Source organism: Porites lutea, chromosome 2 (genome assembly GCF_958299795.1).
Source record: "Porites lutea chromosome 2, jaPorLute2.1, whole genome shotgun sequence".
NCBI lineage: Eukaryota > Metazoa > Cnidaria > Anthozoa > Scleractinia > Poritidae > Porites > Porites lutea.
In genome coordinates, this window is record NC_133202.1 from 45,516,959 (window position 1) to 45,578,247 (window position 61,289).

The 61,289-nt window shown below is 36.6% G+C and overlaps 3 protein-coding genes and 1 long non-coding RNA gene across 4 annotated transcripts; 2 read left to right on the forward strand and 2 right to left on the reverse strand.

Moving 5' to 3' along the window:
• Positions 1-8,076: 8,076 nt before the first annotated feature.
• LOC140927077 (uncharacterized) lies at positions 8,077-11,423 on the reverse strand. The gene is made up of 2 exons (XR_012164519.1): positions 10,706-11,423; positions 8,077-8,220 (listed from the first exon to the last, which is right to left on the reverse strand). It is a non-coding gene; the product is annotated as an uncharacterized lncRNA (long non-coding RNA).
• A 47-nt stretch (positions 11,424-11,470) lies between these two features.
• LOC140926292 (inactive phospholipase C-like protein 1) lies at positions 11,471-14,567 on the forward strand. The gene is made up of 6 exons (XM_073376051.1): positions 11,471-11,480; positions 12,086-12,186; positions 12,510-12,557; positions 13,253-13,303; positions 13,847-13,918; positions 14,361-14,567. Exons 4-6 carry the CDS (start codon positions 13,262-13,264, stop codon positions 14,565-14,567), a joined length of 321 nt encoding a protein of 106 aa, XP_073232152.1. The 5' UTR covers positions 11,471-11,480; positions 12,086-12,186; positions 12,510-12,557; positions 13,253-13,261.
• A 517-nt stretch (positions 14,568-15,084) lies between these two features.
• On the forward strand, positions 15,085-18,741 carry LOC140928786 (inactive phospholipase C-like protein 1). Its single transcript, XM_073378568.1, has 6 exons — positions 15,085-15,149; positions 15,641-15,694; positions 16,169-16,204; positions 16,780-16,836; positions 16,999-17,094; positions 17,827-18,741. Exons 1-6 carry the CDS (start codon positions 15,117-15,119, stop codon positions 17,881-17,883), a joined length of 333 nt encoding a protein of 110 aa, XP_073234669.1. The 5' UTR covers positions 15,085-15,116; the 3' UTR covers positions 17,884-18,741.
• Positions 18,742-23,868: 5,127 nt separating this feature from the next.
• On the reverse strand, positions 23,869-58,727 carry LOC140926293 (beta-1,4-N-acetylgalactosaminyltransferase 3-like). Its single transcript, XM_073376052.1, has 5 exons — positions 58,113-58,727; positions 31,405-31,874; positions 28,952-29,471; positions 27,853-27,997; positions 23,869-24,849 (listed from the first exon to the last, which is right to left on the reverse strand). The coding sequence occupies exons 1-5, from the start codon at positions 58,725-58,727 to the stop codon at positions 24,701-24,703; spliced, it is 1,899 nt and encodes a 632-aa protein (XP_073232153.1). The 3' UTR covers positions 23,869-24,700.
• Positions 58,728-61,289: the final 2,562 nt, after the last annotated feature.

The following is a 61,289-nucleotide window of genomic DNA, read 5'->3' on the forward strand; positions in this document are numbered from 1 at the left end:
GACACTTTGCCTTTAATAGCCTGCGAAGCACAGACGCATTTCCGGTCGTCGCTTCTCTCCCTCCGAAAAATAGCGTCTGCGAACCCGAGCGACAAAACGATTTCCGTGACGTAAAACATTTTTAGCCAATCGCGGTTTAGCTCTTAAAATCAAGGAACTAACTCGCGAGACTTCTCGCAGGATCGTGCGCGATGGATATGTTTTCAAGTCGAAATTGAAAGGACGACGTGGCTTGTGTATAGCCGTCCTTTTTTCTCAGAACGACGCGTTTACGAAAGTTAATTTGCCAGGATTGTGGGACTGATTGACGAAATAAGTATCAAGAGGATTCATATCGAAGAAAAGATTAGAGGACATTTTTCATCTATTTGCCTACGGAGTCAATGATTTATCAGACGTAGTTGTTTTGATCATATTCGAAACGATAACTGTCCTAATGACAGTAGACGCATCATGCCGTTTGTTGCTTCTGTTCCTTTCTGGTTCCTGGCAGGAAAGTATGCCTTGGAGAACTCTTCGATAGTTTGTCGTGTGCCGTTTTAGATATTTTTTAGTAGATATCCTTTATCTTTGAAAGGTAGGACATGTGGTAATTGATTTCCCATGCGTGGTTGCTTCTTGGTTCAGATAGAACTTTGATCAGATCGAAAGCATTTTATATTTGCTCCGGTATATTTCTTTAAATACATGTTCTTTTCAAGGTTCTCATTTCCATAGTTTTTTGTGAGATGAGTAGAAGCGTCGTAGCTGAAATGTCATTTTGACTATGATCTATTTACTGCTGTAACTATTTATTTCACGCTGGGTCTGGCCCAGGTTTATAATATTTCAGATCATTGTGTTGTGGCGATACTAGAATTATTAACGAGCGATTGTTAGAGATTTCTGAATCAGTCAAGGATGTGTCTGTGTAATTGATTCAACACCTTTTGTCAGCGCTGGTTAAATTGAAATAAATAGGTCTGAGCGCGATGTCATTAAGCTATGTTGCTTTCCTTTCGCTGTAGCGATTATTTTGTCCAGGTTTTGTTTATGTCACGTACTACCGTATTTTATAAAGCGAAACCAAAGGCCCACATCACATACATAGCTTAAGAAGCAGTTGCTTCATAAAGAAGTCAGCATTCAACGTCGCAGGAAACCTTGTTATGGTCGTGAAATTCACGTTCCAAAGCGTATTTGGTAATTCTCTCCAAAATCCAAGACACTTCAGCGCGCGAGGTCGCGAGGAGTCACTCGAGCTGTATTCTATCCTTTGATCTGATTGGCCTACATCAAAACAAAAGGTTTTACGTCACGGAAATCGTTTTGTCGCTCGGGTTCGCAGACGCTATTTTTCGGAGGGAGAGAAGCGACGACCGGAAATGCGTCTGCGCTTCGCAGGCTATGCCTTTAAGGGCTTCTCTAACGTTTTGCCAACTTAAAAACTAGAAAATATTTATTTTCTCTTCCTCCTTCTCCATGTAATGTTGTGCCGCTGTTCGAGCTACCTGTAGATTGATTATGTAGTTGATCCGTTTGTAGAAAACAACAAACACCCCAACGTTGATTGGAGGGGAGGGGGGAGGAGGAGAATTGTTTTATTCTCCAAAGGACTCCATTTGAGGACATGTCTTAACAATTTTGTTGCCGATTGTAGTATTGACTGTAAATGCCCTTTTTTTTTGCAGGTGATTGATCCGTTTGTTACTATCGAGATATTTGGTATCCCAGCTGATCTTTCACAAGAGCGGACCAGAACTGTTCCTCACAATGGTAAGGACCGCGGCAACGAAAATTGAGCTTTGCTTGTACATTATCATTAACTGCTTTGCGGGAATTATCAAATGCGTGTTCAAGAATTGACATGATAAAAACTCGGGTGAATCCTAACGGGGGTGACAACTCTAACAAAGGCTGTTGGGGCAGTCCTATGAATAACTTTATGTCCTCCCGGAAATTTGGACGACCCTCCCGAAATTTTTCGGTGGCATTCTCCATGTTTAATGTTTAACTTCCCAAAATTGTTTTAACAATTAAAATTAAAAATTTTAATTAGATATTTTTTGCAGCTTCTTGTTAATTATGTAACTTGTGAATTATCTAACCTTAGTTATTTTTCGTTTAGAGGAGTTGAATACTTAGGGTATCATGTTAACACAGAAAGACTGTCCAACTTCAGTATATAAAATCGTGGAGTTCTTTTAATCGCCGACGAATCAGGCTAGCGCTGAAGGGGCCAGCCACTAGGGGGGTCTGGGGGCATGCTCCCCCGGAAAATTTTGAAATCTTGGTGCTCTGAAACGCCATTTCTAGTGTTCTGAGAGGACAAATTCTGTCCAAATGTTGTCTAAATCAATTGTCATTTTTATGCTTATTTTTATTGGCGTGACTTCGCGTAGAAGTAGTCGATGTTATTTTATATTTTGTACGGTTTTTGAAATTGTTCTGGATATCACTTTCAGCTAAGTATACTGGTAGTGTGTGCCTCGCACCGGCACAGTTCTTGTGTCAATCCGCTGGGGATTGCACGTGGTCAATCGCACTCCAACTTCATGCTATTTTAGTTGGAAACGCTGCTGATTGGTCTTTTCATATCATGGGGAGTTAAGCTGTAATACATAAAATACAGCGCATATACAGGGTGCATATCACTGTGCATATATACTGTTTGATAACATGTAATATCAAATCTTTGCTCAATGTCCCGAAAATATCTTATATTTCCCGAAAAATTTCCCAGGTTTCCCGATTCCCGGCAAAATCTCCGGATTCCCGGAATAATTTTTTTTTTCTCCCGAAACAGCCCTTATTAGAGCTGTCACCCCCCGTAATCCTATACATGAACAGTCCAGTAGTATCTAGTAGTTGTAGCCGTGCAATAACTAATTCTACTTGTTTTATCAAGGCTAATACCCCTCGGCGGAGCTTCTTGCTTTACATATAAGACATTGCCCCGGGATGGGTTTCATATGTGTTTAGGACTTCTTGATCTAGCTTGCTAAGATCGGGTGAATCTTTTCCGAAAGGAAGACGTGGGTTTCATTGGTAGCAGCCAAAATTTTGATTTTGGAAGGTCTGGTTGGGAAGCTTTTTGACAATTTCTGCCTTCCATACTATTCTCTGGTTCTGTTTCCTACTCCCTTTCACTTTGAATTGAAAATAAGGTTAAATTCAGTTGCCACTTTCATAAGGTATATCCACGAAATGAATTTCGAACCTTTTTTAGCTCCAACTAAAAATAGACATATTTTCAATTGTACATTTTCTTAACCTATTTTAGCTAAAACTAAAAACTGAAATATCGGTTACAAACATTTTTAACAGTTTTTAATTTTTAATCGTACAATTTTTTCAGTCCTCCTTGTTTTTCATGTAATTGTTGTTTGCACGACCCGACCAGCAATGCTGATCTTTTTATCGTGCTAAAATAAAGTTCTTCCTTTCTTTCCTTCCTTTCACGATAATACTTCGAGAAACATTTTGAATGATCAAGTTCTCTTTCCGACAGGTTTTAACCCTGTATTCGACGAAACATTTGAGTTTCATATCAATCTTCCTGAATTAGCCTTGGTGCGGTTTGTGGTGCAAGATGATGACTTCATTGGTGATGGCTTTATCGGGCCCCTCAGCTGCATCCAGGGGGGGGCCCACGACTCCAATAGCGTTCGGTACTTGTTTCGTGTACCTATGATCCACCGATTTATGACATCACATCCGGTTTCAGAGTTGCTGCTCTGTTTTCGCGCGAAGCACAAAGATGGACGCCCGATGCCATTTGGTTTTCTCGTTATTTTTACCCACAGGCTAACGGAATTATGTATCTTGAATGCCGAGAATGTTAAGAAGGTATCTAGCCGGCCTTTCAAGCAAATTTCATGACCAAACAAAGAAGTTTTAGTATTATTTTAACGATAAATAACATGCAACTGCGGGGAATGTCATGGCGAGTCTTGAGATGTTTTAAAACGAGTGTCGTTAACGTTTTGCGGCTTTTGCGGCGTCTGATTTAGAGAAGTCATCAAACAAAATATAATTTCCTGAGCGGAATAGAATGGAAAAAACGCCGATGGCCACAGTTTAAAGTGTTTACCGCTGGAAGGTTGTTATCACGCCCCGTAAAGTTGCAAAAACTTCTACTCAACTGCATGGTTTTGAGGGATGTCATGGCGAGTCTTTCGCTTTTTGTAATCGAGCGTCACTCAAGAGTTTGGCTTTTGCGGCTTCTGATTCATCGAAGTCATCAATCAAAATTGCCTATCCTGAGCGGAATGGAATGGGCAAAACGCCGGTGGTCATAGTTTAAAGTGTCAACTGCTTGAAGGCGTTATCACTGGACGTAAAGTTGCTGAAAGCTCTACCCAACTGTCCTGTCATGGCGAGTCTTTCGCTGTTTCAAAACGAGTGTCCGCTCAAAGGGTTGGCTGTTGTAGCTTCTGATTTACCGAGATTGTCAAACAAAATAGCCTGTCCTGAGTGGAATAGATTGGAGAAAAAGCTGATAGCCACAGTTTAAAGTGTTGATTGCTGGAAGGCTTTATCACTCGTCGTAAAGTTGCTCAAAGCTCTTCACTGTACGGTTTGAGCAATGTAATGGTGAGTCTTTCTCTGTGTCTAATCGAGCGTCACTCAAGATTTTAGTTTTTGCATCTTCTGATTCACCGAAGTCATCAATCAAAATACCCTATCCTGAGCGAAGTACCGTGGAGAAAAAGCCTACGGTCCTAGTTACAGTGTTAACAGCTGGAAGGCTTTGCCAGTTGACGTAAAGTTGCTGAAAGCTCTACTCAACTGATTTCGAAACGGTCACATGTTGCGAGCTTCTGGAAGGTTAGTGTTGGATTTTTAGCATTTAAAGATTTTTTAGCCTTTGAAGATTTATGTTTAGAACAAGAGTTAAGCCCAAAAGTAGTCCAATTTGTCATTATCTGAGAGAAATCAAGAAAGTTTGTGCCCTTCCTTTTTTTCTAAGCTTGCAAGTGTAACTTACATGAAAAGAAACCCTTATGCACTACTAGTCATATTGTTAAATTGACTAGTTTGAAATTACCCCTTATCTTAACTGATAACTACAACACTTATTTAACAATGAATCGCTCCCGAACATGTGTTGATTGGTTCTTGACCTTTAAAGCTAAAAAAAAAAAAATACTACGACTTACAGTGATTATAGTTATAAAATTAATTAGTAAAGTAAAAAAGAGTGAAATTTATAAAGTGAAAAAACAAACTGCTGGTTTAACTGTTTTAGAGGTTTGAAGTTCTGGAGGGATCACTAGAGGTTGTAATATGAGACTCAATAAGAGGTCTAGTTACTTTAGAACACGTTAGAAGAAATGTGTAAGTTTTTCCTGCAGCAAAACACATATTTTGGCTTGGTAATTATTACTTGTATTTCTTGATGTAAATTGCATTGTATGAATTATTAATAAGTTTCAGTTAGGGTCATTCATAATGCTGTACTGCACCTTATTTTATTTGACGATTATCTAAGGTAAAAAAAATGAATTTTGTGTATTTTTAAAGACTTGAATATAAACTTACTTTTGAATTTATAAACAATATATATTTAAAACCTACACTGTAAGTCTTGTTGTCAGTGTAGCCTGTTGCAGACATAATCTATTTCCAGTTAGTAACATCTGCAAAGCCGTGCCAATATTCTGGGCTCCCAATCCCAATGTGTTTCGATATTCCCTTCAATAATGGTATTTTTAACAGGCCAATCATAGCACATATGCAAGTGCTAGTTTACAGGTGGGCCAGGGGGTGCCCACAACCAGGATTTCAGTGCTGTCTCACAGGGGGACTTAACCAGAAGTTTAGTTCTGTCTGTTGCACAGGCTAGTCCTCTGGGCATTAATGTTTAAATTATGTATTTTATTTTGCTTAGCTGGGAAGACAAAAATAGATGACAGAAGAGCACAAACAAGAAAATATCAAGAAGTATTAAAAAGTATATCTACCACACAACTCGTAAAGAGAGATAAAAGTCAATGAGGACAAAGATGTTAATAAATGGTGAGTACAACTCACTGTCAAATATTAAAGTTGAAAGGAAGGAAGAATGCTGACATTTCAAGGAGTACACTTTTCTGGTTTACAGAAAATCTGCAGCAACAGAAGACACTGAAATCATGTTGAGCTGGTTGAGGATGTCAATTCTGTTTCGATGGAATCCTCTGACAGTGTCTAGGCCAGTGTACAGTAGTGTGCTTCGAAGCTGGTCCTTGGTAAGACATTTCCTGACTTTACATGCCAACTCTCTTTCAAGGACCTCAAGGATAAGTGTCTGTTTCCCTGACATTCACTTTCTTGTCAGGGATCAGCAGTATTTAACTAGACAACTGTGTTAACTGTAGTTTTTTTGGTAAGACTTAAAAAACTTCACAGGAAAGACTGAAACTAATGATCTTGCACTAGGAAGCTTTGAAGAAATCAAGGTTTCTAAGGGGGAAGGGGGTGTACAGCACTGTCTGCTGCACATATTTCCCTCGGAGATAAGAAGGCAAACACCCTAGGTGCAACTATAGGAAACCAAACTAAGCTTGAATTTCATAGAGAGTATTCACTCATGTGGCTTGCATCTATGCAAATTTATTGGAACAAAAGAAATCATTTGCATAAGAAAAGAGTTCAACTCCCACAGGATTAGTTTGGGACACCAACATGGCTGCCGTGACGTCATGTGCATACTCTCTATACTTTAATCAGTTTCGCATGTTTATTTTCCATCCCTAAGCATTCTGTTCCTCCTGCGGAAAGGAGTTGGTGGTTGTGTTATGACAACTTCATCCCTTAGTGTTCTTCATCCTTCAATTAATCAGTTAGAGTAAAGGATTGTTAATATGATCCTGATTAGGAGAAGAAAGCTTTCTATTAAAGGCACCATGGTCTAGAGGACTAAATGTAAATTCCCTATCTGACCTCACTGACATGGAGAAACAAAAAAGGGATTGGCTGACACCCAGCATAGTGATGTGCAGTATTAAGCTCAACAAGGATACAGGAAAAATCCACAACTAAGAAACTGGTTTTTAAGAACCTGTCAGGCTAATTTTCAAGCTAGGCTGTCTTTATAAAAGAGCACTCAAATTTGAAACAGGTTATTAATCATAACCATTACAATTTCCTCAAATTTGATTGGTGCATTAACTGCTTTATTTTTCTTTAATTATTGTGTATGGTTGTAATCAGACAGTTGGCTGTAGTCAGACAGTTGCCTGTAATCAGACAATTACATTAGCCAATCATTTTAAGTGCACTGAGCTAAATCCACCAATCACAGAAGTTATTACAATAACCATAGCAACAATCACTTACCCAAACAAACTGGGGATTAATCCAAAATGGATGAATATGCAACATATAGGCAGTGTCTCCCCCAGTAATATTTTCCCTTATTTTGGACATTTAGTATGAACAAATGCTATTTCTCCAAAAAGGAATGCATATATTTCCTTGGAAATTGTAACGGTTACAGGACTTTGTTTTGTCCAATTCAATCTGTAATCATACTCATGATTAAACAAATCCGACTCCTGCTTCATGGTTGTCCAATTTTGTAACGTGTATGATTACAGACCGAATTGGACTCCACTCAGCCCTATTACCATTATTTATAAAATCTCTAAGAAAAAACTTCTGCACAGTGTACACTTGGGAAAGTAAGATAAGTCAACATACAGGGTCCTCTTTTGAGACATGCGTGTCCAATAATATTTATCATTTAATACTCCGACTACAATGCAATGGTATACAGGTTTTACATATACTAAGGAAAGAGCTGAATGCCACTAAATACTTTTAGCTCAAAGTTACAAAGTATTTTTTTTTTTTCAGAAAATAAGGACCTATTTGAGACTGAACCTAAATAGCCTGAATCTGTGCTAATTGGTTTTTATGTAAAAACCTGACTTGTTTAGGCTAACTTGGAAAAATACAGATTCTTAGTTGCAGGTTTTTACTAGTAACTAAATTTGATGGGAAAAGGATTATCAAAAATTAACATAGCGAGATGAGCTTATTTACAACTCCATCTTTCAGACCTCCAATTTATTTAAGGCTGTCTTATAAAGGAACAACAAGAACAGCATGTGCTTTTTGTCAGCTTTAATGAATTCCAGACTATTTAAATGATCTGTTTAGAAAATCCTCTTAACAGATGGAATAGTAAAATGTGAATTAATAAATCATTTCATCAAACTGTCTTCTGCTTTCCTCTTGCCAAACCATCTTTCCCTACAGAGGAGCAAAGGTTGTAGCAAATATCAGAAAAATAAAAAAAAGACAAGAGGCTACACCTGAAACCCCTCTTTACTGTTACCTTAACACCCAGGGAGAAGGTTGTAGTACTTCTATACAGGTATGTGCCATGGAATAGGAGGTGGGTTTTGAGATGATCAGTCTTTATGGTACACTACTTGGCTTGGCTTTCTGATCCTTTGGTAGGGTTCCTTTGTAAAATTATACTAGCTCATCGTCAGTACATAAACTTCAGGGATTTCAAAATGTTTTAAAGTATCTGGAGGCTGGGGGTGGGGGGGGGGGGGGGGACTACAGAATTGCTGGCAACATACAATCAAGTAGCTGATGGAACTCCAGTGGTCACCAGCTTGTTTTGAAACCACTGAAACCTCTGTTTAAAACTGAAGATACATTGATGGGATCAAGATATGAACTTGAGCCTAGAGCTACTGAACAATAAAAAATACTCTTTTTATGCAAATCAAGCTGTTTGAAGATTGAAATAGGAGTGTAAACACTTTTTGACACAAAAACGATGTTTATAATTATCTACATTTACCCAATATTTCCTAGACCTTCACTTGTTGGGGGATTGTGTGTTAAAACAACTCGGAACATTGCATTGAAAGCCTGTTGTCAAGGATACAACTAAGAAGAGATGGTATTTACAACATACCTAGACTGTATTTTTCAGTAGATACTGGAAAAGAATCAAGAATGCATTGTGAATCCAAGCATTAAGATTTTGAGCCAAATACAGGGTCAAAAGACATTAGTCAATAAAAAGGAATGTGGATATTTTTTGGGAAAAAGGAAATCAATACAGCTTGAATGTCTCAGGGCTGGTTTGCATGTTTCTAAAATCCATACATGTAATTTATTGATAATATTTTGATGTTTCTTTTTTTAGAACAATAATAATATCATTGATCAATCAAATAAAGTAGGTGAATAAAAGTTCAGTATTTCCTTTAACACTAGAAGAAAAACTGTTGTATACATACTAATAATTTATACACAGCTGTATATCGTTATTATTGTGGTTCAATTTTATCCCTGGATAATTTTACTTTCCTTTGTGTCATACTCATTATCATACATTTTCATAACCCAAAAAACAGGAAAAATTTAAATTGAAGTATAAAGAAAAAAATAAATATACCGTCCATGTATGGCCAAAAGAAAAAAAAAATGATCACTGGTTCACTCAAAGCTGCACTGGGTGACTGTTTCTCCTAAAACGGTTTGAACTCTCTGTTGGATACTCCCTTTTGCCCCACCAGCTACAGGTACATACCCCTCCCCCCTCCCCCCTCAGGCATGCCATTCAACATAGATACTGTACTAAAAGAAGACCACTGTTAACCTTATTAAAAAGTTACCGAGTAAAAACATTGTTACTAGGAAACAGAAAAACCATTCTACTGAAGTGAATTATTGCAGTATCCTTTAAATTTTGGTTCCATCGCTTACATGTATTGTTTCTAGTAACAAAAAGTGCAAGTCTTAAGATGAAAGTTTCACGTTACAGAACAAAAACTATCCTTTCTTCTTCCAGGGAGGCTGTTTTCTCCCAACAACTCCCTACCAGGTAGAAATTTCATTCAAGTTTCATATTACATACTTTTTGTTTGTTTTGGCTATGAAGACCCTCTCTCCTTACAACTTTTAAGGATCCTAGAATCAAACAATGCAAATATCCCTTATGCACAACTGTCTTACAAATATAGATTTTTATGCTCAGCAAGGGAAAATTGGCAAAAAAATATACTTCCAGTCCTTCACACATAATTGAACTGTCTATCCCCTACTACACAGAGAGAAATAACTGGCAATGTAATTTTGCTTATCTGTGCAAATTAAGTTTGCTGTCATTAAGTTTCACAATCCCCCATAAGCAACCATGCAGTCTGTCTGGAGGTGTGCTGTTACCACCCCTGAAATCCCCTTAGCAAAAACCTTGCATGCCTCCCTCTAAAACAATAAATTATGATCACAGCAGTTGCAGGCATGTGGTATCTTTCTGGTATACTATCGTACTCAAAAGAGACTCCTAGTAATAATAATTGATCAGCAAGATTATTGTTTTGGTTATGATATTGTCCTTCTTGGCTGTAGCCCCTCTTAATATCTCCACCTCTCTTGGGGCACCACCTCCCAAAGCAAACGGCCTATTCTCTGTCACATTTTTTCTATTTTATGTGTTTCTTACCCAATAAAATACAGTTTTAGAGATCCAGTAGAAAGTGCTGTGAGAAAAAGGGTAGTTCTTTAGGATGTTTTACTGCCCTTTCCTAATAGTACCACCTGTTCTTTGAGAATTCCTCCTTCATCAACCATTTAAAAAATTTGATATCTAATTCTCTTAACAAAAGCTCACGCTCTAACATTGAATAACTCTAATATTTCTTTACTCTACGTTCCTTGTAATTCTCTCACGTGCACTAAAAGAAAATCCTGGATCAGCAAACCTACTAACCTTAACTATGCGACACCATGCCAGAGGGGTGTTCGAACAGTAGAAGACCGAGCCCCTGCAAAAACTGTACGTCGAGTGGCAAAGCCTTCCAGCTGTTAACACTTTAAACTGTGACCACAAGCTTTTTCCCCACGGTATTTAGCTCAGGATAGGCAATTTTGATTGACGACTTCGATGAATCGGAAGCCGCAAAAGCCAAACTCTTGAGTGACGCACGATTACAAACAGCAAAAGACTCGCCATGACATTCCTCAAAACCGTGCAGTTGAGTGGAAGTTTCTGCAACTTTACGGGGCGTGATAACAACCTTCCAGCGGTGAACACTTTAAACAGTGGCCATCGGCGTTTTTTCCATTCTATTCCGCTCAGGAAATTATATTTTGATTGATGAATTCTCTAAATCAGAGGCCGCAAAAGCCGCAAAACGTTAACGACACTCGTTTTGAAACATCGCAAGACTCGCCATGACATTCCTCGCAGCTGCATGATATTTATCGTTAAAATAATACTAAAACTTCTTTGTTTGGTCATGACATTTGCTTGAAAGGCCGGCTAGATACCTTTTCAACATTCTCGGTATTCAAGATACATAATTCCGTTAGCCTTTGGGTTAAAATAACGAAGAAACCAAATAGCACTGGGCGTCCATCTTTGTGCCTCGCGCGAAAACAGAGCAGCAACTCTGAAACCGGATGTGATGTCATAAATCGGTGGATCATAGGTACACGAAATTTCGCTAAGTCGTGGGCCCCCCCCCCTGGCTGCATCCAACCAGGTGAGAATTACGAGTGGACAATTCCTGGATTGTGCTAATTATCTGAAAAGATGAACCCTTTAATTTGTTTCAAGTCCATAAGCCTTAGTTGGGACTTTATAACGCAAACTATCGTTATTACGACCTAATTCGGCAGCCTAACAAATGTAAGATAACTAACCCGCAAATAATTAACTTCACACTACCAACGGCTAATCACAAATCACTCATTTTGGCGGGAAAACGCGATCGCCGTCATCATTCTTCAACGGGTTTTAGCGAAAATGTCGTAGTTACGGAAACAAATTATATAATGTTAGAAGTTTAATCATTTTGCGATCGGGAGAGATCTACAGTAACCTCCTTCAATGAAAATAATCGTGCTAACTTTTCTGATTTAAATAAAAGGTACAATGAAGCTTTCCGGGGTGTATGTTTTTTGAGAATACGCCAAAAAGCTTTAAGTCAATTCTCGTCCTGGAATGTAAAGGTCTCTATTAGAATTTCTCGATTCAACTTCGGGAGTTAAAGCTGTCGCTTTAATGCAGTATACTTGAATCTGCATACACATACTGGTTTGTTTTGTAATGTATTCATTTTTTATTAATTCTTACTCTGAATCTCAGGTTATCGTCATGTGAAACTCTTATCATCTCAAGGAGAAGCCCTGGATTCCGCCACCTTGTTTCTGCACTTGACTGTCACCAATCTAAACGACGCTGTAGCCGTAAGTCTCTCCAAGCTTAGTTTAGTAATTCTCCTTACTGATTGCCACAAATGACCTGCAGAGTTCACAGTACTGAGTAGCTCAGTGTTCAGAGCATCCACTAGTGTCTGGAATGGCGTGGATTCAATTCCTATCTGGAAATCAGAAAAAACTCAGAAATTTTTTCTGAGTTATTCTTTCCACACATATCATTCTATTTAAAACTGATTGCCATACATCTTTTTTTTTTCACTTTGGTGTCAGGGAATTTGATTTTTCATTGATATTGTTTCTCTGTTTGGTGTGGTCTTAATTTACTCTTTATGTTGTGTTATTGTTTGCAGCAAAAACCAAGGAAAGCATCTTTAAGGAAATCGAAAAAGGCGCGTGAGGTAACTTAGCTTTCTGTTAATGATAGCGATAATAGCTAACTTGCTTCTTTGTCGTAATCCCTCAGAGCAACCCGCTCAGAGCGAGAATCCTCAGCTAAGCACTGGTTGTTGTTGTTGTTGTTTTCTCGCGAATAGTGATCTTAGTCCTGCTATTTCTCGTCTACTTACTCATATGATTTGTTTAGTTTGTTGCACACTGTGTACGCTCAATACTGGTTGCGCATTTTTCCGCGGGTGTAATGTTTTCCGCGTATAATACTGTTGTAATGCTGACCTGCGCTCAAAATGGTTCTAGTATGTTGGCGCGCGTATCACTGGTACACAGTTTTCCAATGCCCAGCGGACATGACACAAAACGCTCTGGGGACGGCACAGTTCAAATAAATATGGTTCTTTCTTCCTCTAGCAGCAGTATACTTTAGCGTTTCTCCACGTTTTAGCATTACAACTGGTATATCCACTGCTCTGCTTAGCGGCCAGGCCCGGGTTGCTCGAGGCATGGTTAGTGCTAACCAGCGTTAAATACCATGGAAACCTATACATTTTGATACCTCTTAAGCCTAACCAGGCTTCGAGCAACCGGCCCCAGCCCTTTAATGTGAGTGGTTGGTGGTGAGTTGTTCCTTTCCGATATTAGTTTCAAGGATCTTTGATCATGTATTGTGTAGTGATCTGTACATTGTCGTATGTTTTAGTACACAAGTATGAAGACGGTTGGAGTCAAAGCGGTTGATGATACGTTTAAGGTGAGTATAGTTACCTTTTACTGCTTCAACAGCAACATCATTTAACGGTGAATTTATTCCGTAACAGAGCAAAGTCCACCAAGCAGGCCTGGGTACTAACTCAAAGCACGCTGCTCCATTGATAAGGCACTTACAAACACACTGACTCTGTGAAGTAAAAGCGTCTCGGGGCTTTCTCTCTTGGTTATAAAGCGAAAAAAATGCGAGAAAATTTAAGAAAGGAAGCAGCGTAAATGTTTCAGTAGAGCAATTTCTGCTAAGAGTCAGAGATAATTTAAGTCATTCATTTGCTGTGTTTTTTGATTGGCTGACAAACCTGGCACTAAATTCTTAACCAATCAGAAGTAAAATCAAAACCAATTGTGCCTTTCTAATGGCGTGCAATTTCCCGCTTTTGGCCGGCGTTGGCTAAAAGTATTTGCTGTTAGATCTGATTTTTCCTTTAAATTCTGGGAGAATTGTAATTGGCCAGAGTAATTTTGTTTTGTGGAATTCATTTGAAATCTGCTTCAATCTTTTTTTCTGTTGTGTTTCTCCAATTAGGTGGCTATTCAACCTCTCAGGGATGGCACAGATCTAAGAGAAAATGTCCAAGCGTCTCTTGGAAATTTCAGGGTAATTCTTTCCTTTTCAACTTGATTGTATTTGGCACCATGTCCATGATATTATGACTTCGTTGCTTATTCGAATTTATCCCTCACTAAAAAAGTGTTGTAGATTTTCTTGGTGCAGATCGTTAACAAAGGCAAGGGTATACTAGGAAATTGTCCTAACTACATTAAACAGAAACGTTATGTTTCATTTTACTTAAAATCGAGTAATTTTCGCTCTTAAATTTAAGGATTTACATTCTAACACAGCACTGCCTTCTTTCTCAAGGGGTGCGGCGCGTATTCGAGTATATGCCGTTTCCCCAGAGACCAGTAGTAGCTCAAATTTGCAGGAGATTGCTTCAGACCAGATCAGAGTTTGGTCGTCACGCAGCCAAAATGAGAGGCTTTCCCAGTAACATCTCAGTACCCTGTGTCATTTTATACTCTGTTTTGTTTTTTTGTAGGAAGTCTGTGGCGTAGCGCCCCGATCAAACCTTAAGCAGTGTATCAGACTCTTGGCTTCTCGACTGGACTTAACGTCAGAATTCATGGCTTTGGGCCTTGTTATGAAAGATGAGGTACCGTTCAAGACATATTCACTTCTTGTTATAAATAGGCCAGTTTGCAATTATCAAAATTCATATACTTGGAGAATAATGGAACAGAAATGAATTCAGTTTATCCCTAAATCTCACTTCAATGTCCTTTGTTATTCCCCTCAGTCTCGATAAGAGAAAAGGAGACCACGGTTATGTTATCTGTAAAACTAAAAAGTTGGTCATTTCACGTGTTAATTGACAGAAGACGACAGACAAAATGTACCAAAAGTGTAATGCACTTGCAGAGTTGTTGTTTTGCCATCTAAACATAGCTATAGGTTTTGTTTTTGTCTGTTTGTTTGACGTTCCCCTTGCCCTAACTGTCGCAGTTTTTTATGGGTCGGGTGAAACGCCGTGCTTCATATGCTCCGAATTTACTCGATTACAGTTTGGGTCGACCTGAATTATCAAGTTCGCCCGTTGGGTAAAACGGCCGAACATTTAAAAATCCAGAACTGGTCTTTTTGCTGAGCAGCTTTGTAAGACAAATTAAATTGAGTTCGGCTCATTTAAAGAAAGGCGTTTGGCCCGAACGCTAAGTTCTCTATTTACTTGTTTTTCCAAAGTTCATCTTTTGTTTTACAGTATCCTTTTTTTAAGGCACACGGAAGCTTACCAGAGATGTTGAAAAAAGCCCTGACAGCGATAGAGCAGGTGAAAAAATTAACTTTCCTTTCCAGTTTTTTCAATCCACTTTTTTTAAATTTTTCACAAATATTGTTTCAACGCAACTAGGTCAATGTTCTTGGTGGCTACTTTAGAACCCTCGTATCTCAATGAGAAGGTTACAGGTTACAAGCCCAGGGTGCGGGTCCAGGATAAAACCTGATCGTTAATCGATAAGCTGCACGCGCGTGCTTCGTACCGCGGCGTACCGCCGAAATATAGGTCCGTTACGCTTCAAGTGTGAATCATCCGGTGGATAATTACCTAAATATTGAAGAACCGGTTAATCGTTGTCTGTAAAACGGTAAAAACTGGCCTGTATCGGTGAGTGGGGCATGCGTTACTGAAATTCTTCGCTGGTAAATCGCCGAAAGGGACATGAAAACAAGGAAATAAGCTAAACTACCCGCGAATTTCACAAGAATTAGCTGTTATTTCTAAGTTAAGAAAAGTTAAGTAAACGTTTATTCTTTTTTCAGGTAGTTCAAGATTCCAAAGCATTGATCGAAAATTGTGATTCTGTACACGAAAGGGTAAGGCATGCTAGTTATTTTGCGCGGATACCGGTTCATCCTTGAAAGCCGGGAGCTTTGGAGATATGGGCAGGGATGATAGAGTTGGAATACGTATGCGAGGAAATAACTTGATCTTAATATTGTGTTAGGAAACAAAAGGGAACGTGAATGGGTAAAACGTGTATTATGCGAACCCTCACGAGTGTCGGCTTAATACAGGTCCGTTTTACCGAAAATGTGGCAAGAAAAATAGGGTTTACTGAATACATCGTCGGGAAAACGCACAGTGTGATTGTCCTTTTAATGCAGGGTCCGCTTTCCTACAGATTTCCTCATACAACTGAATTTAAACATTTTAATCACAACAAGATATAAATGGTTGAGATTTCAAAAAGAGAAACTACATGAAAAAAGCTAGTAACTGCATGATTTAGAGAATGGAAAGTCGTTTGGAATTTTTTGCAATAATATTTTCTTTATTCTTTACTGTAGCTTGTTCAGTGCGAGAGAGCTGGCCTTGAATGGCATGTAAGTTGAATTGGTTTTTATATGTCTTTATCTTTATTCAAGCAAAATTCAATCTAAGTACGGACTCCGAGTTTCTTTACATGAATTCAAAACAAGATTCGGAACTCCTTTGAGTCCAAACTCGAAACAGCTCACCTCAAGAGTATTATCACAGACCTACTTTTGAGAATACAATACGCTTAGGTAAAGAGGTCTATTTCTTGTATGTCCTAAGAAACGCAGCCTTACAGATGGATTTTTCCAAGTTCTCATTGGATAAAACATCTTGCGCGATACGACTCAGGGAAAAGAATAGTTAGACTCAAACCAATCCATGGTGACGTAGTCATTCGGATGAAACGGTCTGATTTATAGAGCGCCCTTTTAATTGCCCATTGCAAGTATAGTTTGTTTAGGTTTTACTTGGTAAGATAGTTTTTGATTGGTTGTGAGAAATCATGCTACTTTGTCAGCAACCAATCAGAAGTCACCTTCGCTGCGCGGCCAATCTGCTTTGATATGTGATTGGTTCATTATCCGTATGCTATAATTAGCAGAATGTCAGAAAGAAAAAACGTTAAAATCTTCTTTTACAGGAAGAATTGCACAACGCCTGTGTTAAAGAGGGGATAAAAGGAAAGCGACTAACAAAGGTAACCTTTCTGTTGCAGCGTACTCAGTTTTTATCCATAAAGGATTTAAAACGGTTTCCTATATTTTTGTTGTGCGGTTCAGAAATATTCGTGAAGCCACGAGGGCGGGATTTTCATTTTCCCTTTGGCTCATTTTCATTCTTTGTATTTCTTTTCTCGCAGGCGGTGGAAAGCTTTGCTTGGAACATCCGGGTGTTAAAAGTCCAGGCGGAATTACTCTTGAACGCGAAAAGTGAATGCCAGGAATATCTTCGACAGGTGACTTAAGTTATATAAATACTATCTGAAATAGGCGGCCTTTTTCGTAGTTGCTTTATGCCTCAATTTTAAAACCTGGTTTACTGCAAAGCCTTTGATGTGAAAATGATTTTCTTTGTTTGAGCGATTGAAGGGAGTTGGTGGCCGTGACAATTTTCCGCCAAAAATTGGGTCTCGCGCTAGGATCCAGTCTTCCATCGTCTGATTGTGCGGTAGTCATGCAAAAGAAACTCATTTTCACAAGAAAGGTTTTTTACTTGGCTTATTTTGAAAGTGAGAGTTTTGGAACTCGGAAATGACCTATTGGCATTGAAGACTTTTCGTTTCCCAGACTTTTCTCAGTTTTACATTTTCCCATTTTGCCATGAAAGCCTGTGATCATTCCTTGACAGGGACAAAATATACTTGTTTCACGTTAGCCATGTAATAGGATATTGATTCATAAGATTTGACACTCGTGAACGTAACGTTAGCCTTTTAAGGTTACCTCTGTTCATTTTTCAATTTTGTGCCCAGTGCCCTGGCCATTGAATAGAAGTAAGGCTGGAGGTAACCTTCTTCCTTCTTTTCATGTGCAAATCGTGCTATTCTCATGCTAACAAGCCTGCAAACAGGATCATGTACATGTTACCTCCAGCCTCGCTTCTATTCAAAGGCCAGGACACTGAGCACACAACTGTAGAATTGTCTTTTGTAGCCTCGAATCATAATTATGACTACTTTTATTGTCAGATACAAGAGGCAACTATCTCCACCGGTCTCGTGAAATCTGTTGGGTGTAACCTCTGACTCGCCCTTACCTACTGTCTAGATATTTACCCATGTACGCTGTAAATACTTCAATAACAGTTAATGAACATACTGAAGACGCCACCGCAGTGTTCTTGGTCGATTGTGGTTCGATAGCAATTTAAATATGTCTATTTATAGTGTAGGTGTGTAATCTTTACTCTTGTCTTGCGCCGGTGTGCGTTAAATTTGTGTAAAATTTCTATCCGCCTTTCGCACTGGCAATGACCGTTTTTTGGTGTGCTTGTGTACAATTAAGATTACCCAGCGTAGAAAGAAAAACCTGATAAAGCCTCTAATGATTTCAGAGCGTACTTAAAGAGTGAAAGGGATAATTGATATAAGAAATTGATCGTCAAATAACAGAGGATTGTAAATAGCCCTTTAAAGCGGAGTCATTATTACGTTAAAATGTGAAAACGGTTCTTTCAAATATCCATGGGATCTTGACTTTTATCAGCCCCGAGCTGGTAAACGGCACGTAATATGGTTTTCCTGTATAGAAATTCTTCATTTCAAAATGGTGCCTCCAGGGTTTGTGCAGAGTCTTGAATTCTTGAAAAAGTCTTGAAATTTGTCCAGCAATTTTTCCGACCTGGAAAAAGTCTGGAAAAATGGTAAAAAGTTTTCATTTTTTTTTCAAAGCTACAACAAGTGCTTTATAGGTGAATTTTTTGTCGTTTTGGTCAAATCTTATCCAATCTCGCCCGTATGTTTGCAGCGCATCATGAAAAAGACTTTGTTCCTACGTTTTCTAAGGTCTCTACTGATCACCTAGTAGATAGCCTTGAGTCTGAAAAAAGAAATTATTGTTTTGCCAAAAAAAGTCTGGAAAAAGTCTTGAATTTTGGATCCAAAAATCTGTACGAACCCTGTGACTCATTTTTTTTCAGTTATTTGCATCAACAACAGTGCCGTAGCATGGGGAGGGGCCGGGGGGGCCTGCCTCCCCTCCCCCAATAATTTTGACAATCACGTTTAATTTGGTCAGCGGCCACGCTCTTCACGCTGCTCTTCGGCTCAATGTGTTCATTTCGGTTTGATAAAGCGTCAAAATTATACATTTATGGCCTCAACAAATAAAAATTGCCGGAAATTAATGCTCTCCGAAGGCTGAAAATGCTATTTTAGATACCCTATAGTTCAAAATCTTCCGGGGGAGCATGCCCCTGGACCCTCTAGCAGCTGGCGTCTTCGACGGTCGTGATTGGCCCCCCTGATAAATGTCACCTAGCTACGGCACTAAACAAAAAATGGTGGTGGTACAACTGGATGCATTTGCCACATTCAGCCATATATGGTAACTGTTCACAAAATTAAACGAAATATATAAAAAAACGTCTTAAACCATTAAACAACATTTAAGTAACTCAGCAAATGCAAAAGGAGACACGGATGGGTCAAAATTGAAGAAGATTAAAACGGATTTTGGGTGGGGTTTTTGACAGAAAACTGTTCTTAACAAACCGTTTTTCAAAGTTTATCTCTCTTGTTTATAGTTGTAAATATGAACAATTGTGAGAGACATATTTGCTTCTCATGAATTTCCTTCCATACGTCACGTTTTACAGCGAGTAATACGCAAAAATAAACAAAATGAACTAGACTACCGTGACACTGTCCATTTGAACGAGGACTCTTGTGTTGCGTTCACTATGAAGTTAACCGTGAAGAGTAGAGTTGTATACTTAGATCTTTCGTTCAATACTTAGTTTAAGGCTACGTTCACACGGTATCGGGTGAATTTTCGACCGGCTGTGACTTCCTTCACACGGAACGGTTCAATATTTCCGTTGTTTCCACGAAGCTGACGAACCAGGTTGAATTTTAACTGTTGTCAGTGGTTTTAGCATCTGCTTATGCGCAGAGTGCTGCTTTAGCAAATCCAAAATGGCGTCCCCCAGCGTCTCAAATATTTGACCTCGATTTTGGCATTCAAATTTTTGAACAGCTTCGCACGGTTAAGAACGGTTAAGGTGGTTACGTGTGAACGCGACACAAAAAACGTATGAATTTTCAACCGGTCGCAAATTCATCTAGTACTGTGCGAACTTAGCCTTAAAACACGCATGTTAACCATATTTCGTTCCAGTTGAAACTCTAACAACAATGGTTCGGTCATGTTGCTCCGTAACTTAAGATAGTCATAACGTGTATATTTTTTTAATTTTCTGTACGATTTGGTGAAACTGTAAAAAAAGTGTGCCTATTTGAGACCTAATTGACAACAAGATAGATTATTATTAATCATAAATCGCAACATTTCTGTCTCTCTTTTCTTGTATTTTTTTTGTGATTATTTATTTAATTTCATATATTGTAATATTGACCCCCCAACCCCTCCGCCCGAAAAAAATAAATACTGAAATAAACAAATAAATAAATAAACGTATATGTATATTAAATCCCTACAGTGGAAAATTAAACTAGCGATCATTCGAAATAGCCTGTTCTGTTGAGAAGAAATCACAAGTGATGATCTGGTGGAGTACAGTATACAGAGATAATATGGACAGGCGGCTTACCTTGGGTCCCCAACCTCCATGCAAATACAGTGGGGGATCCAGGGCAGGGGGCCCGCCTCCCCCTTGTTTTTGGACCAAAATGAGGCCCGAAGGACCGAAAAAAAGATTTTTTTGAGGCCGGGCCCCCCCTTATCTCAGGGTCTTTGTACCCGTTTAAGTATGGAATAAATAAACTAAACAATGTTAAATCTTATAAATATCTGGGAATGACACTGAACCCGTATGGAAATTCTAGTTTAGCTAGAGAAGAGTTAAAAAAAGTTGGGCTTAAGGCACTTTATAAACTAAGAAAAGAGATGGCTGACAACTTTAGAGAAAATATTATGCTGACGATTAAGCTATTCGATGCTCTGATACCCCCCATACTTCTCTACGGAAGTGAAATTTGGGGTGTTGACTGTAACGACCAAATAGAAAAAGATCCCGCAGAACTAGTTCAAATTAAATTCTTGAAATGGTTGCTAGGTGTTAATAAATACTGCAGCAACAATGCATGTAGGGCTGAAACAGGAAGCTTCCAAGTGAAAATCGAAGCACAATATAGGAATTTTAAGTTTTGGCTAACTCTACCCAAGTACCTAAAACACAAATTATCACAGGTGGTTTTTAATGATATAAAGTCGAGACTGAATAAGGAATTATGGAGCCAAAAAATCAAACGCGTATTAGACCAAATAGGGCTGGGATACCTCTGGACAAAAGCACATGAAAATGACATAGGAATCTTGAACATTATCAAACAAAGACTGAAAGACATCGAATTACAAAGATGGTTAAGTGACGTAAACAAAGACGTAAGAAAAGACGCCAACCAAAAGAACAAACCAAGAACCTTCCGAAAATTTAAAACAATAGAAAATTCTAAATGTGAAGATTATCTCCGTCAGGTCACCAACGTTCGACACCGGATAACTCTAACTAAACTCCGTCTAAGTAATCACAAATTGGCGATAGAGACAGGTCGGTATGTAAGACCTTATAAGAAACCAGAAGAGAGGATCTGTCCTATCTGTAAAAAAGACGTAGAAGATTAAATACACTTTTTAACTCTGTGCCCTGTGTATCAAGAAAAAAGAGGTACTTTATTTGAATACTTAAACAAAGAATACAGAATATCAGTAAACAGAATGGCACCAGATGATGTTTTTCTGTTGTTGATAAACCCTCCGAGCAAGAACAAACAAGTGCAAAAGTTAATTGCAAAATACGTATTCGACTGCTATGAATTGTTTAGGTTAACATTGATTATAGTTCCACTAGTGTGCAATTTGTGTCATGTTTGTAAATTATTTGGATAAAGTCGATATACATAGGACTGTATAAGACTCCAAACAAAACATTGTCTTGTCTTGTCTTGACCGCCGCCGCCCCCCCCCCCACCCCCCCACCCCCCCCCACCCCCCCACCCCCCCCCCTTTATCTGTAGGTCTGGATCCGCTACTGAAATAGGCCCTAAGTTAGTCTTGTTATTTATTTAAAAATAGAAGTGATAAAACAGCTAATGGAATTAATTATCACGGTCATCTCTTAAGCACGATTCGGAAGTGCATTCCATGCCATTGCCCCACGATAAGCAAAAGCTCCTTTTAATGAGTCCGATTTAGGTTTGGGCAACTGCATGTGGAACTTACCACAGTCGACTCCCGATAACTCGAACCTTCAAGGGGAATCGAAAAAAGTCCGACTTATCGGGAGCTCGAAGATTTTAGCCGTGAGTAAGGAAAAAACAGTTTTTACTGCACAGTGAGCATTTTAATCACATTTAATTGTATAAATGTTAAGTGAAAATTGAACTAATACTTCTAGATTATAAATCAGAACGTAACGTAACAAAACATTGCCTGAAGAGAGCTTTCACTTTATTTTTTTGAGAAGAAAGATGTTTCACGTTAGATTTGTGACAAACACCATCATCCTCCACTATCGATCCAGTAGTAAACTACATGCCTACAACACGTCAATGGGAAATTCAAAATTCAATGTTTCGGACGCCAAGATACTGCTTTTTCCTTACCTTTTAAGGGCTCAAAACGTGGTTGAAGTTTACCACGTCCGGCGGTATACTTTTTGCTCTTATCCTTACGGGCGTTTTTGCGCAACACTTTTGAAACAAAACTTCTGGCCCCTATACGGCTGCTTTGTACAGCTAGAGGGACATTGCCATTATAGTTGTTCTAAAACAGGCAAATTAAAGTAGAGCACTTATCATGGCTAACTAATTTTACTTCTTTCCTGATTTTTTAAATCAAAAACAACTCACGCACAGACTTAAAAATTACAAAAATATTAAAAAAGACTTGGCGCCTGAAAGGGATTTGGAAAAGAGATATCTGCGATTAACCGCCCCTAAACATTTGATGGAACCTTTTTTCCGCGTCTTTAGCTCGTCTCACACGAACTTGCTGCGACGGTTTTCCAAGGGCGGAGAAGGAAAATCCTTTTCTTGTTTGCCATTGTCAAAGCTGGAATTTTGCGTTTACAGGGAGCAGCCGATCTCATTGGCTATTGGAGGTCACATGACATCATGTTCAAATGCGCCAAACAAATTATATAAAATATAAAAACCTTCATAAATGCTTAGCGTGAGGCAAAAATATGTGTGGCTATACAGAAAATTACGTTGCGAAGGACTAAATATTTTGAAGCCAACTCGCTCCCGACGAAGAAATAGCTTTTGAAATGTTACCTTTCCAACCTTGAACAGTGGTAATAAGACATAATTTTTGTGTTTGGTTTGGATTCAGGCTGCAGAAAGTGTTGTTTGGTGACATGATTGTGATAACGATCGAAGACTATTTCTCTCCTCGTTAGAGGTAAATTCATAGTTAGATATGCTTTACTGTTAAATGCTTATGACGGATAAAGGTTTGTGACACGTCCACACGTTTCCGAATATTTTTGAAAACGGAGAGTTTTTTTCCTCCGTTTTAGCCTTTGTCCTCCGTACCAAACATATACGGAGTTTTCGGGCACCGATAAAGCCTGTTTTCACTCCAGAAAAAACTCCACTCCAGAGTGGAGTTTTTTTTTTAAACGCCGGATTCTCGTTTGCGTGTGGGCGGACGAAAAGGAAGGTTTTCGAATACGATGATGTCATAGATCATAAACTACTAGCATAAACCACTGTAAAAAATACCATAATGTTCTTTTAAATGCTTCTTTGGGTAGTTTTCCAGGTAAATCTCACTTTCGTTACTTTCGAAGAACTGCACCGTACCATGCGTAAGCTTCAGGGGCACCCAACGGATCTGTTCCTCAAAACATATGCTCCACAGGAAAATTTTTGCTGGCTGGCAGGTTGTGGAAAAATTATTTGTCTTTGGAAGGAAAGGGTTCCTGGGAAATGAACAATTTAGGGTGTCTGAGGGGATTTGATGTATAGAATAGCTGCTATGTGATTGTTCTCAGAAACCTCTTCCCCCTCCCCCTCCCCCCACTGAAGGGTTAATTTTGCCCTTAGGCCACATCTAAATTCATGTGCCTCCCTCCCTCCTCCACTGAAGGACTGAATGTTGCCCTTTGACCACACCCAAACTAGTTCAAACTGGCCAGTAATGTCTGGAAGTAAGTCTGCTGGGAAACTTCTCAGTAAGTCTGGTTGCAGGTTGTATGTGCACCTTGCTGGCTGGGAACGCTTCCATCAGTCTTGCTGAGAGTGAGGAACAGATACGTTTTCCCAGCAATCTCCCAAAATGCTTAAAGTGGCTTCAGAAAGCTTTATTCACGCTTTGTTGTTTCTTTCTTGTCTTTTTCCCAAAATTTCCCGTTGGGTGCCAATGAAGCTTCTTCAAAATTTGCATTTCCAGCGCATTGACATACGGGCGCACAAGTGCTGACGTTAGCTTGATTGCAGTTAAGCTCCTTTTTTCGTTGGGTTCAGAAACCTACCTCTTTAACCTTAAATAATTGCTTATTTTTAATAAAAAAAAGAAAGTCAAATAATTCCTCTGCGGTGAAGCTGAGCCTACGATAAAAAGAGTAGTATGGTATTTTTGAAATGGACTATTTCATACGCTCTAGAAGGGATGCTATCGTATTTTCATCGTTTTAGCGGTTTCATGTGGACGGGCGAAAATGATTCAAATACGCTACGTGTGGACGCGTATTTTTTTGGCGGAGGAAAAAATCTCAGTTTTCAAAAATATCCGGATACATGTGGACTGGGCCTTTATATATTAAATTCCGTTGATTTGCACGAGGACCTCTTCCTCACAACTGTCTAACACTTCCACGACCAGTAACAGACATGGTCGGTACTTTCCCAACCAAACCAGGCCCGGTTGCTGTGTACATTAACTCCACATTTCCTGTTTGGATTGATGATGATGATAGAGGCCTGGGTACTTGATCCGTTCAACTTCCAACTGAGCATTCACGACTCGGTCCAGTAGGTCCCAGTCCTCTCCACCCCATTTGTACTTGAATTCCTCGGTATTCATTCCTTTCAAAATTAAGCAGTTAAAAAATACGATTTGTCCCATACAATTTTACGTAAGGACAAGAGAAACAGCTTCATCTCTCTCCTATACGAACAATTGGAAGTTCACCAGTTTAATCTTTCCCGGCGTAGACCTCTGGATTATATTTTAAGAACAGCCTTTTTTCGTTACTGATTATTTACACAAACCGTGGTTTAAATTACAATAGCCTGCTTAAGATCCGACGACGGCAGACGTCTGTGACGGCGAGCGGAAGTGAAATTACTGCTAGAAAGACTTCCGGCTGCCGTCGTTGCGAAGTTTCCCGCCGTAGCGGCCTTGTCTGTGACGTGAAGAAGGCCATTTTGCCGTCGCGTGTAAAACGTGAGTAAACTTGATCAAAATAATGCCATTTAAACACATTTTGAGCGAAATTCTTTAGCACTGTTAACAGTTCATTCTCAGTAGACCATTTTTGTCGAATTTCTAAGCGACTGAAACGATTTGAACACGGTATTTAAATTAAATTTGTTTGCCTTCTCTAAACAGTATGACTCGTTAATCGCCATGGACTCGGTCAACTCGACAAAGAAAGCAACCCAGTCAGTTTTACAAGTTTTTTCTTGTGTTTATTGATGTCTTTATTAACAATTATGATAGGGCAGACTTGTTTCGGCATTAAATTGAGTTCCAATGGATTATGCCACTCATCTTTTCTCGAAATAGCGTTTTTTTTTTACTCGGCTTCTCTTACAATGTAATTTTAGTCAAGAGCTTTCAGTAAGGCAAAAAAAATGCATCGTCGTTGAGACACGAAACGCTCGCTTCTCGAAACTGCTCAAAATACAACATCACGATTAGTTTATGCTTGAATTAGGCGGCATATTGCACATGTACACATGTACACAAACATGACTGAGACCGCTTTGATTTGCTTTAGAAAGATCTGAACTGATTTAACGGTGAATCGATTTAACCGGTTTCCAAGGTGGGGGGGGGGGGGGGGTACTCCCATATATGGGCTATATAGGTACGTGCCGCGAAATAGGGTATGGTTTTTGAGGTTCTCGGTCCTTAAATAGGGTATCTTTTTTGACCATTTTGTTTCTGTGTCCCTGGTGTGGTCCTTAGATAGGGTAGCTTAATTGTGCTATCTAATACTGGAGTATGAAAACGCCCGCCGGTTATGATTGCATATTATTCAACTAGGCTTATTCTAGTATTTTATGCTTGATGCTATACATCCAATGTTACAGAGAAGATATAAAGTTTTCCTTTTCATGCTATTAATAATTTTGTTTTCTCCTTGAATAGGGTGTCATTTTTCGGCATTGGGCCTTAAAAAGGGTATCAGTTTTCGCTTTCTTAGTCCTTAAATAGGGTTAGGGTTCACGAACCTTCGCGGCACACCCCTATCCAAAATTCGTGGGAGTACCCCCCCCGGGCCTGTTCGCATGTATACGAGTCAGGCAACCCTATTGCCTCTTTGAAAACAGGCATGTCACTTTTTCTGAAACGAAATTCTGCTAAGAATTCACTTTCGTCAAGCCTCTCGAGGTCAAAATGTTTGTAATTCTGGTAGGGAAAATCGGGATTTTTAGATCTGTTGACATCATACAACAGTAAAAATTCATCTTCTGAAATGTCATCATCATCGAAACTTGTCAGTAACCATTCACGAACCTTTCTAAAAGTAGCCATCGCTCTTGTATTTATTTCTAAACTTCAACAGAAAAAGGCGCTACAACAACCCGCCTTCGCGCGAGCTTTCTTAATGCTATTTCTCGCGCCATTGCGACGGCGACCTCACCCCAAGCCCCCTCGACCAAGTCTGCCGTCGTAGAATCTCGTCGTCGTCGGATCTTAAGCTCACTAATCTGTAAGTTTTCAACGCGAATTTCCTAGCCGTGACCTTTCTACATAAAGTCATGAAATAAAATACCTGCTCTATCGTTTGTTAGCTCGAAATGAAGTTGCGGCCCTCTTCAATAGTTCTCCTATTCTTTAAGTAGGAACCCCAAAAAATATTAGGGACCTTAAGCATTGACGACGAATGGGACGTCGACGACCTACCGGAAGTGGCTAGGGCGAGTTGAACGCTACTGCACATCCTCGCTAGTTTGGCGTCCAGCAGTGAACGTGAATAAATTTACCCGTATTTTAACCCCCTAAATCAACTTTCGTGAAAGAAATTTCATCCCAATTGCGTATTCGACTTTCAACGTATTTATTCTTTGTATTTTTGTTCTAAAAACACCAGAAAATCGATTGATATAGGACTTCGTAAACAAGCACCAGCGAGTCGCATTGAAGCTTTATTGTATATGTTTTCTAGCTTTTCGTGAAGCAAAAAGGTTTACAGGTCAAAAAGATGCTAAATCATAATCTGTTCCGCCCTTTTACTCTCTAAGACTTTGATTTGTCTCCAAACATTAGTAACTTTTGGTTCTATTTTTCTTTTTAAAGGAGATGGAGTGGTCAGACAAACATGTTTTTGTGCTGTATGCCGAGAAATGTTAGTTATGGAACCCTACCAACATCCGCATAGAAGCAAGGAAAGGGGAGATGTATGGAACCAGATAACTGTAAACCTGAGTGACCTTGATCATCCGAAATTCAAAGTCAATAAAAGATCGATGAGAGACACACTGACCTTGCTGATTACCAAGCATAAAGCGAAAATACGCCAGGAGGAAAATGCCACTGGAATCACTTGCAAAGATGCCGAACTAGACCTGGCTCTCGAAGAGATAATTGACAGGAGAAGTTGGCCGACAAAAAATCTCCGAGGTAAAAAAAAAAAGAAAAGGAAGAAGGAGCAGCTGGAGAGGAACACAGACCGTGAAAAGACATTTTGAACACTTATCTCTCGAATTTTCCCGCCGTGAACGACGTTCTCGATCCAGTCCTTTCACGGTGCAGTTCGTCTCCGTCGTCTCTTTCGTCGCAGATGCTTCAGGTCTCTATTAATAGGTAGATCACGTGACTCAACTGTGACGGTTAATGATGATTTTCCTTGAACTTACCGCCAAAACGCATCCAGTCCGATTTATATACAGCAAGAAGACCATAGCCGTTCACCTCCCAAAAGCCTTGATGATCAATATCTGTACTTTGACAGTCTAGACGTCCCACTATGGGGGAGAAAACGATTCTTCCTTCTATGGTGTTCTGTTGAAAATCAATAAGCTATACGTTAATGTTTTTAAACGGAACAGGAAATCTGATAGTGTTGTTAGAAGAAATTCTCCAACAAAATTGACAATAACAGTTGACATTTAGATGTTTGAATAAACGTACTGCAAAAACGGTGTTGATATCAAGAAATGACAAGTTATCCGCTATTGCAAAAGAAGTTTATCTTGCTATAGAACGTTTTCAGTCACGAGGCCAACAATTATGCAAATTTGTTTGAACGAGGAAAAGTTTTTACATCAGTAAAAGGTTCAATTTCTACAGAATTGATTAACGACACCATGGTGGACGTGACCTCATGCGAAAAGCCCAGTTTATAACAACACGTATCAACTTAAACTGCGTAGCAGGCGCCAGTTTTTTTTAAGGGCGAAGGAGGAAATCTAGGCCTGTAATAATGTACCGTAAATCCTCTATTAAGCCCCCCCTCTCAAATAAACCCCCCCCCCTCTCTAATAAGCCCCCCTTTTCAGAGGAGGAAAGTTAATAAGCCCCCCCTCTCTATTAAGCCCCCCCCTCCCCCTCCTCCAATCCTTATCCTTCACAAAAAAATTAACGATTAACGTGGACTGATCAGTTATGGTTTATTCATAAAAATTACTGAAGAACATGAGGTCGAAAGCACGTTTTTGAAGAATAAGAATTTTGTTTTTGTTACTTTTAGGCTCCCACAAGTGAATTAAATACTTTTGACGGTGACTTTAATTGTACAATGCGTAAGTCTACTCTGTCTCATACCAAGGTATTTTTGCTACAGATGATGCGTTTCGCTAAATTCGTAAGTAAGCCCCCCCCCCACCTCTCTTTTAAGCCCCCCCTCTCTATTAAGCCCCCCCTCAAAAGTGCTTGAAAAAAATAAGCCCCCGGGGGGCTTAACAGAGGATTTACGGTAATTACCGGCTCCTGCTACGTAGGCCAGTATCAACTCACCTTTCGCACGCTGTCCAGAATATCAACGGGCACATCAATGTGAAGATCAAACAAGAACAACAGATCATGCGCACTTTGTACTTGCTCTACAGCTTTGTTCAACGCCAGCGTCTTGTAAAATTTACCGGTCAAGTTGATAATAGTGTGCCTGCTCCTCAGAAGGGCCGTGTCGAACGCTTTGGCCAAGTCGATATCTTGACTCTCAAAATCAGCAACAATAACGTGGAAGTTCTTATCACCCGTTAATAAGCTGGCAACCGTGAGATCATTGATGAAATGATAGACCCATCTTCCCTGATCTTTGACAGGGAGTATTAGGTAAACCGTGGCGTTTCTGTTCCACTCAATTCCCTTGGGAAGACACAAACTGTTCGTTCCCTTTTTTTGATACACGTGCTCAGAGAAGCGATAAGATTTTTCAGTGTGAGGCAGGCCAAGTTCCAGATCAACTGAATAACGGTCCCCATAAACCGGATCTGATTTTTGTAGAACTTTGTGAATTCTCTTTAAAAAGTAATTCCTGAAAGAAATTAAAATATGAAGTTAAAAAAAGCTAAAAAATTCACAAACGTAGACAATCCGTCAATGGAACTTTCACGCAAGGAGAAACTAATGTCGCCACCATTTTTTGTTAATTATTCTGAGGTGCCCTTCCAAGTTGTTCTTTCTAGTTTAAAAAGACAAGGATCTAGTTTTTCTTAAGTCGACAAACAGTTATACTGTTAGCTATATGATGTCTCTTTTTTCACCGAAAGCGTTTTTAGCGCGATATTCTTACGGTTGACGGTTGAGTGCATGAACGTATTAATCTTTTCAAATCCAAATGAGTAAGAAAGAAAGAGAAGTATGGGAATTTGCAATTTTTTCGTTTGCGCTCTAGTCTAAGTAATGACTCCCGTTAGGTCACGGAAGCCATGTTGAATTACGTGAGCTGTCAACGAGTTAACTACGATTAAGATTAACATATTTGAAGAGTTCCAGTTCTGTGGAAGTGCATGATTTCTGCTTTGCTCTATAGAGTGTTTTCACTCACGTGGCCAGCATCTATGCAAATTTATTGGAACAAAAGAAAGCGTTTGCATAAGAAAAGAGTTCAACTCCCAGAGGATTGGTTTGGGACACCCACATGGATTGTTTTGGGACACCAATGGCCGCCGTGATGTCATGTGAAAACACTGTATAACGCACAAGTTACTAACGACCCCTTATCTCTGGCATTGTTTGTGACGTTGGCCACGCAGCCCAGCGAAGTGCCCAGAAGTCGACTATCAAAACGCGAACACTGTCCTCAGCGCAAAAGACTTAAAAAAACACATGTTCGTGTTTCATTGTCACGCGTTCATGTCAATCAAAAAAAAAAAAAAAACCGGAAGCGGAGGCACACGCAGTGTTCTACCGAGCTTCAGTCCCCGGCTTCAGTCCCATTCCGTCCTTCATTTATTCGAATTATCTCGTAGATTATCCGTCTATTTGTCCAGCGCAACGCCGCGCATTTGGTGAGCGAAGAACACCCTAAAGACCTAATAACGCCACATTAATAAGGATTTCAAATCTGCGCTCGCCAGTGTCACTGACATGGAAAGACCTTGCGGACACACAAAGGACCTCACAAGGTAATGAGAAACACACTTTTGTTCATTTCATTTGTGTCTTTTAGCTTCGCCTTCAAGTTGGAAATGTCAAACTAAACGCTTTTTCTAATCTCTTTTCGTGCATCCTGGAGTTCCCCCATACGCGCTGCCAGACTGGCTCTTGAGGTAACACGAGTTCGGCCGGGTAGTAGGGAGCTTGAGTAACAACGAAGACGACCACAACGTCGACTTCAAAAAAACAATAGTTTGAATGATCAAAACAACAGCTCTGCACGTGCATCACGCTTTTTAGTACATTTCTACAATTTGCCGTTTTACGGAGGACGTGAACATACGACGACGAATTTTCCTTCCTCTTTTTGAACCTGAATAAAATCCTTAAGAATTCAAATCCAGGATAAGTCGCCTGCATTTGACATATTGAGCGGGTCCAAATAGACGCGATTAAGTTTGAAAGAGCGCAAATTCATTGTTTTACCAACGTTTTCAGTGCCTTCGTCGTCGTCCTTGGTTTAGGTCCCTAGTAACGTAAAAATGACGCGGCCTGACAAAAATGAACTAATTTAAGGGGCACGTCGCCAGGTCTTCATGTCAACGATTAGTTAGGTAACCTAAATTTTTTTAAAGATGTTTTGGTTTTATTATATTTAAAGTTAAACAAGTTATTTAACGTCCTTAGCCGGTTCGCTTGCAAGGATAAAAACAGTGCCCTTATACACGTGTGTTAAGTTTACTGTGGAAGTAACGGTAATATTTGTCCTTTTTTATGAGTGTTTTGATTTGTGTCTCCCACACTTCTTAACCATTGGTTACTGCTGGTTATCATCTTTATACATTTAACGAAATTTTTATGTAACTTACTTTGAGGAACTCAGACGAAGTGCAGCAACCATGTTATCCACGACTGACCGAACTACCTCTCTGTCAGCGACGCGATTTTGACGAGTCCACAGCATTCCGGTGTTTCTTGACATCTGCGTATCGTCCGGTGGGTAAACATTTGATTCAAACACCGTTTTCTTCCCTTCAAAGCGATCAACCTTATCACCTGGTACAAAACTACTCTTGTAATCGCAGGAAGGAAGAAAACTGGTTTTCGAAATGAAAGGCAGAGAATAAAACTTGACAAATTTGCTGCTGATGCGGTTGGATTCTTTATGGAACTCTTGCTTATATCGCGGCGAAAGCACATTGTGCAGTGCTACTTTTTTCTCTTGTACATGCGATATGTTCTGTAGAAATGACGAGAGGTATTCTGAAGTGATGAGCCTAAAATCTTGATCTTTGTCAGATGTAGTCCAAAATACACGCACGAACCCTTTGCCAATGCCCTGTCAATCAATCAATCAATCCATCAATTTATTTGCCCTTTTTTTACACACAATATGTAAATCGAGCCGATCGGTGCCCGAACGCTGTTTTAGCTAATAGGAAAAATTAGATGTTTTTACGCTGTATTAGCTAATAAAATAATAAGATGCATTTTCCTTTGTTCCTGTCACTTTCTTTATAAGTCGTTTTGGAAGGGATTTGAATCCGATCAGAGACGGTTAATAGTTAACAATATTAGAAACGCGAGAGGGAACTTGAACGTCTTATTAACGACGCGCCAGACACCCCTCGCGTGTCTCCCTCGCGCGCGCCCGTTCTCTCTTTCACCCACTACCTCCAAGCGCTTGCTACGCAGGCTATTTGATAACCAGCACTGTTAACCGTCTCTGATAATCCCTTCCGAAACGACTTAATATAAAGTATCGGCGCTTTGCGCCTCGTTGACGCAGATTCGCCGCGAACCATCATTATCGATAAGAAAAAAATATCTTCTGGAACGCAGGATATTTATAAAGACACAGGAACAAAGGAAAATGCATCTTATTATCTTATTAGCTAATACAGCAGTAGTTAGTAAAATGGTATCTGTAGCGCATTTTAGTACCCCCCCTCAAACGGAATTAATCGGAAAAATGATGGAAATTAGAAATAATAAAATTCCATATTATGCAGAAAATTATAAGAAAGAGTATCTTTTTATAAGAGGATTAAACAAGGAATTTGTGTATATTATTAATAAACTGGATTCATTAAATCATGGATTATTTGAGAGTAAAACAGTTGTTAGAATTAAGAATATTATGAAAGATTTTCTTAGAGGACAGGAAAAAGGTAAACTTAAGGATATTAGTGGTATGATTTTACCCGAATATGATGTAGATAAATTAAACTCAATTAATAAAAAATTTGAATTTTATAAACTTCGTTATGATTCTTATTGCGATGGTGATACTGTTTATAGTAATAGAGTTAGAGATGAAGATGGTAATGTTGAATATTTTGTTGATGGTAAACCTTATCCTGGTTTTATAGAATTCTATGATATTTTTAAAAAAATTTATAATCAAATAAAATTTAGTGATGATTATAGTGATTATGAAGATTATGAAATAATATTACCACATAGTGATGATGATAGTGATGATTTCTAAACTTATAACATTTTTTGTTACAAGTTTTAAAAATGATTTAAAATAATAAAATATTAAATTAATAAATGGATAATTATTTTCAAAAAATTTTTTCAATTCATTTTCCTGGGAAAAAAGTTTATATAGCAAATACTTGTTTACCAATATATGATAAAATGGAATATATTAAAAATGATAAAAATCATAAATTATATTTGTTACTCAAAGAATATCCAAATCCAGAAATTAGAGTTGAGTGTTATAAAGATGAAAATTGTAATAAAAAGTCAGTAGCTTTAAAATATAGAAAAGATAATTATAAAATACTTAATGTTAATGATTTACCTTATAATTATAAAGCCAATATTTATATAACCAACTAATAAAAATGGAACCAAGATCAAGAGAAACTACTCCCACTCAAGAGGATTTGGATTTTATAGTTGATGATGGTTATAAACATGATGAGGATCCAGATTATATTCCAAAAGAAAAATATGTTGTTACTGGTCCTGAGTTTAAGAGATTAACCAGAAATGCTAAAAAACTTGGTGCAGAATCACTTGATTATTCAACCCGAAAAAATAACAAATACATGGCAACACTTCCAGGTGGAAAGAAAGTTCACTTTGGTTCACCAAAATATCCAGACTACACTATTCACAAAGATAAAGAGCGAAGAGATAAATATCTTTCTAGAGCTACAAAGATAAAAAATAAACAGGGAGAATTAACTTATAATAATCCAGAATCATCAAACTATTGGAGTGTTCATCTTCTCTGGCCTAAAAAATAAAATTGATTTGTGATTTAAAGATTAACTAAATATTAATAAAATGCAGTTGTCAAGTTACGAAAATATTACCCAAGAGAATATTATCTTTAATGAAGCCAAAGAGTACAAAGTCAAAGAAAGCAAGATTAAATACAAACGTATTCCAATTGAAGTCAAATATCCAAATAACAAAAAAGGACCACTTGTAGTTGAATCTCCAGTTCTTTTTAGTTTTGGTGTTAATGAAAAGAAAAATCAAGAAACAGGTAAATTAGTTGGTTATAGTATTCCATTATGTCTTTGGTCTAAAGATAGTGAACCTAGTAATAAAGAAAAAGCATTTTTTGATGTTATTAATAATGTAACAACTCTATCTCAGCAACATTTAGAGAATGAATATGGACCAGATCTAGCATCATCTCTATCTTCACCATTTTATTTCAAACAAGAAGAATATACAGATAAGAAAGGAAAGAAGAAAACAAGAATAGATCCTTCATCCGCACCAGTTCTTTACGCAAAACTTATTTACTCAGAAAAATCTAAGAAAATTCTTTCACTATTTAAAACAAAAGGAAAGAAGGATTTAAATCCTTTCAAATATATTAATCAATATTGCAATGTTAAATTAGCATTGATAATTGAAGGAATTTTTATAAGTAAGACTGTTACATCTTTACAAATAAAAGTACATGAGTGCTATATCATACCATTAAAACCTAGGGAATCTTTACTAACAATTGAAGAGGAAGATGAAGAGCAAAGCGATATTGAAGAGATAGCTGATCAAGTAGTTGAAGACTTAGTTATCTCTGATGAAGAGAACGAGTAAATAACTATTTTTAATACAAATTTTGTATTAAAAATTTACCAATTCTTTCAAACTTACCCATGAGTTAAATTTATCAGGATATCCACTCCATTTTACTAATGCCATTTTCTTTTTATTATCCCTCCTGATTATTTTTTCTATTCTAAATGTCTGTTGTTTTGCTTTCTGTAATTCTTGTTCATAAAAAGAACCCTTAATCTCTTCTCCCATCAAATCAACAATGTTATACGTAATAGGTTTTGTTGGAAGAACTTTATCAATTACAAATATCTCCTCTGTCCAGTTTGGTGTGTAACCTTTATCAAATACTCGCCTCTTATATTTTGAAATTCTAACATGATCACCAATTGCAAACTTTGGTTTACCAGGTTTCAAGTAAATTAAATCACCGTATAAATTATTTCTAACTTTACGCTCATTTTTCTTTTTACTAGCTTCAACAGGAGTCATTTTAATGCTAGAGTGTCTAGCATTATTGTAGTCGTTAACCAGTTTATCTATTTTATCCCAGTAAACAGTGTTGTTATTCACAGTAAACATCTTCCACATTCTGTTTTTCATTGTTTTATTCCATCGCTCAACAACACTAGATTTTTCTTCATTTTCAGTGTGATACAACTTGATTCCCTCTCTTTTCAGAAAATCTTTGAAATGTTTACTGATAAACTCAGAACCTTTATCAGTCCATAACATTTGAGGTTTATGTTTACTTTTAAATATATCATCAAATGCTTTACTAACAGTTTCAGTTTTTTTATCTTTTATCCCCCTAATCCAACCATACTTACTAAACACATCTATTACCATTAGCAGATACTTTATCCCTTTATTCCACTTACTAAACTTTTGCATTTCAACTAAATCAGCAGCCCAGATATCATCAATCCCGTTTGAGATTACTGATCTCTTCTGAAAGTTTCTTGTGATTGGTTTGTGAAGTTCGTCGGCTAATTGTTGAGACCAATCACTACTCAACGCCGCTTTACGTTTTTTGATCCCATTCCAAGTTTTTGTTTAGTATTAATTATTGTTCTAGCTAAAGTATGCCCCCATTGTCTTTCTTTCCAAGGAATTACATCTAACGATTTAACCATCTTTCTGTCAGCTTTATTTTTACACTTTCGGTCATCACCACAAACACTATAATCAACATCATGTTGCATGGCCACAGCATCAGTTGGTCCAGTTGGTTGATCGTAAATTTCTAATATTTCACCAGTTTCCGGATTGTATCTTACTTGGTTTTCGAGATCATTATAAGGACCTGTATATTTATGCCCTGGTAAGGTCCATCCACCTTTTGGTTTTGGTAATTTACCAATCTGCTTGTGAATATCTATTCCTCTTCCATCTAATTCTGGTCTATCAGTTTTATATTTATTTTTTGGTCTCACTTTTGTTGATAACTGGTCCATAGCTGATCCAACAGAATCTTGAATAAATGGAGTGAGTTTACTGATTCCATAATTTACAGCTTTCTTCTGAAGATTTTTATTTCTCATTAACTCGCTTGCTCCATATCGCCCCATTTCAACTGCTTTCTTACCCATCCAAGGTAAACCGTAATGAACAAATCCATCAACTGCTGTACCAACAACAGTATCAAAGACGCCCGCCCCTTCAGACGGGCTGATTAGTTTTTTGAGTTTCGTTTTCTCTTTTTTCCACTTCCACTTTGAGAAGATGATCCAGTTTTTACATATCTAACTTTTTTGTTTCCACAAACTGCACATCTACAAAAGAATTGAGTACGCCCTCTTTTATCTTTTTGGTAACCACTTGGCTCTGTGCAAGGAGTTACTCTTTTATCTACAATGCAATATGATTCTTTCATTTAATATAATGTTTAGATAAAATACATCTACGAAGTATGTCTACTAGATCTAATTTTGTAAAAAGTGAACTTCAAAAGATATATAATAACCTAAACATGAGTTATGAAAATGCCAATTTTCCTAGACTGGAAAATGACACTAGATTTATAAAAATATTTGAGTTGCTTATGGAAATAAGTGAAAAATCAATTACGTTGAATAATATAATAAAAGGTAATTATCTATTTATATAATAAATGGAAGCCAAATTCTTTTCTGAGATAGAAAAAAAGATGGATGTTAAAACACTCAAAGATTTTGAGAAAGATGTGCGAACACAAATAAATAATGAGTTTGAGGCTCTTAGAAAGAAAAATGATGATCTTTCTAGAATACTAATGGCTGGTGAATGTGAGATGTGGGAAAAAATCAGAGATGAGGACTATTCTTGGTTGAAAATAAGTAGTGATAAAAAGAAGAAACTTTTTAGACTTATTAATATTTATTGTAGTTTTGATGAAATAGTTGATAGTGTTAAAGATTTAAATAAAAAAGTTGAGAAAGTTAAGCAACTAAAGGATACACCAGCGGATAGTGAATAAAAAAATAATATTTATTAAATATTATTTTTGAGAGGGAGGGGTGTTAGGGGAACCATAGGTTCCTCTTATATATTATTTTTATCCTCCAAAATACTCTTGTATGAAATCACTATTGTCATTATCAAAATGAGGGTTATGTATTACATTTAGAATACTATTACCCTTTTGTCTCTCAAACAGATAATATGAACACCAATAACCACAGAGAACAGTATTACGATTTTGTATTTCATCCATTGAGTAAACTATACGTTTTCCAGAAGTATGAAAATACTTTAATGCTTCATTTGACATTATTAGACCAAAAGGATCGAAGTACTCAACTACATTGTCTATATTTCTATAACAAACCCAGTGTGTTCCAGGACCTGTTATATCATCTAGATTAATTATTCCACATTCTTTTTTTATCTTATGAGGTAGTCCATCCCTACTATAAATTCCTCTAAAATGTTTAATACCAAGTTTCTTTACCCAATCCATAAGGTCAAAGTTGGATAATGGTTTAATTACAAAATGGCCCCTATTAATGGAATTGAGTTGAATGGGCTGTTTTTTCCTAGTAGTAGTCCTGAACCTTTGGACTTGGACTTTTTTTTTTTAACTCCCATTCCAATTGGGTTTCCCCATGTACCGATAAAGGGTGGTGGAAAGTGATAAGGATAACCTTCTCCATGTGTGGATGGAGGAGGAGGTGGAACGTATACATTTGCTGTATTAGATGATCCTCGTCTATCAACCTGCAGTCCAGATCCAAACATTTTAGATACTAAACTAATTGCCATTGGGATACCAATAGATGCAAGAGTTCCAAGAAATCCTCCTTCTATCTGTTTACGAGTTGGTTTTATAACTAATCGCCCTCCTGTTTGATAAGCTTTGTTAATTTGATTTATTTGTGATTTGGTAAATTCTCTTACAAGAGGTGGTAACATTGGGAAAAACTGTGGGGGAATTGTAATTCCTTTTCCAAATATTTTATTTAGACCAATTTCTCCAAGTGCAGTAGCAGCACCAGTAGCCAATGCAGGAACAACTTTTGAAACTCCTTTTATTGCGTAAGGTAGTACTTTTGCTCCAAGAGATGCTAGTGAGGAAAATAAGTTTCCACCATGTTTTACAGAACGTCTAATCTGTGTTTTACTTATCTTTATATCTGATCCTGTTCCGTTTGCAATAGATTTTTTTATTTTAGAAATTTGTCTTTGAGTAAGCATTAACTCATCAGGACCTCGAAGATGCCCATGTTTTAACCGAAGAGTTAGTGGTGATTTATTTAATATTGCAGAAGCCAATTTTGACTTTTGTCCATCTGTAAGTTTTACTCCGTATTCTATATAAGTAGTCATTTTATTTTAATATTTAGATTATATTAACTTCAGGAAATTTAATTACATCCCATATACTTTTCTTAGGTTTAGGTTCATTAAATTTTTTTAGTGTATTTTTAATAATTGTTTCTTGTTTAGATTTCAAAGACTTTAATTTTTTGGCTTTCTTAGCATTTTCTGTTTTTAAAGTCTCTAGTTGGTCTTGTAGCTTTAATTTCTTTAATTTTTTGGCTTTCCTAGCATTTTCTGATTTAAAAATCTCAAGTCGATCTTTAGCTCGTTGCTTTATCCGCGAATGATTTAAACTAGTAACATAAGGCAAAGTTTTTTTAAACTGAGTTTTACTAAATTTTAAATCAACTTTTTTATTAAGTTTTTTTGCAACTTCTACTTTTTTGATTTGGGTATTTGTAAGAAAAACTTTATAAGGTTCTTTATCAGATGTAAAGTCTAAAGTTATAATATTGTTTTTTCCAAATTCTTTTATTTGTGATGGAGTTAAGTTTATAACATATTCAAAGTATTTATTTTCTTTTAAAAAAGGATATTTTTCTAAAGTTACTGGTGGATAAATATCAAAAGGATTTACCATTTTTATTTTACTTTTAGATTAATTAAGCCCTAAGCAATAGTTTTCCATCTTGTTGTGATATTTCTGCTATTCTTTCATGTAGGACTATTGCGTAAATATTATAATCAGCGTTTGGATTAGCAGATAATTCGTAATGAAATGCTAATTTTGTAACACCATCTTTGATATCCATTTTTTGTTTTGTTAGGTCAAAATAAACAAAAGGAAATAAAGTTTTGAAATTACTTATGTTAAGTAATGTTCCACCTTGATAATCATTATTTGCATAGACGTATGACATTACATTTCTAAAAACTCTTGACATATCTGTAGAAGGTTTAAAGTGAATATCTGGGTATTCGTTTCCATTTGCAACTTCCAGGTAACATCTTGATATATTAGCATTATTTGGTAGATTAAAAGTATTGTATAAAAATGGATTTGCTGTTTGAGAATCAATATTGGTTGCGTTAATTCCAAAAACAAATACATGCCTTGGTTTTGAAATAGCATTTGTAATTCTAAAATGTCCTGTCTGTTGCTGTGTATTATTTGATCTTTCAACTACTTCATTCAAATATGACCATTTGTAAGGTTTAAGATAATTCTCCATGTACAACTTTTGCCCTTCCGAATTAAACGTAAGTTTTGGAATAAAAAGTTGTAGTCTTGTTATAATAACTCTACAATCATCAGCAGCTTGAAAAATTAAATTAGCATCTTTTTCAATTTCGATATTTAGCTCAATTTTTGTATTAGGAAGTAGTTTATCTTCCAATGCTTCAAAGAAAGAATATCTATTAAGAGGAATTTCACAGTTTACTGTGGCTGATACACCTAATAGTAATTTTCTTTTATGAAAACCTTTATTATAAGTTGCTTGAGCAGGTCTTTCCTCTGCAGATGTTGATGTATCAAGAAAATAAAATTCGTTTGTAGCAACACTCTCAGCATATGAAGGATTATACTCAAGAAGATTTTTAATATTTACAACATGATTTGCATAATTACAATCATAAACTTGTCGACCATTTGCCAGGATACTTAATTTTTCTATAAATGAGTTACTACCATTTACAATTCCGTTATGGTCTGCAATCGCAATGTTTCCTCCATCTGCCAGCTTATTTACTTTAAAATCCATTGATAATCGCGCGTTATACCAATCAAAAGGAGTAGTTTCTCCTGTATTATCAGCAACAAATCTAAGACCTGTTTTAGTTTGGTGCGCAGCATTTGCTGGAGCCGCATCTAAAGTCTGTTCCAGGTCAAAAACAACATCTTCATATCTATCTAAATATTTTGGATTTCTAAATGACTTCATTTTATTTTAATAATTATATAATTTTCTCTTACGTGTTGAACCTCCACTAAGAAGGTTATTTAATGTTTGATCTATCTCTTGTTGAGTGTTTGGAATTGTTATAACATTTTTATTAAAAGTAACTTTTTTGTTGGAGGGTGCAGACTTTTCTTTTGATAACATTTGCACTATCTTATCACCAGCCTTTTTGCCTACATGTTCACCAGTTTTTGTTGCAGCTGCTGTCATAGCTTTTTGAGCACCCTTTTTAGCAGCTTTTTTCATTGTCTTTCCAAATATTTTTTTACCAACCGATTTAAACACATCCATCATTCCTTCTCCATAAATATGTTGTCTTGTATATCTTCCCAATTCAGGGTCAAGTCTCATTTTAAACTCTGATTGACGCATCATTTTATTTTAATAGTTATATAACTACGAAGTATTACATCGAGTGAAGTATCAAAGTCATAAACCAATCTATACCATTAAAATTTACTGGTCTTCCAAGTGAGTCTGTCACATATATTCTCATTTCATCAATGTGAAATGTTGATACAGAGCAATACAAAGGTCTTTTAGGTTCAAATGTAAATGGAAAAGACCTTGTGAGATTATCAGTTGGTATCACAGCAATGGTATTTGTATTTATTCCATTTACAATGCTATCAGTTATTGCGCTTGTGTTGATATTCAATACATCAATCGAATTTGTGATATTTGGTAGTTTTGTTCCATACTCTGTTTTTGTAATAAGTTTCTTTTCAAATCCAATTAGGTCTCCAAATTTAGTTCCTCTCAGATCAAGTTGATAATTACCATCAAGTGATATGAGAACTCGATAGGTAGATAGTATAAAAGTTAGATTTATTGAATACTTCTTTTTTCCACTTGAATCTGTGGAGTGATGATTTTTTTGATCCATGTATTGATGAATGTAATCATTGATATCTGAGTAGGAATACATTCCATCTGTAAAAGTAATTGTTTGCCAGGTGGATCCATCGTGAGTATATTTGATTTTATTATTACCATAATCACTTCTAATATTGTACCAAGAGTAAGTCATGGACAACCGGTCAAGAGCAAGTTCGTGTTTCTTATCAGGGTCAAGTTTCAGAGATGGATTAAACTTGATAGTAAAATCACCAGGTCTGCTTGTTCCTCTTTTTTCCCTGTTTATTGAGGAAATGTGAATAGCTCGTTCTTCCATTTATTTAATAGTTATATAATTTTTTAGTAGATCGTTAAGTTGTTTTTTTGAGATTACTTTCATTTGGTTGAGAAGATGTGCAATTTGAGAAAACTCAGGTATTACACCATTATTACCAGCAAGAATTGAACCACCGAGTAATTCAAGTCTGTCTAGAAGTTGATGTGGGTTGTTAAAGTAAATCATTCCTTGACCCATTTTATACTCAAGCGAACCTAAATAAAGTTCAAGAATGTTTTTGTATTTATGTAGTAAATCTTTTTGCATTTGAATAAATTCTATTTCCATTTTTTCATCTTCTGTTTTTTGTTTTTTTCTCTTCAAACCAGCTATTTGCCCTGTAGTAGCTTTTACATCATTTTTTACTTCATCACGTATTTCTCTAAGTCTTTCAGGGTTAGTATCAAAAAAATCATTTGGCCTTGGGTAGCCCATATCCTTTAGTACTCCTAAATCCACATTGTCAAGATTTTTTTCAATGTTATAACGTGTAGGTGATCTTGGTTTAGATGTTGTTGGTTCTGGCAAACCTCTATCCAAACCTTCTTCGTTGTCGTATGGTAATTCTCTCATATCAGCTAATCGGTTAAACTGTTCAAAACCTTGAGTAAGAGCAAGTTGATTTTTTTTAAGTTGTGCTATAGTTGCGTTTTGCTGCTCATCAATACTTTTTTTAATGCTATCTTGAGATTTAATAAGTGGTTTAAATGTCTCTTTAAAACCTTCCCGAACATCTTGTTTTTGCCATTTTGTTATTTTTATAACATCTCTCACCTGCCGAGTCAAAGCATCAGCTTCAATTTTATTTCTTGCAAGTTTTTTGTATTCTTCAACATCCATTTTTTATTTAATATGTATATTAGATAAAATGGAAATACCAAACTATGATAGTGGAGACAACCCAGATAAAAAATATAAACAATTATTTCCTTACATGCCATCAAACACATTTCGGATGTTAATCTGTGGAAATAGTGGAAGTGGTAAGACTAATCTGTTATATCATATGTTAATTAAACCACTACTATACTATGATGAGATTTATCTTTACGCTCGTAATCTAGAACAGGATAAGTATCAAAAGCTAATTCAAAAAATGAGGGAGTTAAGTCATAAACTGGGATATGAAATACTTCATGTAAGTAATGATGAAATAATCCCAGTGACAGAAATGGATTACGAAGACAATCAAAAACTTGTGATATTCGATGACTATGTTTGTGATAAAAACCAGAGACAACTGATTGATTATTTCATTCAAGGACGACATAAAAATTGTTCGGTGGTGTACCTCAGTCAATCGTTTTATAAAACACCAAAGGACATTCGTCTGAATTGTTCTCATTACTGTTTATACGAATTTCCATCATCGAGGGAGTCTAATAGAATATCATCTGAGTTAGGAGTTAGTAAAGAAGATTACCACTCAGCAACTAAAAAACCGTATTCATTTCTATACGTTGATAAACCAAGAAAACGTATTGCAAAAAACTTTACTGGTAATCTAACCAATAATTAAAATGGGAATATTTAACGAACAATCTTTAGATCATCCCTTTGCTAAGGGAATACAAGGTGCACCAGGAGTTGGATTTAATCTCACTTCAAGTGGGGATTATGATATGATAAATAAAAAACTAAGAAATGTTGGCGCACCTAGTGTTAATTCTGATGCTGCAACAAAAAAGTATGTTGATGACAATTCCACTGGAACTCCCTCAACATCACGACTAACAGTTGATTCAAACATTGATATGAAGGATAGATACCGTATTCAAAATCTTATCACACCACAGGATTCTAAAGATCCAGCAACAAAATATTACGTAGACAACACATTTCTTGACAGAGATGGATCTTACCCAATGAAAGGGAATCTTAATATGGACAACAATCGAATATATAATCTTCCATCTCCAAATGGTAGTAATCAACCAACACCATTAGCTTTCACAGATTTGAAGTACCTCCACGTTGCTGGAACAAATAAAATGACTAATAATCTAAACATGGATAATAAAAAAATAATTAACCTTAGACCACCAACAGACTCCACAGATGGTGCAACCAAAAAGTATGTGGATGACTCAATACCTGATACTAGTTCTTTTATAAAAAAAGATGGAAGTGTTACAATGACTAATAACCTAAATCTTGGAAACTTAACTCTCTACGAATGTAAATAGATAAAACTACAACAATCAAGTCTGGGGTAAACAGGGAAGGGCTCCGAAGTGAACCCTTCCATTTAATAACATTTGCCCAACTGAGACGGTCAAGATACAGCAAATGTACAAAACAGGAATACATGGAAAAACGTGAAAACAACAAAAAAAAAAAAGAAAAAGGGGGGGGGAAGGGAGGGCAGTGAAGTAACGGTCTGTTGAAGCACATGGCGAAAGAACTGCGTAGAGCGCATGACAAAGAAATAAACTAGTGCCAGTCCTCCCCCCCCTTCGGCTAGAGTTAAATACAAATAAATGCAATTATTTTAGACTTAACTCTCTACGAATGTAAATAGATAAAACTACAACAATCAAGTCTGGGGTAAACAGGGAAGGGCTCCGAAGTGAACCCTTCCATTTAATAACATTTGCCCAAGGGAGGCACGACCTTACCCCAGACAAAAGTCTCCATAAGGGAAAAATCTAAACAAACGAAGCGAGACGCTTAACTGCGAGCATTCTGTCTTTAACTGGGATGTGGATATAAGACCTATAAGCATCTGACTGCCAGTCTCCTAAACGCTTAATCAGTTCTGCAGGGATTTGAGCTTGAAAAGCCAGAGTGGCCCCGCCCGAGCGAAAACTATGTCCACTAACTTGAGACGGGTCCAAGTTCGTCTTGGCTGCGACTAGTTTTAGAAGGCAGTCAAACTTTCCATAAGTCAGAGGAGTCAGGCCCCCCTCCGTGGATGCTGGGATGATAAAGGCTGGGCCCGATAAAGGTGCTGGTACCAAGCCAAAGGCATGTCTGAGAGCGGTGTAAGGGCAGAGTGGATGTGGAGCAATGCGAGGTAACGGAACAGTTAAAATGCGCTGACTAAATTGGATGGTCTTCGACCATCGATTGATAATGATGGCCCAGTCATTGAAGAAGAGGATATCTCCTCGACGCAGGTGTTTGGATGGGTCAAACTTTGTTGATCCTTTGCATAGCAAATTCGCCTTACGAAGGAGGCCAAAGAACGCTACGAGGCAAACTGCCCAGAAGGTTGCATGTAAAGGGCTGTCCAAATGTAAATGACTCTTGAAGGCTAATAGGATCTGGGGTGTAATCGGCTTCTTTTGGGACACTGTTAAACCTTTTACACGCTTGATTCCTCGAAGTGTAGATGCCAATTGAAAATTGTTTTTGGTTGGGTCAGACAGACCATGTTCAAGGTGTAGAATGCGAATCGCATTTAAATAGGCTGGGATGGAGGATGCTGAGAGTGACCTTGCTAGAAAAGCTGCATAGCGATTAAGGGTTAATGCTGCTGCTGGGAGAGGTTGGTAGCCGTAGTATACACAAAAGGAGAGGTATGAACGCATTTGACTCATGTAGGTGGACTTGGTAGTAGGTGCATATGATTGATGCCGGAAATTGGTGACTTCACGGTCAAGTTGCTGCTGATCCCTTGGATCTAAGGAGAGCAAGAGACAATGGCGACATGTGAGATTCGAAGTCATTTGATCTAGAGGATTTGGAGAGCCATGCTTGGAACGTTGGCCAGTAGTGCACATCATTAAGGCGTGAAATACTATCTGCTAGAGTGTTGGTTGCTCCTGGAATGTGCTTGACGAACAAACTGAAGTTGTAATACTCCTTAAGCCAAAACAGAGAACGAATCCAGTCCATGATCACCGGGCAACAGGTTGAGCCTTTGTTCAGAATGGCTGCAGCCACCTGACTGTCTGTTTTGACGACTACTCGATGACCTGACCAGAAAGGTGCCCAACGGTGTGCAGCTAAAACAATGGTAAATGTCTCCTTGTAATTGATATGGAGAGAGCATAGAGATGGGTAGTCCAAGGCCCAGTTGACGTACATCCAGTCTGGTGCCCATAGGCACCCCCCGCCAGACAGGGAGGCATCAGTAAGCACTGCTGTAGGAAGTTCAGGGATGGCTGAGGGGAACAAAGTTTTACAGTTGTGTGCAGGCAGGAGGTGGGTCCACCACATGAGGTCAGCTCTCGCATTTAGGTTAAGATAGACGCGATGGTGCGGACGTTTAACCGAGTTTGCCAAGGTGATAAGCCGTCTGAGAAATGTGCGGCCCCCTCGAACAACACGTGCTGCCCAATTAAGCTTGCCAAGGAGTCGTTGGAGGTGAAGCTTGGTACATTTGCTTTTATAGCTTGTTTCCTTGAGAAGGGATAACAACTCTGACACACGATCGTCTGAGAGGCGGAGTTCACACTGAACAGTGTCGATTTCAACTCCAAGAAAAATCAGGCACTGGGTAGGGTAGACAACTTTGCTCCAGTTGATAGTGAAGCCAAGAGACTCTAGTAAGTTTAACAGGGTGTCAAAAGCTACTTTGCACTGAAGTTGGGTTGGTTCGATGATAAGGAAGTCATCAAGATATGCCAGCACAGTATACCCTCTCCGGGCCATCATACGACAGATCCCTTGTGTGAGGCGGTGAAAAACCATTGGTGAGGCCCTGGCTCCAAATGGTAGACGCTTATCATAGAGGTAGATGGGGTGTTTTGAGTCGTTGAAGCGCCACGACATTCCTGTAACTCGCCAGCTATCGGGGTGTGTTCCAACGCTTCTGTAGGCATGTTTTAAGTCAACTTTTGCCAACCAACAACCAGGTTGACAGAGATTTGCTGCATCATCAACGGTAACATACTTGTAGTGTTCTAAATCCATATATGAGTTAGCATTCATCGTTAAGGGTCGGCTACAATCCATGATCATTCGTAATTCATTGGAGTCCTTTTTTGGTACGGCTCCAAGGGCATTAATGATAATTGGCATGTCGGTCTTGACTGCGATAGCAAAGTGGTCTTCTCGGAGACCTTTGATTAATTGCGCTTCAATTTGATCTTTAGCTCCAGGTCGCAGAGCAGACTTATTGTTTTGTGTAAAAGCATGTGAAACCATTAAATCAGGCGAGAGGAGCTGAAATCCATTTTTAACACCATCCAAGATAAATTCCGAGTCCGGGTCATTGGTTAGCTCTGTTGCCCAGGTCTCAAAAACTAAGTCTGTGGAGACCTGGGCTGCTTGGGGCTGCTGCTTAAATTCTGAAAAGGGCCCTGCATGAATGGGTAAACTTTCCCCACACTCTGCGGGAAGTGGTGTCCTTAAGACGGGATTAGTCCCTGCGTTTAACAATGTGGTCGAGACATCTCCTGCTAGTTCCGTAGTCAAAATACTATTTGGAGGGAGCTCTGCAGTTGAGTGTGGGTTCAGTATTGGGGGTCTTGAGCAGTAGCAGACTGGTGCTGCCATTGGGGGTGGGTTCCCAAGCACTGAGGTTTGATGCAAACATGATCATATTTACATGAAGAGGCAAAGCGGCACCCTTCACGCCGTTGGTAATCATAGCAAACTTGCTTTCCTGTTGCTGGGTTTAGGACTGGGCGGGACGTTTTGCGAGGAGATAGCCGCGGCGGTGTGGGAGTTGGATCTGGTCTGTGGAGTGTTTGGTGGGAGATGAACTGGCTGTCAGTACCCCATTTACAGTTTGTCGAAAACTGCATTCTGCGGTACAAATCATCATATTGCATCACTTTCGGTAAGGGGTAACACTTGGCTAGCTCAGATATCTTTGAACTGTACATAATGTAATGAAGGATGTCTTGGGTGGACGATAGAGACCCATCTGACATGAGAGTATGCATAATACGAAAGTTAGCCGCTGACCATTGTGGGAATGAGATTTTGTCAAGAGGCAGTTTCTTGTCTTGAGCGGTTTTTAATACAATTCTAGCATCACCAGAGGTTCCAAGCACGGTCTCCTTATCCTCCTGTAGTACTAAGGGAAGGCAGCTAATGAAATCAGGGATAAGTAGAGGACGTTTACCTCGCGAAGTAGAGGGCTCTAATAGCGGTTGTGCTGGGTCTTGTTCCTCTGCGGTTAAACCCAGTAAGATGGGGTCTCCTAAGGAATCCATGAGAGATTTAAGCTCGGATTGAACAACTGGGTCTTGCTGGAGACTTTTCAAGGTTGGTTTTGCGACAGAATGACTATCAGGTGTTGTTGTTGCGGTCGCCGTGGCCATCTTGGGCGCACTTGGTTGCTTGGACTCTCGCTGTAGCTTCAACAACTCGAGTTTGGTGCGTGTAAGATCCAGTTCAAGCTGTAAATTGCGGTTTCGAAGATCTTCGATCGCTGTTTCGTTTACAGTGGGTTGTTCTGTTTTAAAACTGGTTGGAGTAAGGTCTTTTATCAAAGACTCAACCTGACTCAGTTCGCGTTTGACTGCTTCGCTCATCTGTTGAGGTGTTGCCGATTCTGCCGCCAGGTCATCCGCGACGAAATCTTGTAGTTTTTTCGGAGGTTTTGTGCTCCTGCTGCTCTTTCTAGTCGCCATAGTGTAAACATCGACAACAATGCACCATAAGAAAACGATTCAGGAAAAATAAACGTGAGTTCAGTGAAGTAACGGTCTGTTGAAGCACATGGCGAAAGAACTGCGTAGAGCGCATGACAAAGAAATAAACTAGTGCCAGTCCTCCCCCCCCTTCGGCTAGAGTTAAATACAAATAAATGCAATTATTTTAGACAAAAAAATAGTTGGTCTTGCAACTCCAACATCAAATACAGACGCCGCAACAAAAAAATATGTGGATGATAATGCTGGAAGTCCAGATTTAAGTGATTACTTGGAAAAAGATGGTACTGTTGCAATGACTGGCAATCTTAATGTTGGTAATAATAAAATAGTTAACCTCAGTGACCCCACCACAGATCAACAAGCTGCTAATCGCGGATGGGTTCGTAAACAAATAGACCGCCTTGATCATCATTCTGGAGATGGAACAAGTGGTGTATTTACTATAACAGATCCAGCTGCGCCAACGACTTTGTATCTACAATATATCTCAGGTTCATCATTTGATGATTTTGTTTTTACAACATCAGCACCTGGTCAACCTCTTGTAGGGTGGGCACCAACTGCTAACACATACATTAACAAAATAGAATTTCAATTTGGTTCGCGAAATATAAATGTTGACTTTTTGTGGTTTATTCCTAGAGATAACTCTAATTCCAATTCTAACTTTTGGGTAAGTGGAAATCGCACTGGCACTTGGTCATTAAATATTTATAAGTCTTGGAATTATAATATGTCAGGAGTAAAACTAAGAACTCATAACAATTCAAATCACACTGCTATCACTTGTCGACTATTCACTGATCTACCAAAAGCAATAACCAAACCACTTAAGAGAATAGAAATCAACACACCTAAAATTGTAATAAGTGGGGTTGTAAAAGCTGATGTCAACCTTGGTGGTAATAAAATAGAGAATCTGGGTGTACCAACCCAAGACAATGAAGCAGTAAACAAAGGTTATGTCGACAATCTAGTTCATCTTACTGCAGTTCAACCAAGTCATTATAAAGATGAGTTTGCTTATCTCATGTCAAGTGGGGATCAATGGACTGACGAAATAGATGGAGGAGTTAGTTTTATTATAACAAAAATAGGAGATTTAGCACCAAACAAAGGAAACTTTCACGACTATAATCACAAAGTAATTTACGTGACTATATCAAAGAATGGTTTTTTACAAAAATATAAGTATAAGATGGGAATTAATTTTTACAGACTAACTGCAAATACTGATTACACGTTGTGTTTAGAAATACTCAACACAGATTATAATCTTTGGAATAATACACAAATAAGTGTTGACAAAGGAACTTCAAAAGGATTATCAATTGGAAATGTAAGTGTAAAAAAACTTTCCCATAGGTATACTGATTCAACAAGGAGAACAAAAACTATGTACTACCACAGAATAATAATTAATTTCCGGAAGTTGTCATCTGGGAATAAGTTCTTTCTTCACATTTTGGTTGATATTCTTCGGGGTGGATATAACCTGCGTGCGTATCCGACATTGTTTCATGGAGTTTACATAATTGCTTATGGAATTGAGGGTAGATTTAGCAATATCGACCCAGATAAAGTTTACGACTATCACACCGCATTTGATATCAAACCAACAGAAGTAGTGTACAATGTTGATATTAATGCAAATCAAAAAGAAATTAAAAATATCAAACTTGACCGACAAAATGATAATAGTGCTGCAACAGTTGCATTAGTAAAAGAACTAGCTCCTTTTACTAAAAATGCTTTGCATAGATTATACTTTAGTGAGTTCTATGACTTTGCTGATGCGGATACTTACGGAATAAATATAGGCTCATTTGGAGTTATGATTAATTCTTTGAAACCTAATATAACACTATCTCATAATAAAGACCTAAGTGAAATATCAGAAAAAGGATTACATATTAATGGTTATAATATTACTTTTTCTCCTTCACATTCTTCGAATTATACTTTATGTATTGTTTTTAGTCATTGGAGAAATAGGAGTTTTACCCTAACTAAATATTTATCAACAAACAATAATATTTTAGTAAAATTGGATTATAATAAATCAAACAATAAAGTAACTTTAACTGTCAACAAAACAACTCAAAATTTTACCATGCTAAGTAGTTTTAATGGAAAATTTATTGTTTTATGGCTAACAGAAAATCTTAATGCAAATGTCACAAAAGCTTCAATAAGTAACTACAGCGCAACATTAACTATACCAGCTGTTCAATACAATGCTAATCAACGTTGGAAGTTTACAACTGAAGATGGAGTGATATTAAGATTAATGTACTCTACAAACTTTTACGACTTTGACTCTGTGCAATTTCACAAAGTAATGCTTCAAGAAAAGTTAAGTGGAAGTTATGTAATGTAAAGAATAAATGAAAAGAAATAGTAGTAAAAGAAAGAGTATTTTTGAATTTAATCATATTGATAAATCTTTATCAGAGGAACAATATAATACTATTACTAATCTCTATAAACATTACCACAAGAAACATTGGTGTTATAAGAAATGTTATAAGAGTTACAAATTTCTAGATAATTTTTTTACTATTACTAGTTTATCTCTTATTTCTGTTGGCACTATCACTGGAGCGTTGACACTCAATCCTATTATTCTTGGAGTAATAAATGGTGCAGGAGTAATTGTGGGTGGAATTACAAAAAAGAAGGATTTTAAGAAGAAGATAGAAACATCAAAGCTGGCTTATACTACTTACGAGAAAGTGCTCGTTGAATTACGATCAGCACTCAGAGGAGATGAGTGGAATAAGGAAGAGTTTGTAGATCGTATTAAGATTCTGGATGAAATGATAATTGATCAATGTCCATCGAGTGCTGATAACTTTGTTGAGAAGTATAAAAATAAATTTAATATAGATTAAATATTAAAATTAATATTTAATCTAAGTATCTAAATGAGTATTTATACCCATCTTTCTTTGAAGTTGCTGATTTATAAGATTTTCTTTTACAACAAATATTAGAAATGTAAGTAGAATTAATATCTAATTCTATAGCAGCTTTTTTAATAGATAAAAATCTTCTTTCTTTTCCATTACTAATACAAGTGGAAATTATTGCCTTATTTTTACTTTTTTCAACATTTTGCTTATGAGTAAGTAATTGCAAATTTTTTAACCTGTTATCAGATTTACAAGAGTTTACGTGATCAATCTCAAAACATCTTGGGATTGGACCGCAAAAAACCTCGTAAACAAATCTGTGTTGAAAGTAAAACTTTTGTTTTTCAAGTTTTTTGTTATAAATATAAAAAAATAAATATCCATTATAATCTTTATTTTTATTTAATATTTTCTTTCTTTTAAGAGAGTATATAACACCATCTTTATTTGCAGCATAATCAGAAAATATTTGATGTTTATAATATTCTTCACCATCTACTATAATTAATCTTTTATTTTCTTTTTTAAATTTGTTATAGTAACCATATTTTCTTATTGATGGAAGAACTTTGGAAAACACCCATTCTCTAAACATTTTTGCAGCAGGTAATTTTGATCTAAAAACTAATTCATAAAAACCAGCTTCATCAACAAATAAACAATATTTTCCCCTAGTATCATTTTGTTGACCCCGCGTTTCACGGGGGCAACAAAAAAGAAAAGTTCTTTTATGATTTTCACTTATATGCCTTTTTATAGCATCTTCTGTTTTTTTATAGCCAAGAATTTCAGCAACTTGTTTGGCTTTGAACCAAACATTGCAATCTTCATCAATATAAGATTTAAACTTTATTCCAAGATGTCTATTTATAAAAACTTTTTCTAAAGTATTTTCCATTTTTTATTTTATATTTTATTTCTTTAAGCTTATAATTCATTTTTATATTTTTTTTTACTCTAAACATAATATAAAATGATTAGTACAATAGTAAATTATGTTAATCTTTACTTTCCAACTTGTAAAACTCCTCTTTACCCAGATAACTATATTAAAGCTTGTCTGGTTTATCAGTTTCTCTATGCAAAGTATTTTACACAAAAACTAGAAATAGATAAAATTATTTACAAACTGACAGAAGCAAGACACTACCTAAATTCTGATTCAAATATCATTACCAACCATCTAATATTCAACCTCGCTTTTAAAGCTTTCTGGAAACACTATAGGATTGGAAGAGGATGTGTACATGCTATAAACACACCTTTCAAAAAATGTGAAGTACTTGGTTATCTAACTGGGATAATTTACTGGTGTTTTCATAAAGGATTAATATAATCATTAAATAAAATGGATGAAGTAGTTATAAAGAAAAAAGATGTAGATCGTCTTGCTAAAGAACTACTAAAAGAAGTATTTGATTTTTTTCATGATGAGTATATAATTGAAAATTTTGAAGAAATTATGACACAAAAACCAAAATTCCTTACTAATCTTGTTTCTAATCATATTGGCACATTACTAAGACAATCTAAAATAACAGAAGAACAAAGAAAACAATTAGTTAAACCACTCTTAAATAAAATAATTGATGGTAAATTTATATCTAGAGATGAAGAATATTTTTCAAAAGTTTTAAAAGATGCTATGAAAGATGATGGTATTGATACAGAAGGAATATATCATACTATTAATAATTTATTTTTAGATATTATGGAAATTGATGGTGATTTGTATTTTAAAAAAGAATCATTTTTAGATATATTTAGAGTATTTGATAATGGTTATACTTATCTATTAAAAAAACCCACTGACTCTAAAATAAGTTATCTATTAAGAGATCCCACTGACACTCCTCTCTCTCAAATTATAAAAGATTAAATTTTATATTTTTAAAAAATATAAAATTATTTATTTAACCCTTTATAACAATTCCACCATTTTTCATAAATCTCTAAAGTTATAGAACTAATCTTAAGTTCAATAAGTTTATACTTTTCACAACCCATCTCCTCCAAAATTTTTTTGGTTAAATAATTAATATTTATCATTCTCTTTCTAAAGTATTGCTTGTTTAGTATTTCCATGATATGATTATCTTTTTTTGTTAGTTTATCGTAAAGTTCACATTTTTCTTCATCATTTAGGTTTATTCTTTTAGAAATTTCATTTACCTTTTTCTCATAGTGGTATTTCCTATGGTAAATACTCTTTTTCCTATAATGCAACCTATCCAAATCTTTTACATCAAATAATCCTAATACATGGCCGTTTTCTGTACCACATTCATCACAAATTTTGTACCCAGAATCTATTGTAAAAGATTCAGTATTAGAACAATTTGAACATCCCCTAATAGGGGAACCTACGGTTCCCCCTATCACCCCCTCCCTTTTATATTTATGTAATATATCCAGATATTTTTTTATTTCTTCTTCTGTATATGACATTTATTATTTATACTTTATTTCCTTTTAAATATTTTTTTTATCTAAACGCCAAAGTATGAATATTATCTTCAAGGACCTTTCTTTTATCATCTTCATTACTTAACGCTACTTTATTTACTTCCTTTGAATAAATATCATGTTTCTCACTTCTTATTATTTTCATAGATCTCATTTCTTTTTTACCTGAAAATAAACTTTTTACATAGTCATCAAAATCTATTTTCTTTTTTATAACATTTTTCTTTATTCCTTTACACTTTCTTACTTCCCTTTCCTCCTCAATTTTAAAACTATAAAGTTTGGGTCGCAATCCAGCAAAATGTGTTATCTGTTTTCCAGCTACTTCATCTTTAAACATTCCTATAACTTTTTTATTTACTCCTGTTGGTATTCCAGATTCATGATTAGTAGGATAATCAGAAGTATCAAACTTGGTTAAAATATCAGGACTTATATCTTTATAAAAATCTTTTGTTTTAATTTGATACATCAATGAATCCGTATCTGTAAACAATAATTCTGCATTGTTTCCATATTTCTCTTTAATATATGTGTAATGAAAATTAAACATAAGTGTTTTTGATAAATCTAGAATTGCCTGACCAACATACACTGGTTTGTTAAAATACACTTCTGTCTTTTTCATATGAACTGCTATAAGATTGCGATCAAATATTGTTACTCTATCAAAGTTGGGTTTACTTGTTAGCTTAACAGCTTTTTTACGATTATCAACAAGTTCTATATTTTGTCTCTTCCTTATGTTTTCAATTGTCTTTCCAAATACTGAATTATTCATTAATTTGAAAAAGTCTTTCTCAAAACTGTTAGCTGCTGTTTTTCGAAGTTCTGTATTTTTTCTTATATATGGTTCCATCCAAGAAGACTGATAAAATGATATTCCTCTATGAACAGCAGTAATCCTCATACCCAACTCAAGATACTGTCTAAGATTTCGATAATGTACAACATAATTTTTTCGGGGTTTAAAATGACAAATTAGTTTTTCAACACCATTAACAATAATCTTCTCAGGTGCAAGAGGATAATCATTATGTGATTCCCATAGGTGAGGTGGATACTCTAAATCAACTTCAAATATATATCCTTTACTCCCAAGATTTGACATACTATGATTTGCTTTCTCAAGAATATCCATTACCTTTTCTTTTGTTATATTTTTCATCCATTTAAATCCATGTGTTGGAAGATTTTGAGACATCGCCCAACCGTATAGATTGTTTGCATCTAAATATTGAATAAATGATGACTCCTTATCAGGATTGTAATCTTTCATATATTTGTTATTTGCTTCTGAATATCTTTTTGATATATGTGTTATTCCACCACGTATACCTCTCTCAAACATCATTAACATATCATAATCATGTAGTAACTGTAATTGCTGGCCTGTTTCTTTTAGACATGCATCCCAAGCTAGACCTGGAGATGTGTAATAGTGAACTGGATCAAGTTTGTAATGTTTGAGACAAGTTTTCCTAAAGTTTTCAAATACATCTGTTAGAAGTAATACATCAGATTTCAGATAAAGATCGTGATAATCTCTTATTGTTTTACAATTAAAAGTATTCCAAACATTTATTGCATGTTGGTAATCATCATCACTAATATCTTCATCATTTAGTTTTGAATAGAATTCCTCTTTGGGTGGAAGTTGTGTTTCTGATAATTTATCAAGTGATGAAACATAATCATAAGGATAAACTCCCTTACGAGTTAGTAAATCTACATTTTTCTTGAATACATGTTTTGTGTTATGAAAATCTTCTTTTGATAAATTTGAAACAAGATTGGCAAGTGATGTTTGAAGAAACTTGAATGAATCTAAAAATCGTATTTCAAAATTTACATCAATCATTTTTCCAAATTTTGAACAATAACACTCACCAACTTTAATACTTTTTGAAAATGAAATATATTTTTCTTCAGTAGATGGAATACAGTTTAATTTTCCTTTTAATCTAGCAATTTGTTTTATAAACAGATGAGCATCATAACCTTGAAGATTATGAAATATAACTGGTAATACTTTTGGTTTACGACACATAAGATTACATTTGTTATGTGCTGCTCCACGATACTGGCCTGTAAAGTGACAATGATCTCTAACTTTATCATTTCTTAATTCACGACTACAAATGTGACAGTTAACTGCTTTCTCAAATAATTTTTGTTCTTCCTTTGTTAGTCTAAGAGGTTTTGGTTTTTGATAAAAATCGTTATAAATTCCTTTAGTTACTTCCACAAGTTTTTCCACAAATACTTTTGATATATCTTCATCTTCGGAGGTTTTTGTATAAATAATTGGTTTAATTTTTTTATCTACTATTCCCTTTACATAAAAACAAAATCCTGATGGTTCATGTTTTTGATAATTGTAATTATAAGAGTCTTTTGGATTAGGACTGCAACTATTCATTGGTTTGGTAAAGCATTCAAAATCTGCATAAACTACAAAAGGAATAGGTAGTTTTTTGTAATAAGTTTTGAAATATAGCATTGTGTTTGGTTCAGGCATTTTTACAAACGCTGTTGCATTATTACTACAATATTTGATATGATTATCTAATAATTCTTCCTTTGTAAAATGACTAAAACATCTCTTACAAATAAATATTTTACCATTATGACTTGTAGTTTTTTGAGACCTTACTAACCTGTGAAAATTTTTAATAAGAGTATAATGTGAGTCACCATCTTCTTCATACAAAAATAAATCAATAGTATTTTTACAATCTCTCTTTGCCTCTCTCAAAGGATAAATAACCATTTTACCATCTTCAGAAAAAACATTTATTCCTGGAAGTTTTGGATTAAGTTTTTCAAATTGAGTGATATTATTTACTTTCATTGGAAAAGTAATTCCTTTAGTGTTAAGTGAAAACTCATACTTCTTTAAATCGTTTATTCTTTCTTCATCTCTATCTCTTGGATGAAGATATCTAAGTATACACCAAAGAAAGCATTTGTCATCATTATTTTTAAGATTAACAATTGCTTTTTTATTTTTTATCCAACTAGGAAGATCAATATAAGATGAACCCTTAGTTGGATTAAACTTAACAGTATTAACTTCAAGCTTTAAAACTTCTTTAAAATACCACCCGCTTCCCTTTTCATTAAAATCATCAATATCATTTAAAATTTTACTAATACATTCATTTGCTATTTCTTCTTCATTTGATGATTCATAATTTTTAAAAGTTTTTGAACCAAAATATGCTTTAAATTCTTCTAATTCTTGAATTCCTTTATCTGTTTTAACTGCAATTCTTTCCATTAAACAAACTAAAACCATTTTTAATTTAATATTTCTATGCTCCTTCAATATATTTAATAAAGTACCAAAAACTCTATTAAAATATTCAATTGGTCTAATACCAGGAATTCCTGCTAAAACATGCTTAACAGCAAAATTATTAAGAGCTGATTTTTCTCTTTTAATTCCTTGCTCATGTTCATACATAGCACGCTCAAGAGATTTACGTAAGTAATCTGGAGTATCTTTGGGAATCTCTTTATTTTTTATACATTCCTCAAAATACTCTTCAAATGTTTTTATCTTTTTTTTCTTTTTATGTTCTTTTCTTATATCAATTCCTTTTCTAACTTTTTCTCTAGTTTTTGTTATTTTTTTATATAGTTTAATTAATCTTTTTCTTTCACCTAATTCTTTATAATCTTTCTTAAGTCCTTCTTTTTCTTCTTTTATTAAATGTTTTATTTCAGCTAAAGATAAATTCTGAAATTGTTTATCTGTTATAAAGGGTTGTGAACCCTGAAAACCATTAAGCGATTGGTTAGACATGACGTCTTCTAATAACTTATTATATTAAAAGACGAAAAATTTTAAATCATTTTTATAAGTTTAGAAATCATCACTATCATCATCACTATCATCATCACTATCTGGTAATATTATATCATAATCACTATCATCATCATCACAATCATAATCACAATCACTATCAGAATAACTAATAATTTTTATTTGACTATATATTTTTTTAAAAATATCATAGAATTCTATAAAACCAGGATAAGGTTTTCCATCAACTAAATACTCACCATTTCCATCATCACTATCATCATCACTATCACTATCACTATCACAATCATCAAAAGCATCATAACGTTGTTTATATAAATCAAATTGATGATTAATATTTATTAAATTAAAAAAATCATCACTTGGTAAAATCATACCACTAATATCCTTAAGTTTACCTTTTTCTTGTCCTCTAAGAAAATCTTTCATAATATTCTTAATTCTAACAACTGTTTTACTCTCAAATAATCCATGATTTAATGAATCCAGTTTATTAATAATATACACAAATTCCTTGTTTAATCCTCTTATAAAAAGATACTCTTTCTTATAATTTTCTGCATAATATGGAATTTTATTATTTCTAATTTCCATCATTTTCCCGATTAATTCCGTTTGAGGGGGGGTACTAAAATGCGCTACAGATACCATTTTACTAACTACTTACAGCGTAAATACATCTAATTTTTTCTATTAGCTAAAACAGCGTTCGGGCTCCCTGTGACAATAATTACACAGTCTTATAATTTTAAAAATATACTTGGGCAGGAACTCTCAGCAAACCCTGTAGGGCTTTTCGAGGAGAGCCCCTGGACAAGTTGTATACAAGTATGATTTTAATTTAGAATTACATGTCTGTGCCATAGATTACACGGATAAAGTATGTAGCGGCTACTCACATTTTGGTGTAAAACCTCGACGTAGTATTTCTTATTAGCTTGAAGATGGAGTGGCTCTTTGGATCTTTGTTCAGGATATTTATCTAACTCGTCCTTGCCCGTCCAAGCTATTGCGTTTTCAGTGAATACACGAGCAACTAGCCGTTTATTATCGGGATTTTCGTCTGTACTTATCCACAACTCCGAAGTGTCGTCAGAGGCGATCGCGAAACGAAACAAACCATTGCTTTGTGGATGTAAATATCCAAATATTTTCTGACCGTAGTCCACGCTATCGTCTTCAACCTGAAAGTCGTTGACGAACTTCTCCTCATCAGGATATTTTGGAAAGAACAGTGACTTTTTTAAATGTGTTACGTTCGAACCGCATTGCATTCGCCAAACGTGAACATTGACAGCGTGTGGTACACGTGCTGCGACAGTATTCTCGTCCTCAGAGCCAACGCCACCGATCGTCCTTGGAAACGTAGAGAATTCGTCAACTGTATCGTCGCTATGTCTTCCCCAAAATGTAAAAAGTAAAGAAAACGAGATCGAGCCTGCAGCTAGTGCGACAATCAAACGTCTCACAGCTTTTTTAGTTCTTCGGAATGTAAGAGGGCGGCGAAGCCACATAACTTGGATCGAATGTTGCGACCCCCGGCTTGTGATTCAGTCAGACAGCCAGCTGTCACGGGATGACACTGTAAACCAATAAATAAATACTCTCTTTACTGTTATTGATCATCGCCAAAAAACTCCGAGTTTTGAAAACAAACTCCTACTTTCGAAAGCTGCTCAGGTAGCCCCAAGCTCGAAATATGAGCATCGGCGAGAATCGGCATTGTTGCGAAACATTCAAAACATAAGGATTTTTATGGGAAAAAAAACCATCGTTTCTGTGAAAGGTAAACCTTTCCTATGAACCTATATATAGAGAGAAAACCCTGTTAACGTAGTTTTTTGGACTATGCAAGGAATTCATAGTTAAGAAATTTGCGGTAGCCTCGTACACGCCCAACAGGAAACTCAAATAGTAGATAAACCTCAACTTTAATTAAGCAGTTTAGTTTTACCCGAGATCTGAATTGGACATGTTTCATGTGATTTACTGCTTACCTGTTACACTGTTTCATGGTTTTCCCGATCAAGCAAAGTTAAGAAAACTCGCCATAGAAGTAAGTTTATGATCAATGTTATAATATTGTCAATCACTTTTTGGTTTTGTAGTTTTATAAGGATTTCATGAGTTTTTGGACATTGACGACCAGTGACCGCATGGCATAATTATTGTTAAAAGTTTATATCAGTTATTCCCGCTTCGCTCGTTTTAATTGTTTCGTTTATTACCAATTGATTTAGTTAATTAGAATACATTGTACATTTTAATTTCAGATCGAATAAATGTATCAGTTATACGATTGCGAGTATTCTTCGGTAGTGGTCGTCTTAGTTCTCTAACCCTTTATATGAAAACCCATAAAACGGCCATAAATCGGCCCGTTAACAACTCAGGAGAGACGTAACACACATTTTAAGTAAGGTAAGCTGTTTTTTATTGAAATCCTTTCATTTTTGTAGGTTACAGAAACGATAGGTTTTTTTCCCCATACAAATCCTTATATTTTGAATGTTATTTCGAGCTTGGGCCAGCTGTTGTTGCTGTAGACTCTAGGAAGAATAAACAGATGTAAGAAGTAGATTCTCGTTACCTTTTCGCGTAGCGAGTGAGTCGCCCGAATACGCTCACAAAAGGGAGCTTTATCAAACCGTGCACACCCTTATTTCATCCTAGATATTTCTAGAACAGACCTCTGGGTACAAAGGTAAACTCAAAACTGAATCCAACTTGAATGCTTACTCGAAATACAACTCGAAATCCTTACCTCGGCAAATAGGTGTCTTCGGAAATGCCTGCTAAGAAGAATCTTTTTAACCTTTCCCGTTGATATTTCTAAGAATAAACTAAACGACGAATCGAGATCCCCGGTTCGTTCAGTTAGCAGTTCACGTTTGAAAGGCAGGAAGAGCTTCCAGCGGTTAGTGATTTACAGGAACGTTTTTTGCCACTAAAAATTGTAGAGCCTCGCGTTTAAAGGCACGAAGTAGCTTTCTATATCCGTTTCCGATGTGTTTGTTGAATTTTTGAACTCGAATCAATGAATTATACCTGATTTTGGGCGATAAAAGTGATTCACTTCGACTTGGTGAAAAACAACACGGGAGTGGCGGCACTAAAAAATGAACGCGCGGGCCATAAATTACAGGCTAATATGGCTTCTTCCGGGTGCGGGACCGGAAACAAGTGCAGGACGCGCGATTTGACAGTCATTTGACAGGCGTCAAAAAAGAAAGCTTTCATTGGCTCACGAAAACAATACACCACATAACAAAGGTTTTCCCAGAAAGTGAAAACAAATTCGCATTTTTGAAAAAGTATATTCGGTCAAAAGTAAGAGCACTGTAAGTTTTAGCTCTTTTTAGTTCTGTAGTATTTTGGAAACTGGACACTGTGTCTGTCTCGAACATAACAGGCCAGAGCCCCGATTTTAGTGCGCGCAGGAGGAGGCCTAATCTCCACAGCAACCACCGCAAATCGGTTTCCAATAACAGACAAGGTAATTAGTTTTAAGCATTCCTCCAGACACCTTTGGAGAGCGCCGGACACATTGCCTGTCAAGGAACTTTGTACTTCTGATTAAACGAACCAGACATCTCAAGGAAACGCGAAATTTGATCAGACTATTTGGGTTTTATAAATTCATTTCACGGTCGATTGAAAATTTGGAAGTCGATCTTCGCGCCTCTGGCTTCGCAATTGGATTCAAATAGCCTTGATACGCTTTCAATGGTTTTTCAAGTGCTTTCTTTTAAGAAAATAGTGCTCCGATGGCTTATTTAACTTCTGTCAAGAGTAGCATGCCGTGTCAACATTGGTGACCTTCGAAGCGAAAACAGCGAGTCGGCGTATCAAGTTTTTACTGTGGAGCCACAAGTAGGAATACACTCTCTGCTGGCACATCTTTCTCCGGTTTGGAAGGAACTCGGCGTGGAAAAGACCCTGACCAAAGAAATTTTTAAATCTTCTCTATTTGAACGTTTGAGAACAGCCGTCAACAAAGCACATTTTATAGTCGCCGGAGAAAACGAATGCGAGAGCTCGAGCTCTACGTCACATCTCCTTGAGGAACAGCAAGA

What these genes read in the sequence shown, in the direction of transcription:
- LOC140926292 (XM_073376051.1), top strand. Translation starts at nt 13,262, where the DNA reads ATGAAGACGGTTGGAGTCAAAGCGGTTGATGATACGTTTAAG. An exon ending in CGGTTGATGATACGTTTAAG is followed by an intron (nt 13,304 to 13,846) that starts GTGAGTATAGTT and finishes TTCTCCAATTAG; the next exon opens with GTGGCTATTCAACCTCTCAG. An exon ending in CGTCTCTTGGAAATTTCAGG is followed by an intron (nt 13,919 to 14,360) that starts GTAATTCTTTCC and finishes GTTTTTTTGTAG; the next exon opens with GAAGTCTGTGGCGTAGCGCC.
- LOC140928786 (XM_073378568.1), top strand. Translation starts at nt 15,117, where the DNA reads ATGTTGAAAAAAGCCCTGACAGCGATAGAGCAG. An exon ending in GAGCTGGCCTTGAATGGCAT is followed by an intron (nt 16,205 to 16,779) that starts GTAAGTTGAATT and finishes CTTCTTTTACAG; the next exon opens with GAAGAATTGCACAACGCCTG. An exon ending in GCCAGGAATATCTTCGACAG is followed by an intron (nt 17,095 to 17,826) that starts GTGACTTAAGTT and finishes TTTTATTGTCAG; the next exon opens with ATACAAGAGGCAACTATCTC.
- LOC140926293 (XM_073376052.1), bottom strand. Translation starts at nt 58,727, where the DNA reads ATGTGGCTTCGCCGCCCTCTTACATTCCGAAGAACTAAAAAAGCTGTG. An exon ending in TCGAGGTTTTACACCAAAAT is followed by an intron (nt 31,875 to 58,112) that starts GTGAGTAGCCGC and finishes ATTGATTGACAG; the next exon opens with GGCATTGGCAAAGGGTTCGT. An exon ending in GGACTGGATGCGTTTTGGCG is followed by an intron (nt 24,850 to 27,852) that starts GTAAGTTCAAGG and finishes TAATTTTGAAAG; the next exon opens with GAATGAATACCGAGGAATTC.